This window comes from Sapajus apella, unplaced genomic scaffold, assembly GCF_009761245.1.
Source record: "Sapajus apella isolate SASKATOON/1434 unplaced genomic scaffold, GSC_monkey_1.0 scaffold24, whole genome shotgun sequence".
Taxonomy (NCBI): Eukaryota; Metazoa; Chordata; class Mammalia; order Primates; family Cebidae; genus Sapajus; species Sapajus apella.
The window spans coordinates 6,434,877-6,506,965 of NW_022436964.1; the positions used below are offsets into that span (position 1 = coordinate 6,434,877).

General features: G+C 37.1%; 2 long non-coding RNA genes across 2 annotated transcripts; one reads left to right on the plus strand and one right to left on the minus strand.

The window, feature by feature from the left end:
- Positions 1 to 25,079: 25,079 nt before the first annotated feature.
- On the minus strand, positions 25,080 to 41,258 carry LOC116559777. The gene is made up of 3 exons (XR_004272616.1): positions 40,628 to 41,258; positions 38,272 to 38,277; positions 25,080 to 25,090 (listed from the first exon to the last, which is right to left on the minus strand). It is a non-coding gene; the product is annotated as an uncharacterized LOC116559777 (long non-coding RNA).
- On the plus strand, positions 28,230 to 46,337 carry LOC116559776. The gene is made up of 3 exons (XR_004272615.1): positions 28,230 to 28,240; positions 41,490 to 41,493; positions 46,260 to 46,337. It is a non-coding gene; the product is annotated as an uncharacterized LOC116559776 (long non-coding RNA).
- Positions 46,338 to 72,089: the final 25,752 nt, after the last annotated feature.

Consider the following 72,089-nt stretch of genomic DNA (forward strand, 5'->3'; position numbering starts at 1 on the left):
TGGGGTCAAGCATTTCTCCTGCCTCAGCCCTGCAATGTGCTGGGATTACAGGCATGAGCCACCATGCCCAGCTGGTTGTGATCCATAAGTGGCTTACTATGTATAAAGCAATTAGAAATGCCTCAAATATAGTGAGCATGTTACAAATACTTGCCATTATTATTTTTCCTACGTATCAGATGTCTCATTACGGCTTATGCTAGAGAAAGTTCACCAATCCTCTATGAGGACTGCATTCTATATGAGTAGCTGCTCTCTTTACCACAGAAGCAAAAGCAATTCACACTGTATTTTTCCTCAACTTTCAAACGTTTTTATAAGCAAGATAAAGTAAACATCAAGAGAAACCTTTTGAGACAAAAGGAAGGCACGGGTTATTGATTTCCATATAATATTAACTAATCTCCTTTTGGAATAGGGTTTACTTAAGTCATTCAGAGAAAATTTGATTTTCTCCTTCTCTGCCCTCTTGTCTCTTGGTTGTCAATTAGGATCCTTTGAATTATAAGCAACATAAAATCCAATCAACCTGTTTAGGCAATAAGGAAATGCAGTGGCTTAAGTTTGTATTAAGTCCAGAGAGTGTCTTCAAACGCAGTTTGCAAACAAGGAGTTCTCTTGACTTGGCACTCTTCTATGTGTTAGTTTCATACACAAGCTAGATTATCTGCTGGTGACAACATGGCTGCCAGCAACTGCTGAGGCTATATAAAGAAGGAGAAAGAGCATTTATTTCCATGACTATTTTTTTTTTCAAGTCATGAGCTTTGCTCTGACTGATACATATTCCATCATTTGCATTCTATAAGCTAATCACTGTAGACAAGTAAATGCCTTTTGCACCAATAGTTTTGACAAGGCACAAAATACTTAAAAGAACTAGGGATCTTGCCTACAAACAGTAACAGGTGGAATCAATACAACCCAAGCAACATGGCCACTACAGAATGGAAGCATGTGATGCACTCAGAATGATCGCCACCACTGTCTACACCTCAGGGCACCTGACACCTCCCGCATGGCTCTTCCTGTGTGATACTGTCAGAACCGCCCACCTATACAACATCCATATATAACTAGTACCTTATATTTGCTCAATAATTTATACTATATAGAGCATTTTACATATATCTGAAACTCCTTAACTATGAGGAAGGCAAAATAGCATTATTACTAGAGTCATTTTAGGTCATACCCAAACTCAGACCTTGTCCAAGTTGGAGACGATTTTGAATCAAGACAAACAATAAACTGTTTCTACTACTACAAGTAGGTCATACTAAAAAGTTTGAGAAAAGATTTTCAAGTGGGTCTTGTACATTGTTCTTCACCAAAGTAAAAGTTACCAAATAATATTTCTTTAGAGATACTTTATTCAGTAAGTTTATAAGCTGCATTGAGACTACATGGTTCATGTAGTTCAATGAGGTGGCAGACTAAGAAAATCTGCACACCTTCTATCATGAATGCTTACAAATTATTAATAAAATTTATTTTAAATGAAAGCTGAATTTAGAAAAAAAGGAAGGAAAGAAAAGAAGGAAGGAAATACTTATATTTTTCCGAAGGGAGGATAGCCATACTATTAACTTTATTCATGACAAAAAGATGACTTGAAGTAAAAATTGAAATTTAAAAATACCAAAGTAATATAAATGAAAACTACAACTTGGAAAACTAGAGAGAGAAAGTGAAAAATAAGTAATAGTTGATTAATCTGAAAGCAATGTCAAAAAGCATAAAATCTGATTTTGAAAAAAAAAAAAAAAGATAATGGAAATATATCCAAAGTATCAGTGATAACAATAAAGGTACATGGACTAAATTTACCACTTAAACTGCGAAGAATCTCAAATTTAATTGATTTTAAAAATTAGCTATGTGCTGTTTATATATATTGAGACCAGATTATGAGATTGGCTAATTTTTGTGTTTCAGGGAGATACAGGGTTTCACTGTGTTACTAAGGCTGATCTCAAACTCCTGGGCTCAAGCAATCCACTCACCTCAGCCTCCCAAAGTGCTGGGATTAAAGGCATGCACCACCATGACCAGACAAAACTAAGTACGTGCTGTTTAAAAAACATGCCTTAAGCAAAATGTTCCTAAAAATCCCATGGAAAATAATATATAACCAGCAAATACTAATCAAAATAAAGCTTATGAGATTGTATTAGTATCAGTCAAATTTGACTTTAAAGCACAAGCATTATTAGGAATAGTCATTACAGAATGATAAAAGAGACAATTTATCAGGATAATACAAATATTATTATGTTAATTGTTTTGAATGTGTATGCATCTAACATAATAGTATTAAAAAGATAGAAACAAAATTATCAGAATTACAAGCAGAAAGTCACATGAGATTTGTAACATTTCTATCTTAGCAAATAATGCTTCATCACGCAATGCAGTTAATAAGAATATCACAGACTTGAACAACATAATCAACTTTGTTTTACCAGATGTATGTAGAACACTGCCTTAAAAAGTCGCAGAAGGGCTGGGTGTGGTGGCTCATACCTGTAATCCCAGCACTTTGAGAGGCTGAGGTGGGCGCATCACAGGGTCAGGGAGTTTAAGACCAGCCTGGCCAACATGGTGAAACCCTATCTCTACTAAAACTATAAAAAAAAAATTAGCTTGGCATATTGGCACACAGTTGTAATCCCAGTTTCAAAGATTCTGTCAAACACATAAGAAAAGGCAAGGCCAAAGCCAAGGCTGACTGTTATGGTCAGTAAAGACACCTGGAGCCACTTTTCATTTCAGGGAATGTAGTTACAAAGACAATGAAAGGAAGAGTAGCCAAAGGTGCCAACTCTTTATGTTCCTTGTCCCATACACCAAAATTGACAGCACTGGAACAAAGCCAATCCAATGATTGCAACACAAGTTGTGGGATATCCACTGCAGCTAAGCTGTTTAATACTCTGCAATGCTTTTCTAAAGAAGACCAGACAGGAAACCCCATGCCTCAAAGAACCCAGGAAGACAGGAGAAACTGTCCCATTATAGCCTCAGTGGGGAGCTAGGAGGTCAGTAGGATCTGACACCTCCCAATCCTCCTATCCTCTAGCATTCTGGGGATCACAGGTATTCTTGGAAGACTGATAAGCTGTTTTCCAAACCTTTGCCCTTGTGATCTATGTGAACATGTTCAAGGTCACCAGCAGCCATGCGGGAGCTGTTCCCATACACACACATCATGGAAAAACCATTTTTATCTAGAAAAGCAAAAAACAAAATATCATTAGAAAAGTTTTCATATAATTATCTGCACTAACAGATTGTAGAAGAAAAACATCATATTAACATTTTCACTTCTGGAAAAAAAGAAAATATGTGATCAAATTCAATACCTGTTCTTAGATGGTGGTGGATACTCAGAGCATCAGGAATTGAAGGAAACATCTTTAATTTGATAAAAATATATTTCCCTGGCCACCACGGTGGCTGATACCTGTAATCCCAGCACTTTGGGAGGCCGCAGCAGGCAGATCACCTGAGGTCAGGAATTCTAGACCAGCCTGGCCAACATGGAGAAACCTCATCTCTAAAAATATGTATATATATTTGTGTGTGTGTGTGTGTGTGTGTGTATTTCCCTAAGCCTCACTGCAAATTTGATGGTAAATTATTTGAAGCATTTCCCTTAAAAGCAAAAATAAGACAACAATGCTGGCTGTCACCCCTCCTACTCAACATCATATGGAAGACACTAGCTGGCTTAGGCTTAATGAGATAACAGAAAGAAATAAAAGAATAACAGTTGAAACAAAGTTATCTTCATTCCTTGATAAAACTTGTTCATTATATTGTTCAGATCCCAAATATTCTTTCTAAAACAAGTACTAAAAATTGTCATCTGTTTAATCTCAATGATGATGACACAAGAGTTCATTATATCAGGAGTCCCCCACCTGGTATTGGTCCATGACCTGTTAGTAACTGGGCTGCACAGCAGGAGGTGAGCAGCAGGGAAGCTAGTGAAGCTTCACCTGTATTTGCAGCTGCTCCCCATCGCTGGCATTACCACCTGAGTTCTGCCTCCTGTCAGATCAGCAGCAACATTAGATTCTCATAGGAGGACAAACCCTATTATGAACTGTGCATATGAGGATCTAGACTGCACACTCCTTTTGAGAATCTAATGCCTGATGATCTGTCACTGTCTCCCATCACCTTCAGCTTGGACCATCTAGTTGCAGAAAAACAAGCACAGGGATCCCACTGATTCTGCATTATGGTGAGTTGTATAATTATTTTATTATATATTACAAAGTAATAACAATAGGAATGAAGTGTACAATAAATATAATGCACTTGAATCACCTTGAAACCACCTACCCCTGATCTATGGAAAAATTGTCTTCTACAAAACCAGTTCCTAGTGCCAAAAAGGTCAGAGACCACTACATTACATGACTGGTTTTTGTACTTTACGTTTATAATAATTTGCATTTAAAATTTATTTTTTTAACTTAGAGTTTTTAAAATTTTGCTTCTTGCTGAAGTAAAAATAATCTCCAGAATCATCTCTTTAATTGATATGGTTTGGCTGTGTCTCCACCCAAATCTTAACTTAAATCACAGTTCCCATAATCCCCACGTATCATGGGAAGGATCAGATGGAGGTAACTGAATCATGGGGGCAGTTTCCCCAATCCTGTTCTGCGATAGTGAGTGAGTTCTCATGAGATCTAATGATTATATAAGGGGCTTTTTCCCTTTTTGCTCTGCATTTCTCCTTGCTGCCGCTATGTGAAGAAGAATGTGTTACTTTGCCCTCCACTAGGATTGTAAGTTTCCTGAGGCCTCCCCAGCCATGATAAACTGTGAGCCAAGTAAACCTCTTTCCTTTATAAATCACCCAGTCTCAGGTATGTCTTCACTAGCAGTATGGAAATGGACTAATATATTAATACATTCACATGCAACTTAAAGAAATAATTTTAATCATTAACCCTTTAAATAACTATGAAATAACAGCAATAATGATCAATTAAAATAACATGTAATATAGATTAAAAGAACGCCTTAAAAAAACATCTCCAGCAAAAAGATTGATTTCCTATTTTGTAAATTTTCCTTTTGACTTATGGCTTAAGACATAAAAGTCTAGAACAGAGCTGTCCACCTGTGAAAGTGTGGGCTCAGCTGGCTTCAAGATAGGAAAAGTAAGATCTGGTAAGATCGAAAATAAATTGTCTTTTATTTATGGACAGTAAAAACTGCAAACAAGGCTAAGCCTCTTACAAAGCATTTGGGAAATCAGAATGAAGGCATGAAGAAAAGAATAGTTCATGACTTGGCTAATTGTTTTTTCCTTAGCAATCGTAAATTCATACATGTGCATAAGTAACATAGATAATCCTTCACTAATATAGAAAATGCTTTACAAATATTTCCCAATCTCACCATTCACTACAGTTGTGACTCTCAACCTGAAAGTGGCCCCTCCACCCCTCAGAGTGTGGGTCATACACCGGAGAGGAGGCTGGGAACTGCTCATCTCCCATAGCTAACCATAGCTCTACAGTCCCTGAGAGCATCACCTCAGTGAAGGAATCCTGAAGGAAGGGAAACATTAACCTTCGGTTTGAGGAAAGGCCAAACCTTCATGTTCGAAGCATTATCTAAGTTATCAAATTATTATTGGGAGAAATGTGGCCTTCTGCTGCTTTGAACTGGAGATGATTAGAACAGAGTAGAGATCCCAGTGAGTGATGCTAAAGCCACGTTTTACATGACTTGGTTTGCTGCCAGTGTTTGTAGTGGTCAGATATAATTTTAGTGACACTAGGAAATGTACTGTGCTGTGCATAAAATATTAATGTAGTGCATAATTGGGCAATCCAAAATAACCAAGTCTATGTACACTGATAAATACTGACTGGGTGAAATGTTCTATCATTTATAGACACCCTCCCTGCCCACCCAAAAAAAGTAAATTATAATATCCATTCTAATTCCAACTTGCACATACTTCCTCTGATGTTTTTCTCCTGGTGAGGCACATTAGAAGAACCCAACCAGTTTATAAGAACAAACCCGGTTCATCAGTGTAATAAGAGAATGACTCATATAATATTAGATTAAACAAATTAATACACTCCACCAGGAAACAGCAATAAAACTTTCCTGCAGTGTTTTCATCCAGGGCTTAGCTAAGGGAACTAGCCTCAGAATATACTATCATCACCTGGTCTGTGTGGATTTATCACCGACCTGTGAGTTTACACTGGACTGTTTCAAATTTGCTAATAAATATCTACTTTATGGAGCCAGAAGAAAGAGATTGACCATAAATAATACAGTGGTAGACAGAAACTTTCAAAGAGCAAGTAAATTTTTCAACCCACCTCTCTCTCTCTCTCTCTCTCGTCTGAGGAGTGTAGCTCACAAAAGAGTCATTTTCACAACCCTCAAATATGCTAAGACAGCAAGATATTGTGAGCTGCTCTTGACGATTTCTGAGATTTTCACTTGAGATGTTGCTCTTCTTGTAAGGATAAAATGTTCTCATGCATCCCTGCTTTGATTATTATTTATCTTTGTTTTATTTCTGCTATCCTCTTCACATAACACTTGGAACTCTGCCTTAGTAGGATGTTTGCTTGGGGTTGAGAAATTGCATCTTAAAATGTTTCCCCATCCAGTCTGCTGTCTTCACAGCACATGGGGACATATGGAAGTCTCTATGTACACAGTACCTTTTGGACAAGGCTCTGCTAGTGTTTCATACATGTTATGTAAAAAAAAAAAAAAAAAAAAAAACTAGAAAAAATGATCAAGTCCTCAAAAGTAGATACCACTGTCTGTGGTCTTTTGTAACTAGTGTAGTTCCATGAAAATCAGAAAATTGCATAAGTTCTTACTGGCAGTATGGTATAACGGACAAAACGGTGGTTCCAGACTTAGAGAGATTAATGCCAATACTAGCTTTGACTTGTCTAAGCTGAAGACCTGCCAAAAATATTTTATTTTCCTCTTGAGTTTTCCAAAAAGAGGTTTTCAACTCTCTTGATATCTTTCAAGCTTTCAAACAGTAGTAACCCCTCCTTTCTCAGCAAAGACTCTACCTCAAACTTCTCAGGAAAAATAAATCTCCCTCAGCTCCCTACTCCACTCCCCTCTAACTTACTAAACTAGGTACCCTTCTTACTTCCCTGTCCCAATAAAAAGATCTGTGACCTCTCTTCTGCCTATGTTTATGTGCTTAACCTTGTCTGTGGAACCTGTTTTTGACCACTTTTTCTGAGACCTTCCTCCATCAATAACTCTGCTTTTATACATCGTCAATATTTCCTCTTGACAAGTATGCTCCCATTAGAAATGTAAATATCTAGTCTCGTCCTTTTTATTAAAACACATCACACATACCACCATCTCTTTTCTCCACTTCACAATCCTAGTCCTCAAAAGAGATGTCGACACTCACCCTCTACCATACTCCTCTATTCAGTACAGATAAGATTTACTTAAACCCATAAATCCCTACAAATTAAAAAAAATCTAAAAAAAAACAACAACAACAATCAAAAGGAAAACAAAGGATTTACTCTCTATCCATGCTCTGATATTGTTCCATCCAAAGTCACTGACCAAAAATTCATGGACACAGTATTAAATACTGTTGATTTTGTCTTTCATTGGATCGATTCCTCTGTCTTCCATGGCATTACTTCTCTTGTTTCTGCATACCTCTTTGACTTCCTTCATGGAAATCACTTTCTTCACTTATACCTCAGGTATCAAGATTCCCTGAGGTTGATATCTGTGCCTCTGCTTTTCTTCTTACTCTCCTTGGAAAACTTATTTCATGCCCCTATTTATTATTATACTTCAAAAATGTTAATGATCACTAAATCCTGGTGGGTAGCCTGAATTACTCTCCTGAGTACCTAACCTGAGTATGTCCACCTGCCCACTGAACATCTACCTCCATCTGGATATTGACACATATTTCATCCTCGATGTATCTAAAATGGGATTTTTTCTTCCCCATCCCATCCCTACCAGCCTGCTCTTCCATTTCAGTCCTGTCTTCAGTTGAAGCACAGTCATCTACACCAATTCCATAGCAGTCAGCTCAGAGCCATTTCTACTGCTCCCCTTTCTTCTTCTACTACTCATGGATTAAATCAATTTCTAGATCCTGGTGATATCTAGGTCCTCTAGATATAAGAAAACAGTAAATACTATTTCCTTAATACCTCTTAAATCTGCCTAGTTTTTAACCTGAATTATCTCTGCGTTCTTGACTACCACCACTGCTTGATTGAGTTACTATAACAGCCTCTCCTGTCTCCTGAATGTCACTTCCTTCTAAACCAGGATTCAGCAAACTACAGTCCACTAACCACATCCAGCTTCTGTCCTGTTTTTACAAATAACGTTTTATTGGGATAAAACCATGTCAATTTTTTTACATATTATCTATGACAGCTTTTGTGCTAGAATAATAGCAGCAAGACAGAGTAGTTAAAATAGCAAGAATATGGCCCATAAAGCAGAAAATATTTACTATATACTCCATTAAAGAAAAACTTTGCCATACCCTCCTCTAAGATATTCTCTATACCTTCTAAAACAGAAATAAGATAATTCACTACTTTGCTCGAAATGGCTCCCAAATGCTTACGAAGCAAAATTCGAGCTTCCTAGCACATCAAATAAGGTGATTCAATATCTGACGTACACTTGCCTTTTCAGACTCATCTTTTGCTCCCCATCAAACCTTATTCTCTAACCTTATTGACTGTGTTACGCTAACTTAAGGCTCAGACTTGTACATGACATCTTTCTCCCTTGAAGTCTACCCTCGCCTTCCTCTCCCTTTACCTGGCCGCTTCTTACCTTCTCGTTAGGATTCAAATTAGAGGTCACTTTCTCATGGAAGCCCTTCTGAATTGCCACATTTTAATCAAGTGTGCCTCTTCCTGACTCCCAAAACTCCCTGTGCTTCCCTCTCAAATTCCACTCTGGAATAACTGCCTCTTTACTTCTTTGTCTTTCTCCCTTAACTATAATGTTCTGAAGACAGGAACTATAACTTGTTTACCGCCTATCACAGTGTCTTCCAGGTAAGCTATACTTAAGAAAATTTACTCACTAACTGAATACATGAATGAATGGTATTTATCATCTCTGAACTTTTCTTCAACTGTGAACTGGAAACAATAAAATCTAAACTATAAGATTATTTGACAATTAATTATATATATATATATACACACACACACACATACACACACACACATGCACACACACATATAGACACATACATACACATACATGCATGCCCTTGGAACACACCTACCACCTACACCTATATTGCTAAGCACTCAATAAATGTAAATCTGTGGTCCACACTTCCCACAAATGGACCAGAGTTCTATTTCACTCAGTTCAACAAATATCTACTGACCTAAAAAGAATAAAAATATGAGTGTACACAGCCTTTGTCTTCAAGAAATTTAAAAATTAATATAAATTTCTCATCAATGATAAGAAAACAAATCACCACAATTCAAAGTATAGATTTCCTGTGACACCCAAATATCAGATGGCATTGCAGGTGGATTATTTTACATAACAGATGATAACTAGTTCATCATTTTTTAAAATTATTGAAATGCTACCTTCTAGAGTTATAACAACAAAAATAACAAACAAGAATGGTGAATTTATGAATAGAAGTAGCAGCTTTTAAGGATAAATACAGGAACTATATAAAGAGCTTCTCACAAATATTTTATCTGAAATTATAGAAAACAAAAATTATATTGGGCTTAAAGTATGCCTTTCCAAAGGATAAGAGCAGCAAGTTTACCAATACATAAATACCAGTGACTCATTAGTAAAGAGAAATTTCAAACTTCTGAGTGGGGATTGTGGACTCAGACAGACTCAAAATGGAGTCTGTCTTATTAGCTAGGAAACCTCTGAGCCTTAGCTTCATCCTGTGTGTTAGATGGAATGCTTGCAGTTTCAAAAAACAGAAATGCCACCTCAAAAAATAGATTAAACAATAAGATACATTACATCACACTCAGCTATGTCTAAAAAAAGAGAAAGAAACAGCCTCCTCTTGGGATTCTTAAGATCGCCCAGCCAGTTTTCCTTTGTGTCTTGTTGTCTAGAACTTAGTAAACAATGCATGGCTGAACTAATCAAGAATGGAGTTACTCTTACATCTGTTGGGCCCATCGCTAAAGTTTGAGTTGGGGACAGCTCCCTTGAGACACAGGTTGCAAAGGAGAGAAGTGAATTCCAGAAAAAACTGCAGTTCTGTTAGGAAGTGGGAGAGAAAGATGGAGACCTTATAGATGACCAGCAGTAAGAATACTAACCTCACGGGCTTGATACAAACAATAAGTGAAAATGTACACCTGAAGGATGTTGCATAGGATTGGTATATGGATATGTTAAATCTTCAGTAAGTATTACTTATCTAAAGGACAAGGAGGTTGTGTGTAATCTATTTTTAAAATATTTCATTATTCAAAGACGGCTTCTGTATCTACCATGGATTAGATTTCCCAAATGCCTCCTTTATCTTAATTAACAAACAATACATGTAGCTATTTTTAATTATAACAATAGTAATAGCATATATTCGTAAAGTGTGAAAATATATACACCAAAATGTTAAAAAAGAGAGCCTTCAATAAGAAACTGGATCGTAGATGGTGTAAATATATGATTTCATTTTTGCCTATCTTCACTTTAAGCATCCTGTACTTAAAAGTATGTTATTCATGAATAACAAATGTTTTAAGATTTTCTCTTTTTCCCTCATAGGTTACAAAGTTGTCTATTACAAATGTGTCATTATAATTTACCAAGTTGTAAATTTATGTTTGTCTTCCCATGTTTTCCTTCCCTCTGTTTTCAGCAGGTAGCCAGGGGCTTAGTATTTTCTTGCTTCAGGGATACATATAGCTACAAGGCAGAAACTACTTCAAGACAAAAGTTCTTTTTTCTTTTCTAAAATATAAACTTTTTTTTCCAGAGATTATTTATCTTTTGGAGAAGACAGAGAGAAAGAGTGTCTTGGAGGAATACTGAAAAAGAGAAGAGAATTTTATTCTCTAAGATTGTTGAACAAGACAAGAAGTTCAGAGGTCCCAGACAGCAGAGACCCTGTACAGTAGTTTCTGGGAAAGTCACCAAGAACCAAATGCCTTCATGACTCACCAGACAAGAAGGGCTTTAGACACTGGCTCCAGCCTTAGTATGGGGACCTATACTTTAATCATGACACAGGAGCCCGGAGACACAGGGCATCATGCCATCAGGCCAGTGGGCACAGTGGAGTTTTCATGCTGACCAGTGTGGTCTTACGGCTGATAATTCAAGAGTTTCCTAATGTTCTGGCACTGAATAAGGCAGTCAAATATATTAATACATCTGTTTGGGGAATGTTAACACTAATGACCTCTCAGATTGAATGTCACCTTGGCGACATGAGAGCTCAGTCACATTTCGATTGATTTAAACAAAACAATAAACTTACTTCTTACATATCTGATTTTGAGAATTAAAAGGCATTCCTCTCCATGAAAAGAACTCTGGTAGTATATTTATTGTACTGCAGAGGTGGGATAAAATTGAGAGGTAATCTGTTCAACCCACCTGCTTTAAGGATAAGGACTCTGATTCAAGAGAAGGAAACGTGTTGCTCCTGATTATACTGCTTACTAGTGACATACAGATAGACCTAGAGCTCAGGCATCCTGATGCCCATTCCATAGTTCTTTGCATTACATTCATAACGCTTCATCTTTTACAAAGATCAGTTATGCGAGTAAATGCATATTTTTTGCAAAAGGATTACTCACTACTCAAATTAAATGCTCTGCATAGATCTATAGTTGTCTATCCTATGCTTCTGACGACTGTAGCAATTTCTGATTACATTACATAACTAATGTGAATTTGGAGACATCAGAAGATCTCATCACAAAGATGTCACAGAAGGGAAAGAGTATCATTAAAACCTTTTCATTCTGTCGCCAGTTCTTCTTCCCCTCCAAGCATCAAATGACCTCTTAGGAAATGTGGTATGGCTCGTGAGCTGAGACCACAGGAGTCAGACACCTCTGCCTTCTATTCTGGGATTTGACATACAGACTCCCTCAGTGGCCTTGGCCAGCCGCTTACCTTTCCTGCCTTGTTCATTCTGGACTCCCAGATGACATAATATTGCCTGCAGGAGGACGGCTGAGTAATGAGAGGCATCACCAGCACGCATAGAAGATTACAAACCATCTCCTTGTCCTTTAGATAACTACCTTTTTTTAGTGCCTAATTTGAAGTAACAGGTTTTTTCCCCAGCTTCTGCTTTATGGGTATTCAATCTGCATATATGACAGGAGTCAAACAAATACTCGGTATAGAAATGTTGGATTGAAAGGAACTTTCTCAAATAGGGAAGGGTTTTTTTGTCACTAGAGTTTCCAGCATGATTGTGTGATCAAGTGACAGGAAGTTTCTGGGGAATTCTTCACTGGATGGGAAAATAACTAGGAGACTGTAAGATTCCTTTCAATCCCCAAGATTCAATGAATCTCTTCCACTGTAAATCAGTAACATTATTTAGTACCTTGTGACTCTACTGGTAGACACAAAGAACAGTATCTTTTGAGACTGCCATTAGACACGAATGTCACAAATTGTACCAGAAAGGCCCCTCCGATCTCTTACTTCATCTGGGTTATAACCCTGAAAGGAAGGTATTACAATCAATCCCACTTTACAGATGAAAACAAACTGAGTGTTAAAGAGCTTAAATAAATTGCCCAGAAACACGTAGCTAAGTAAATGGCATAGCAGGGACTGGAAGCAAGGCCCACGTATCTCTTACTATGTAGTACCACTTTCCTAAATCCTGTCAGTCTCAAAGGCAACCACGGGAGATATAATTGGACATGGAGTATTGACAACTCAAAGGTATGAGACAAAGTTGTTGATATTAACTTCTGTAGTCATTAGCAGTCATATAGAAATAATGCACAATTTCTCTGGGCTCATAGGATCAGTTACCTTTTACTTCCATCTCTGGACATAAGCAAAGAGCAAAGAGTTATTTATTCTTGATTCATGGCCTTTTTACTTGCTGCTGCCTTTTTCTGAAAAATTTTTTTACAGGGTTGGCTCTTGCTCATCCATTGAGTCTCAACTTTCATGAGGTGGCTTCAAGTCCACCTTTTCTACTCACTTGTTGTGCTTCTCCTTCTAAGCACACAGTAGCATTGCTTTTCCTGGGTCCCTTGGGATCAGATGCAGCCATGGAACTAGGATTTTCCAGTTGGTTGTGAACAGAAGTGATGTGTATCACCTCCTCACTGGAACATCAAGTTACAAGACTCCCTTCTTGTTCTCATAACAACCACGGATGTTTTCAAAGACGGCAGCTACTGCAGCCTGAGCCACTAAAAGACTAGGAAGAGAAGAGGCCCCTGCTGGTGGATGATGAGCATGCAACATGACACTGTTTTTAGCTCTGTTTTCAGGTCATTGCGTAACCTGGGCCAGTGCATCAAAAATTTTAGGTACACAGGAATCACCTAGAGATCACTTTTCCCAAAGAGATTGATTCAGTAGGTCTTGCTTCTTTATATCAAATTTCTTGTAGATCTTTGGAAATCTGGATTTCTGAAAAGCTTATAGATGATGCTGATGCTCTCAGACCGCATTTTGAGTAGCGCGGACCCTGTCAGTCCTGTCTGACACATTCTCTCATCTAAAGTAGCTACTTCTCTATTCCTAGTCAGGCTCTATCTCATCACAGTTTTCACTTGTTCTGTATTGCTTACACAACTACTAATATTTGTTTACTTATTTATTGTCTATCTCCCTCATTATGACATAAACTCCATGAAGACTGTGACTTTGTTGTTTTGTTCACTATCATAGCCCCCAAATGCCGAAGAGCATCTGGAACAGGTTGGTGCAAAAATAACTGCGGTTTTTGTCAATTCTTTTTTTTTTTTTTTTTTATGAAGAGTCTTGCTCTGTTGCCCACGCTGGAGTGTAGTGGCATCACCTTGGCTCACTGAAACCTCTGCCTCCCAGGTTTAAGTGATTCTCCAGTCTCAGCCGCCCGAGTAGCTGGGATTATAGGCACCCACCACCATGCCCGGCTAATTTTTTTGTACTTTTAGCAGAGACGGGGTTTCACCATGTTGGCCAGGCTGGTCTCAAACTCTGGACCTCTGGTGATCTGCCAGCCTCAGCATCCCAAAGTGTTGGGGTTACAGGTGTGGTCCACCATGCCCAGCTAGTTTTTGTCGTTACTTTTAATTTCAAAACTGCAACTACTTTTGCACAAACCTAATATAAACTGAATAAAGGAATGAATGAGTCATCAAAAGGTATGTTTTAAATATCAACTATCCATTCTAATGTCTGTTCAGGCCTTAATCTCTCAAGTACCTTCTTTTGATGATGAGACACTAAAACAAAGAAACACATGAGCAGATCTATCTAAATGAAGCCTCAACTCCATCCATCAACCCTCTTTATGGGTTCAGAGTCATTTGAAGGGGTCATCACTTGAGGTTGCTGAGATCGTACATGTAAAGTACCTCTCTTCTCTGCCCTGACTCCAATCATGAGGACAAGTGAAGCTACAGAAGCCAGAACTGCAGAACAGAGTTGGATTTTTCTTTGCATGTGTGTCTTCCTCAGATCTCCATGGAGGGGTCAAGCCTTTGAGGACACAATGCCTAGACTCAGCATGAGAGTCTTTGTCAGTAAACCATGACCACTGGTAGCCCAATCTGTATTTAAATTGCACACAGTTTATGAGCTTTGTAGAAGCCACTATAATCACATAGTCCCTTGTCTTTTATAGAGATCCCTATTGGGTGCTGGAAAAGACAGTAGAGGGAAGGCCAGCAGTAAGAAGCACAGCCGGCACATGGTCAAGCCATGATTCATGATCATTGCTGGGTCTACCTATTTCACAAACAGGATTTCTGCTGACATCTGAAAAATGCAAAACATGCTCACGGCTTCCTGTGGTCTCTCAATCATTTCTCAGAATTAACGGGAAAAAAACATTTTGAATGTTTGTTATATGTAGGAACTATGTGGAAAAATTGGGATTAATCTAGAGATATTTAAGAGGAGATTCAGATTTATATACAATGATATGTTTAAAGTTTGCTTTGAAATACTATCTCTTCCTTTGCCCTTTTTCCCCACCAGAACCTGGGGTGTAACAAAAGTGGAATAAATAGGATTGGCCATGATGTCATAATCACCCTACAAGTTCTTCCTGCCCACTGAACAGACAAAATTCATCAAGACTGTGGCACTGCAGTAGAAAAAGACTTTAATTGATGCCAGTTTGGCCCATGGGAGAGAACTGGAGTTATCACTAAAATCAGTCTCTGTAACGGCTCATGCTTAGGGTATTTATGGACAATTTGGTGAGCAGGGGGCTAAACAATGGATGCTGCTGATTAGTTGGTGATAAAATCATAGTGGTATGAAAAATGGTTCTCATGTACTGAGTTCACCTCTGGGTGGGGCCTCAGGACCAGCTGAGTCATGAGTCACTGGTCCTGGAAGGATCCTTCTGGAAAAAAACTCACAAAAACAATCTACAATAGTGATGCTGTGTATAGGAACAGCTAGGGAAGCCACCTCCTGTCACCTCTGGCCACATGACTCCTGAGCAGTAAGGGATTACAAAAACTATACCTCCTCTTCTTATCAGAGTTCATGCCCTCCCTATAATCCTATTCTTGCAGCCTTTCATTAATTTAACAAACATGGTTTTTGGTCCCTGAGCAAGAAGGGAAGATTTAGGGGGGATTATTATCATCCTTGCTTTCAAGTTAAACTATAAACTACATTTCTCCTAAAGTTAGCTTGTTCTCTGCCCAGGAATGGCCAAGGACACAGCTTGGAGGTCAGAAGAAAGATGGAGTCGATTACATTCAGACATCTCTTACATGTCATAATTTTGCAAAGGATGTATCAATCAGTCAGCAAGTGTTGAAGCAAAACAAAAAACTGGGGTTTAAGTAAGAGATTCTCTCTATATTTTTGTATGTTTGAACATTTTTGTAATAAAAAGCTTTTAAACATTTTCAGGCAGTGTATCAAAAGGAAAAAAATCCCATTGCAATTTACTAGATAGGAAAACAAACAGATTCCACAATATCAAAGGTAGCCTCTATGAACCTGACATGTTTTCAGAAAAATAAAAATTTAAATTTAAAATTTTTTTAAAAAGGCAGCCTCATGTGGTTGCTGGAATGGAAGTGCATGGGTATATTTTGACATCATTTACATTCTCTATGTTAGTATAGTATGATAGGGCAAAATATGTTCTCAACAATTGTCAGTGTGGGAAGAAATACATGTATAAAAATTTTTGTCTTTAATGCTTGATATTTTAGAGTTATTCTGAGACAAAAATAAAAGGTGTTTTCTGTGTTGAAGTAATTTTATATGTTCCTGGTATTAAGCAATATTTTATGTCTTCTGCAATAGTTTCGGTGGGGAAAGTTTATACTTGAACTTTAAAAAAGTGCATGGAAAGTATACTGCCCCAAATTCCCACGTTAAATAACTAATCATGCAAATGTTATCACAAAAATGTAATGTCAGCTGCAACTTTTACTGGAACTAATTCTAATTTATACCTAGATCGTGACTTTATATTTTTAATTAAAAGAATGTTTATACTAAAAAAATCTCAGGAAAATAAAGAGATGCTGCAAACTAATTTCATGATTCTAAATGCTTGTTCACCCTACTCCCCCAGATTCTTCAGCCCTTGCCCATGGTAGGAGAGAGTTGCCATAATTTGTAGGCTGCCCTTCATAACTCCTTTGCATCCAGGGAGAAGAGCCAGTATGGGAAAGAAAGAGGCTACTTTTGAGAGTCAGTCTCAGGTTGGAATTCTAGCTCCATCTCTTGCTAGTTGTGTGACCTTGAATGGCTTATTTTACTTTCCTAAATCTCATCTGTAAAACAGGGAACAATATTACCTCTTCACATCATTGAATCACAGTAGAGTATTGATTAGAGGAGAATCTATGGTTTGGAAGTAGAGGAGATTATTTTGGAGAAACTTTGCAGGGCAGCCTGTCCTTGGGGTGGGGATAGGTGGGAGGAAGACAAAACGAGAGAAAACAAGAAAGCACTGGGATTGTTTGCATTGTGTTGCCTCCAGGAAGAAGGTAGTCAAAAGCAAAGAAAGACTGAGAAGTCAAGTCCAAGTTCTTGGTTTAGTCTGTACTGAGCATATTCCATTACCCAGATGTCCTGGCACGATGCCTCTGATTTATGGTAATTGCATGATAATGAGACACCACATGAAAATAAAATAAGCCATAATTAGTGGTGACACTAGAGTCTACTTAAGCTCTATCTGGGAACGAATCAGGGAAGGTGATTGTAGATGTCATAAAGGGGAAGAAAATGAGTTACCTACTAAAGGGTCAACTTCAGCTATGCACCTAGAAGACAGATTTCTATGCCACCTGTAACTACTTCTACTTTATTTAGTCAACGTTGGGTAATAAACTTATGTTCTAGTATCAAGTTTGTGCCACTGTCATTGCTTTGAAGGAAATGCCAAAAATAAGCAAGCAAGGGCTTGGGAAAGAGGATGCTAACTCTCTGTGTGCCTGTCAGGGGTTCAGAACAATCCAGAGAGTGAAGTATAAACAGAGACAGAGCAGGGAGTCAACAGTCCCACTTCCACAGAGCTGCAAAACTTAAATAAGTTAATGTATATGGGCTACTTGGAGCATAGTAGGTTTTCAACAAATGCCAGCCCATATAACTATCGTTATTGTTACTACTATAACTGCCATTCTTTCAATCCAGATATAAACTTCTTCCTGCTTATAGACTCTGCTTTTGCCTCCAACGTTAATGCCAACCTCAATACCTACTTACAGACTGCAAAAGTAACTCACATGCACCAAAACCACTCAAAAACAATGGAGGAGTACCAAAGATCTGGCAAAGGAAAGACTTCACTTCAATTACCAATCACAAACACTGGAAAATTCCATCCAAACACATCAGCTGTCTCCAGTCTGGTTTCTTCTCCTCTGCTTTTCCCTGATTCCTACCGAGTGTCATTGATTGTCTCCTTCCAAGCTTCCTCTGTTTTCCTCCATTGCTTCCTCCCCTTCATCATTCAGATCAAGTCTTCATCTGTCCAAGCTTCTGGCTCAAATTTACATATCCCATCCAGCAGGAGAAAAGGTCTTCAGCCACAAGAAACTCTATTCACATGAAGTAATTTAAAATAGCATGTTTAGTTACATCATTGTCATCAATCATTACATTTAATTCAAATCTCACTTTGCTAATCATTCAGCCTCACAGTGATTCATTCTGTCTGTCCTTTCCTCAGAATTACTTATTAGCAAAACTTTGCTCTCTAAATTTTATTCTAGGCACTATTCAATTCCGGCCTGTTCAGGCATTCCCATGGTCCCTGCTTTTCACCATTAATCCTGTATCTGAACTTCCTGTAGCTCCAGGATGACAATTAGTTAAATATGGAAATTCAATCTGTGTTTAGTTGCTGTGAAAAGAGGAAAGACAAGGCAAGAAAATTCGGTGAAGGAATTAAAGTTTCTTCCAAACTTGAAACCAAACAGAAAGTAAATTCTTATTTCTCAGCTTTGAATCACCTGGTGGTCTGGAATTTGATTTGCATATTCCAGTGTTCACGTCCACCAGTGTACACACGCATTCAACTGCACAAAACAGGAAAAGCAATCTTGAGGAGCAAAATTATCCCTGATACAAAAGAGCTGGCTCATCTGAATAAATAATTACTACTCTATAACTTACTACTCTCAAAACTATGCCAACTCAGCATTTATTAATTGAGATACATCAATTCACAGTATTCTTTCTTGTGGAGTTTCTTCATTTTCTTCCTCGTTACACTAAAGAAGATTTAATTCTAAACACAAGAGGAAGAAAAGGAAAAATGAGAGCAGACCTAACCCAGTCAAAAAACTTGGATTTATGGAGTTCAAACTCGAAAATATTTTTTTAAAACATCAAGCATGAGAATTAAAGCTCCCACCAGGCAGCTATAATTTATACAGCAAGCACTTTGCAGGTAATCCGAGCACACTGTGATAACAGTAGCAAGAAGAGCATCTTCACAGAACATCAGACCCTCTGTGTGACTGGCCAGAGGGTGAGAAACACACATGCTAACTTTGCAGCTAGAATAGGGTAATTCCTATTTAATGGACATTGGTAATGAAAAAATTGTTCAGAAAATACTTGTTCTTGCAGAAGAAAACAAGGTGGCTCCCACCCAGAGTGTAAATGAGATAGTAAGATGGGAGGGGGGTTCCTGGAAACCTCCAACTGGCCTGCACACTGGGGTAGAGCCAGGGAAGTTCCTGTCATTGCAATCGGAAGGGGTCTGGCCCCTCCTCTTCCTGTGTGGAACCTGGGATTCAAGCTGAGGACTGGAAGTGCTCTAGCAGGAGACTGTGGCCTCACAGAGGGGGTCTGTTTCCCCCTTTTCTTCCCTTTCACCCCATAAAACCCTGTCTTCCTCACCCAAACTAAATTTTTATGGTCCTGGTGAGCCTAAATTTTTGCAGCCCTGGAACAAAGACCCCATCTTTAGCTGAACTAAGGAAAAGTTCTGTAACATAAACATGACCCCATGAAAAGCAAAAGGCAATGAGACAAAGGAAGTTGGCCCCAAACAGTGACCTAATCATAGCCACAAAATGTCAGGCAAACCAAGGAAAAGAGAATGAAAACGCAATGCAGTGAAACGCTTTTGACATTTTTCAAATTAATTATTTCATTTGTTCAGATATGTTTTCAAATAATCCATTTTATTTTTAGGGATATAAGAAATAATAGCTTCAAAATAATATTTTTAATTTCTTATTCGATTGCAAGCAATAAGTGTACTTCTGCTCTGCAGGCTTATGTATTTCACAGCTAGTCAGATTCAAACCACACTGTTCTAAAAACATAAGCAAAAATAAATAAATAATTCTTTGCACCTGAACTTTGGAAAAAAGATGCAAAGTTTGCCTGCAACATTTATTTATAATAGAGCATTTATTTATAATAGAGCACAGATCACAGGTCTCTGCCACTCTACTCCCTACTCCCTGAAGACAGACACCACATAGGAATGGTGGTGAATCCCTGAAATTAAGAGTGGTGGTACACCCAAAGGGCACCAGTGGATTTCATGTGAGCATTCACAATTACAAGTATTCCTTAGCCTAGAGAGCCCTATTTTCTCCTTTTATGATTAACTAGCTTGATAATGAATTCTTCCTTGAGCGGCATTTACCCAGTTTGTAAGCATGGTGTCCAGTACAATGGTTACTCTCTCTTGTTCTGTCCTAACCAGTTGTTCTCTCACTGATGAGCTCTTTGTAGTCTAAGTTAAATAACTCCTATCTTTAGGTTTGGGGTTCTCTATTTCCTCTGCTTGATGCTTTTCTCAGACAAAGGGGAAGCTCAAAGTTCTGAAGAAGAAAGGCAAGTGGAAACATGACAACGAAGAAAAATACTAAAGTAGGAGCCAGAAACCCTGGATTCTTTCTGGGCTCTGCTTTGACATTGACTCAGTTACATTATATCCAGGATGCATTTACATCACTGAAGGGGAAACGGCGCTATGCTTTTAAAAACAACCACAAAACCGTAAAGTTATTATCACAAAAATCAGACTTACAAACCGGCCACCCTTGCACCCTACCTGCCCTGTTGCATTTGGCCAATAAATATACTAATTTTTTAATCACCAGATTTCAAGTAAAAATGTAGATTTACAGAGCCCTTTGAAAATTCGTCAAATCTTCTGAAATAAGCCTATGTTTGTGCTTGTCAAGAATTGCTGGTTGTCCACAGAGCTTGGGCTCTCCAATTCCCTGTATCTGCGCCATTCACAATGATTCATAGACACTTAACTCACTTGCTGCCTTTAGGTTCCCTACCTAGAAGGTGAATTAAAGCATTTCAGTTTACTACCCCTTATCTAGAAGAGGCAAAGGCAGGTTAACAAGTGATTCCGAGGTAACAAAGAGCACAGAGATGCCATAAACACACGTCAGATGTCAAAGGCTTAAACCTGTAGGCACATTTACAAACAGATCACAGCTTCCCATTAGTTAAGCAGGCTCCCCCTTAACTGCTGGCTATGGGATAGATAAATAAATGGCAAGAATACTTGTGATATGTAGATTGCACATTAGGCTTTAAAATCTGTGCCTAACTGAATGCGTTAGCCCATGTTTTCTGTTTATGTCTCCTCAATGCCATGGAAACACAGGGTGACATCCTAATGCACCTCTCCTGGCAATAAATAAAGTCTTTGTCTATTCATGTTTCAATTTCTTTTGTTAATGTAATTTACAATTCAAAAAAGAAAACAGATCGGTGGTGTTTTGCTGCTTTTCTTCTCCTTGCTGCTTCCAGTTTCCTGTCTTACAATGTACATCTGCAAGAAATGCAAAACGCACCTTCTAGTGGTTATGGAAATCCTAACCAGCATTGTCAGCACTCAGAGAGCAGGATTCTCCCAACTGCACTCATCTTTCTCGTTTATAAAATGCCATGATAATTAAACTCTATAACGAGGTTCTCTAAGCATTTCAGTCTAACCCAAAGAGCACTTAATATAGTTGTTTAAGGTTGAAAGCTGATATAAAACAGACATTAAAATCTGGTGGGTTTCAATCCTCTCCTCTGTCTAAAAGGCAATATCCAGTCCATTTCTGTAGAGATAGCAACTGTATAGTCCTTAAATGGCTCCACGATGGCAGTGACATGTTCTCGCCTCCCTGTCTCCACAGCGTTTGAGGCAGACAAGTCACTTGCCGGCACCGCCATCACCCTAAAGTGCAGGGGCAAGGTGAAACCCGAAGCTCAAAGTGCTGGGAGCACAGTGTCGCCCACAGCCACTCCCTGCTGTCTGGCACCTGCTGTTCCCTGCCAGGCGGTAACCCAAGAATTCGAAAGGCAGATTAGTATCTGCATGAAGAAGTAGGAAGATTTGATTAAGTGGCTCAAATCTGTAGAGTCCCCTGAACCCAAGTGCAGGGATCCACCCGAGTCGCAGGAGGAAGGAGAAGTGGGCAGGCCAGGTGCTGCTTCTCTGGCAATCATCAGGGTGAGCTCCTGTAGGGACCTTTGCTGCTGACTGGGGAGCCTTGCATCACAAAGCCTGGCAATACCAACAGCAGGATTCACTGCCTTGGGTCTCACAGGGGGCATCCCAACCACAGACGGCCTGCGGTAAACCTCGAGGCCAGGGGCAATGTCTGTTTTCATGAGTCATGAAAAGCAGTCGGTGGACCAGATTTCAAAACACCCACAAAATAGATCTGTCATAGCATCTGCCCAAGGAGAGGCATTTTTTATCTAGAGCTTTCAAGTGCTGGAGCTTTACTTAGAAACTAAGTGTCCAGAGAAATGCCTTCCTAGATAATAATCAAATGTTATGGCCTTTGATTTCCTAAAGTGGGATATAATAACCTGTCCATCTGAATTATGTTTTCACATCTTTGGCAAAATAATAACAACAGTATTACCATATAACATTATTAGGTACTTATCTTGTGCTTCTGAGATAGTTATCATTACTCCCTTGTCACAGATGAAGCAAAGTTTAAAGAGGTAAATAACATGTCCAAGGTCACAACACTAATAAATAGCTGAGCTGGGCTGAAAACCAGGTCATCTGACTGCGAAGCCTGTATTTCTTCCTCCCACATTTTCTGGGTACCTACTATGACCTCTGCACAGTGCTGGGATGTTTATTCCATATAGTATCACCTTTTTATTTATTTATTTTTTTAGAGACAAGATCTGGCTCTGTTGTCCATGCTGGAGTACCGTGGTGCAACCATAGCTCACAGCAACCTCGAACTCCTGGGTTGAAGCAATCCTCCCGCCTCAGCCTCCCCAGCAGCTGGGATTAGAGGTGCTTGCCACCCCACCCAGCTAATTTACTTTTCTTACTTTTTGTAGAGTACTTTTGCAAACAGGGTTCTCACTTTGGGTATCAACTTTAATTTCTGCAATTCACTTCACCCCAAATTGAAACTCCAGTAAAATTGTTTTCTTCTATCTTAGGTGCCGGGTGGAAGAACCAAACAGTGACCAGTTTTATTCTTATTAGTACTTCTTCCATTTGAGGACAGGTATTTGTTGTCATTTTGTACTTTTTGTTCATAATGTCTCCATCCTCTTTTTTCCTCGGATATTCTCTCTTATGTCCTGTGATTTTGCTTTGCATCATGTTTATCTTAAAAGCTATTCGAAATTTTTTATAAATAGTCAAAGTATAAATACAGAGATTCCTGCTTTATTGCCATAAATGGGTTCTGGAAAAATCTCACATTCAACATGATTACGCCCTAAAAATAATGGAATGTATGGGGGAAATAAAGCAGGGCAGATGAACTCAAAACCTACAGAGCACTGTAACAAGTACACATCCCAAACAACAGCAACATTTAAATTATAGCCAGTTAACCCTCCACAGACATGTGAACTTAGAATATCATTCATTCTTTGCATACTTCTATTCTGGGCTCTGTTTTCTCATGATGGCCCTTAATATCACTCTCCTGTAATAGAGACCGATTTCATAAAAATCCAAAATATGATCCAGGGCAATTATCTTCATCAATCATTTTTATTACAGGGTGAGGGTTGGTGACATGGGTGGCATTGCTTTCTCAGCTTTTTCATCTGTACCCAGAGAGCAAAGTGCAGTGGTTCTGAATGACATCAAACCAGGAAGGGTGTCTATATTTGGAGTTTCTCACCTTTTTACATGTTCCTAAGCTTTCCTTTTTATTGTGGAAAAAAAAAAAAAAAAAAAAAACAACTTGCTCCTAACTTTAAAATATTAACATTCTAACAAACATCCTATATGAACTTCCTAGAATTTCAAGGTATTCTGATATCAGGGACAGATGCAGGTTTCATGGGACTTGAGAGTTCTACCACCTTCGAAATCCTTCTTTAAGAACATAAAATTACAAAGATCAAATTTAGTTTAACAGTGACTATTCATTTAGAATTTAGAATAGTGGGGAAATTACAAACATTCACAACTTTTAAAATGCTGATAATTGTAAAAAACCTCACAAGATCCAGAAAAAACAAAAATACATGATTTTTTCCCCCTATTAATAGTTTTCCCCTATTAATAAATAGAAAAATTTCTTTCAACTGCATCATTTGTTATTGTAATATCATGTGCATGTTTAGAATTATTGGGGAAAATATTTATCAAGTTTTTCTCATATGCAAACTGTAAGATTGAAAGATGGTTGGGCCCATCAAGTTTCCCTGTGCAGTGACTGGTCTTAAATGTACTTGGGATTTTCAACACTCATTAACAAGTTAATAGACGTCGTCGCTTTAGTGGCCCATTATGAGTGTGTACATATGGTTCTCTGTTTTCATTAAGTGAATTGTCAAACAATCCAAGAGTCAACTCATTAATTGTATCAAAAATGTATCTCTTGCTCTCAGTGATTCCCTGCTGTTGGTATGTTCTGAATGTGATTTACCAGCTCCCAGTCCTTGCTGGTTGCTCATTACAAAAGGACCAACTCCCAAGTTTTAGTTATTGCATACTTTGCAGAGAAGTTTGACAGGGTGGACCAGGAATGGGGTGTTTAATCCATGGAAGTGAATGTACCCAATTTTAGTAAATTTTACAAAAACACATCATCATGTGAATATGTTTTATTAGCTTTAGGGTAAATCTGCCTCTGCTGACACCATTTCTCTATTTCATTCTCATTAGAACTAACTTGCATTAAAGAAACCCAAGGTGTGAAAGAACAGACCACATGAAATAAATGAATTAACAAAAATAATTAATAAAAGGCATTTTGCTACAGTTGTGCCCTAATACTGAAATTATAGATTCAAAAATAAATATTGTCAACACCAATTGCTATATTAACTCATTAACAAGAATAAAAATATATTAATAATTTTGATTAAGCAAGCTGATACTAGTTTGACAATGTTTTTAAAAAATTGCATTAGCACTTTCACTAAATCACCAAAACTTAAACTTATGTTGTTTAAGACTACCTGTTGGTAACACAGTCAGATGCATTTTGGGAAAACTCTCTTGATCTTGCCTTGCCTGACTTTGCTGCTTTATTCATATTTTGGAATTAATAACCTATGGAAACTTGTTAAAATGTTGAAACAATTTAAGGAAGAGGCTAAAAAACAATTTATGAAGAGGCTAAAAAGTCAAGAAAGTTCTTGTATTTAAGCATTAGCTATTTTTACCAGAGGAGACTCACCAGTATAGTGCTCTAAGGAAAATAAACTTATAAACAGCAAGCTGTAAATGGGATGGTTGCCCAAAACATTGTGCAGAATGAGATTCCATTTTGAAAGGAAAGCTCTACTATGAGATTATGAGGTCCAGGATGGCCACACGAATTCAGGAGGACTTTGGGTATCTCTGGACAAGATGGAAATAGAATCTGCTTATTCAACATGTTAAGAGAATCACTAAACGTAAACAGCTGTTCTACTTCTGTTTTCTCAGCAATCTTTTATTATACCTTGTATGTTTCTGCCTATAATAAAATAAGCACAACAAAAGCAATGAAACCTGGCAATACAAGATTTTTATAGTTTAAATTTGCTTCTTAAAGCATGCTCCTAAACCAGCAAAATAGGCAACACCTGGGAGCGTGAGAAATGCAAAGTTTCAGGCCCCACCTCAAACCTGCCAGATCATATGCAAAGGTACACAGGTGATTAAGATACTCATTACAGCTGGGAAGGCACTGGGCTTTCATTTTCAATATTAATGAACAATATAACTTCCAAGTCAACTAAATGATCATTTCAATTTTTTTTTTTTTTTCAGACAGAGTCTCGCTCTGCCATCCAGACTGGAGTACAATGGCATGATCTTGGCTCACTGCAGCCTTCTCCTCCCAGGTTCAAGTGATTCTCCTATCTCAGCCTCCCAAGTAGCTATTAGAGGCATACAACACCACATCCTACTAATTTTTGTATTTTTAGTAGAGATGGGGTTTCGCTATGTTAGCCAGGCTGGTGTCAAACTCTTGACCTCAGGTGATCTGCCTGCCTAGCCCTCCCAAAATGCTGGGATTGCAGGCATGAGGCACCATGCCCGGCCTTTTTTTCCATTTTTAATAGACTTTATTTATGTGCTTTTATAACATAATGAAAAAAAAAATGTGCTCATTGTAAAAACAACAATACTGCGAAATGTTTCTAAATAACAAAGTAAAAATCTAGAAAATCATCATTAGAAATAAATGCAGTTAGAAACTTGATACAGATCCCTCCAGCCCCTTTTCTATATGTATTACATATTTAAAATAAAGCAGTTATATACGTCTGTTTATAACCTGCTTTTTATACTTAGCAATAATATAAGAACATTCTTCTATGTTAACAAATGTTTCTGATTCATTATTTTAATTTTCTCAGAATATAAAAATTCTGTGTGCTCTATTGTATGGTGAAATGCAACTCATTTAAGTAGTCTCCTCTTCTCGGACAAAGAATATGTATTTTGTTTTTTAAAACTAAATTCCTAAAAATAGAGTTTCAGGGTCAAAGTGTAGAGACATTTAAATTTATATATACTTTGCAAGATGGCCTTGGAGAAAGTGTAAGTGGTATCAATCTCCTAAATCCTTGCTAATCAGGTAAGTGGACAATTGGACCTTATTAATGTCAAATGCCTTTAAATAATATCCTAAATTTAAGTGTTTGTTAAGGTGTATATTTTTGATGTCACCAATATTAATAAAAAATATAACAACATTTTCTATTTTCAAGCTAAATAATCCACTCTATTCAGAAAACCAATAACCTGAAAGAAAAAACTACGAGATGTGAATCAGTCTAGATTCTCTGAAATGGAAACCTTTAAAATTAAGGCTATGCTATCACTCTCACTTGGGTCTCTTTCTCTCTCTCTTTCTGTACAATTCTCTTTAGTTTTCTTGGTGAATTTCCATGCCAGCTTTTTACATGTGATTCTATCCCTGAGGATACATATTTAGCTTTTATATTTTTCCCTCTGTACTTCACCTACTCCTGGGTCATCAAACCACCCACCTCTCTGTCTAACCTAGATCTTGGCAGGTCCTCCTTCCCTGTGCATGGCTATTTCCCTTAGCTTACAAGAATCTTTATCCAAAGATACTACCTCCTCTGTGAAGCCTCACCTGACTTTGCAGCATTGCTGAAGCTCTCTCCTCAGGCCTCACCCTGCATGGCCGAGTCTTCGCACCTGCTCCATCGCAGTGGATGAATATATGTGAGTGTCTATGAGTGTGCAATTGGTTAGCCCTGTACCTTCTTCTTATGAGCAAAGCTCATTCTCCCATATCTGTTTTCTTGAGTAACAGCACCAAATCTGGCATAAAGTAAGTGATCAGTACTGGTTTTTATAAAGTAAGTGATCAGTACTGGTTTTTTAAAAGAATTCATAAATGAAACTACAAACTATTTACTATCCCCTATTCCCCAAATTAGGAAAAACTAAAATCAAACAAATTAAAAACAAAGGAGAGAAAAGCTTTCTGGGTGAAAATACTTTAAAGGACTGTATTGTTTACTAACTTAATACATTTCCTTAATTAAAGTGCCTAATTTCCAGTAAAGAACATAAATGAAGAACATATTTTCAGAGAGAAGAGGAAAAACAAAATGTTCTGATCATAGTATTCCATGGCTAATGCCAAGGGGAAAAAAGCATTTTTCTTTCTTTGTTTCCCCCTCATGTCTTGAAAACATCACTCAAAGAAATAGTTGTTCATTCTGAGTCATGCGTTTGCTTATCTGTCCAGCAGGGCCAGGATAATAAATCACTCCACCCTTAGGGAACAAAAAAATGTTTAATGGATTTGAGCAGTTACCAAGGAAAAAAATATAAAAAGTTTCAGGATTCAATTCATTTTCAAATACTGCACAGTACTTAAGAAAAGGCAGAATGAAGACTGTATAGGTGATCCAGAAGAAAGGGAAGAAAATCAGAGAAATGACATTTCCATTGGAGAAAAAAAAAACTCTCCATTTTTCAAACACCCTGTGAAAAGAACATTTCTATCCCCATTCCTGTAAATAAGTCTTAAATATTCCCTCAGCCCATATGCCATGCCATTCCCAGCATCCTCTGGCTACATCTTTTCCACTACGGGTGGTGAAGGCTGTGTTGCTTCTGCAGTCCACAGCTACCTGGGCTATCACTTCCCAGGCCTTCTTTGGTGTAGAAGCAGTGGACAGCAGGGCCAAACATCCACTGCTCTGCTCTCGGGCACAGGGTGGAAGGACAGTGATGAACTTGAGAATGCAGCACACTAGGGGAATTTGGGACAAGGACACACAAACACACTTCTGACAAGATTTTAAGTCTACATCTCACAATTCTAAACTCACAATGCCCAGGGAATGCACTAGATGTTGCTTCGAAGGCTGCGTCTGAATGCACGGAGTGTTTCTTTTACATGCTGCATTATAAAATAAAGCCCAAAGGAAAATAATTAAGATGAAGCTGTTGAATAATTACAGTTTCTTACCTGGAAGAACTATTTTACTGAATATTCATCAGACAGTACTCACATTGTAATATTTCTTAGGTGTCAGAAAGTAAGTTGTCTGTGGAACTTACAAAACCAGCCCATAGAAGCTTTCATCCCAAATGAGTGTAAAATATTTTTCCTTTCCCTACTCCGCATTTGCTCTGTAGTCTTTAGAAAAATATGTAACATTTCTGCCTCCCAGGTAGTTTGTCAGGGTATCCTTGCTTTTGTATCTGCTTCATCCTAAGAAATGGGGAGAATACTGGATCCCAAAATAATCTAATTTGTAAAAGAGGTTATAAGCAAGATACAAGTTTTATATAGTATAGCTAGGAAACATATGTGAAGCTCCTAGAATTGTGTCTGGCACATATTAGTTATTTAACAAGTGTTATTTACAGCCCCCTTCTCCACCAGAGAACATTAATTATACATTTTTTGGTGTGTGTTCATTGAACCCAAAATAAGAATAAAATTGATTTTTTCTATAATCATAGTATCATTCTTCCCTTCATTTTTGCCTTTTTGTAATGTATTTTCTGTGCACATAGTCCTATAAAGCACTCAACATTATAGAAATAAGGTATTGATACTTGTTCATGAATCTGGAGATTAGCAACCTGATACAGACCAGCAGATTTTGAAATGATGTTAGAAATTCTGTCACCTCTGAGCAAGAACTTCCGACGGAAGTCTCAGAATGACCATACTTGGTAGGGCTTGGGTGTAGCCGTGCTGCAGTTGTGCCTCAGCTGGTCTGAAATCCAAGCATATAACAACATTTCTGCTTCTTTTACAAGATTTCCTGGAGTTTGCACTCCCTTCATGATCTTGGCAGAGATTTTGCCGCTAAAATAACATAACCAAAACGGTGTGCTGCTGAAATGCCAGAAAACTGCTAGTGTGGGCAAAACCTGCGAGTGACAGTCCCCACCTCCTACCCGGCCAGCCTCTTCTCCTCACAGGTCCTTAAAGTTTTCTTGGAAAGAGTGTTATTCTTTTCCCTCTAAAATAAAAATAGAATTTCCAGTTCTAGAATTCGCTGATTCTTTCTCACTTTCCATCTCTTAGTAGGCTCTATAAATGACCTGGTTCAAAAATGAACTAAAAATCCTTACTGAATGTCTCACACAAATTAAAAACCCTGAAGCAACCTTCATGTCGTCAATGAAAAAATAAAGTGTCCCCATTTCTCATGTTAACCAAGTGCTGGTATTCTTTAAAACCCACAACCAAAAGATTATCCTGCCTATTTCACAAACATCAACTTAAGAATAGGAAATTGGTTTTTATTTACTTTTACTATAATCAGTCAGCATTTAAATACCTAACTCACACTTAGCAAATTCAAGATTTAGCAGGAATATATTCTTTCCAAAGACATTTAATTCATTCTTTCACCAATAGATATGTATTAAGTGCCTTCCATATGCCAGGCGCTGTTCTTATGCTAGAGATAAGGCCATGGAAATGACAATCCTTGCTTCAGAAAGTGTCCATCCTAGTGAGACCAGTCAGTAAATGCATGTGTATGTAACATGCTAGATGGTGCATGATAAGATCAAGAATAAAGTGGAGGAGGAGGTGCACAGAAAGTGGTGGAGTAATAGTTACTATTCCATATGGTGTCAGGGAAGCCTCCATACTAAGACTGATACATGAGCAGCAGATATCTGGGAAGAGGGCATCCCAAGGCAGGATCTTGCAGCAGAAACTTCATGTACTCATGGAAAGCCAGGAGGGGCCAGGTTGCTCACAGAAAGCAGGTAGTTATGTCTAAATGTACAGAACCTGTTAGGTCATGATGGCAACTTTGAATGAATTTCTGAGTGAGCTGCAAAGCCATTAGAGAGCTTGAAGAAGAGTGAAATGTTGTGGCTTATATTTTAAAAAATCATCCTGATTGTTGTGCAGTGAATAGGTCCTAGAGAAATAAGGGAAGAATAAAAAAGAAGCACTAAGAGGAGCTTCTTAGGGAAGTGTTAATAGCAATGGAGCGGATGAGAAGTGGTCAGATTCAGAATGTGTTTCAGTTTATTTCCCATCCCACCAGATGTGAAACGTGAAAAAAAAGCAAGAAACCAAGCATGATTCCAAGGATCCTGGTCTAAGCAAGTGACAGAAGAGAGTTGCCATTTACCAAGCAGTGAAGTAGTTTAGGGTTGGGAGGAGGAGAATCAAGAGTGCAGGTTTGAATGTATTTCATTTGAATTTCCTATTGGAGATCAATGTTGGCATGTCAAATAGGCAGTTGAATACATGAGAATGACACTTAGGTGTCCAGGCTGGAATAGCAAATCAAATACCATCCGTAACTATAGCATGTATTATAACCCAACTGTGCTGGTCACCTACTGCTGCAATAGTAAATCAAACACCATCTGTAACTATAGCATGTATTATAATTCAACTGTGCTGGTCACCTACTGCTGCAATAATGCTGCATAACAAACCACCCCAAAACTAGGTGGCCTATAACAACAGGCAGTTCTTTTTCCGGCTTATCGGTCTCTGGATTGGCTTTGATGACTACTTCACGCTGCAGTGTGGTGGACTTGACTCTAAGTCTTGGGCCAGGTCTAGTTCTTCTCCATGTGTCACGTTCTGGGATGTACCCTCAAGGGGCAGACAGCTGAAGCACGCCCTTCTACAGTGATCACACAAACTGCAGACAGACACAAGAAATACACAATGCCTCTGAGGCTTTGTCGCAAAGCCTGGAACACTGGCAAATCTGTCCATAATCTACTGGCCAGTGTAAGTCATTTGGTGAAGCCCAACATCAATGAGGTAGGGTAACACTTGACATTTAGTGGTAGCAAGTACAAACTCACATGGCAAAGGACATGGGTCCATCCTTTGAATACAGGGAGGGCCTGAAGAATTGGAATAGTACGATCTACCTTTCCATACACATTGTAGTCTTAGTTACAGCTACAGTTCATAATAAAAGATTTTTATTCAGATTCTCTAAACTTTGACCCAATGAGTTCCTTCAAATGTCTATTTTTGAAAGCCATTTTACAAATGTATGTGAGGTAATTATGCTTGGATGTATTTCATGAGCAGGAAAAAATAGCTTGATATTTTCTAACATCATGATACACATCATACTTTAAATGCCATTTAAAAAAAAACTGTCTCTATCAGTGCTTATCAGACTATCTTTGGAGAAGCACTATTTTTTTATTTCAATAAGACACAGACCTAGAATTTTGTAAAGTACAATAACATTAACTGCCAAGACTGAAAATTTGTAAATATATATATGTATACAAAATTAAAGCCCAGGTTTTCAGGAAAGTACTTGGTCACATTGCTATCAATATTTCTAAACACTTACTCTTGATTTGTTCTGTATCTGTCTGGCCAATGATAGTTTATGAAATGGCACTGGTCCCTGGACACTTGGAGAAGCACTGTCCTAGGTGTTTCCAGCATAACCACACCCTTTACCCCAACCCTTAGTATCACTGAATAATAATCTGAACACAAAACTAACTTGCTAAGGATTTCAAACTGAGTTTGACTTATAGCCAAGTTTACTCAACTATTCAATTTGCCAGGCTTTTTTTAGTCCCCAGTATATCATGGCTCCATTATTATACAAAATGAAAGAAAAGTCTGTGTTAAATAGCCATATCCTGCTTATGATTTTTACTGTTTTTCTTGATTCTTACGGCAATGCCTTTTAAAATTTTCGTCCATGCTCTACACACACAAATTAATACAATCTCCCGGCCACATCCTGAGGCTACCTTAATTGACTGTTGTCAAGCTGTGCTTTTTAAATGTTCCAGCATTTGATCTTTTTAAAATGCTCTGAGACTTAACTGATGTCAAACTGGCTGGTCTAATTTCCTGCTATGTCTTTAGATCCTTCTTTAAAGATAATTGGGTATTGAATTAAGACTTTTTTTCCCCTTTCTTTCTCAAGGGATTAGTACTAAATTTAGGTAAGTTCTGACCAAAAAAAAAAAAAAATCTTGTCCTATTAAGGTCCTATACTTGGACTTGCTGTCTCTTATGTCACCAGCTACACTGGAGTCCAGAATGAATTAAGCCATGTTTACTCAGCCCCAGTGGACGGACACTTTTTAGGCCTAGATGTATTCGGATGACCCAGATACTGAATTTGTGAATGGGATGTGAAAAACATTGTCTGGATAGAAAAGCAGCAACCAGAAGTCCTTTAGGTGGTAAAAGAGGAAGATCAGACCCCAGTGTGTAGTGCTCCCCTCCCTGTGTCCATGTGTTCTCATTGTTCAACACCCGCCTATGAGTGAGAACATGCAGTGTTTGATTTTCTGCTCTTGGGTCAGTTTGCTGAGAATGATGTTTTCCAGGTTCATCCATGTCCCTACAAAGGACACGAACTCATCATTTTTGATAGCTGCATAATATTCCATGGTGTATATGTACCACATTTTCCCTGTCCAGTCTATCATCGATGGGCATTTGGGTCTGTTGGTGGGAAATGGGGGAGGGATGGAGGGGTTGGGGAGGTCGGGAGAGATAGCATGGGGAGAAATGTCAAATATAGGTGAAGGGGAAGAAGGCAGCAAATCACACTGCCATGTGCGTACCTATGCAACAATCTTGCATGTTCTTCACATGTACCCCAAAACCTAAAATGCAATTAAAAAAAATAAATAAATTTAAAAAAAAAAAGAGGAAGATCAAACAGTGGTGAAATTAGTACTGATGCTAAAACAATGGCGTCTGCAGAAACATTTTCAGGAAAACATGCACCAGGCCTGACCAAGGCTCACAACCAGGAACCAAACCTTCTCAACCCTCTGTAGTTCAGAGACGGCCCTTAGAAGTATTCAAGACTTACAGCAAATCTCCCAATTGCTCCTAAGCTTTTTTTTTTTTCCTTTTTTTCACTATGATAGTTGCCGATTTGAAGCACATAAAATTTATAAATATTGGATCATTTTTATTCTCTCTTGAAAATTCTTCCTAAAAGGTAATGAACAGCTTATGATCGACTTCTTCAGAGCAAGAAATGTTTATTTTTGGCTATATCTATATAATGCCAACAAATCAATTGATTGAGTCAAAGCTACTGAGGAAAAAATAAAATCAGTCTGAGGTTGAGCTGAAATGTCTGGCCAATTCAGACAAAAGAGCTGATCCTGTAGACAATGGAGACACAATTTTCGTGACATGGTGTTCTCATTTATTATATAGCATTCTTGCAGAAATATCTATTCATGTCCTTTGTCCACTTTTTAATGTGATTATTTGCTTTTATTGTTAGTTTGTTATATATTCGGGACAACGGTCCTTTGTTAAATGAATAGTTTGCAAATATTGTCTGCCATTTATCAGGCTGTGTCTTCACCCTATTTACTTGTGGTACAGAAGCTCTTCATTTTAATAGTTATATTTGTCCAATTTTGTTTTTGTGGCCTGTGCTTTTGAGGTCTTAGCCATAAAATCTTTGCCTAGACAAAGGTACTGATGCATTTCCTCTATGTTTTCTTCTAATAGTTTTATATGTTCAAATTTTACATTTAGTCCTTAATCCATCTTGAATTGATTTTTGTATATGATGAGAGAAAGGGGTCCGGTTCATTCTTCTGCATATAATGGATATCTGCTTTTTTCAGCACCATTAATTGAAGATAGTTCCCCAGTGTATGTTCTTGATGCCTTTGCTGAAAATCAATGGCTGTAAATAAGTGAATTTATTTCAGAGTTCTCTATTCTGTTTCATTGGTGTATGGGTCTGTTTTATACCAATACTATGTTTCTTTGGCTACTATAGTCTTATAGTTTGAAGTCAGGTAGTGTGAGGCCTCCAGCTTCGGTCTCTGCTCAGTATTGCTTTGGCTCTTTGGGTTCTTTTCTAGTTCCATAGAAATTTTAAGATTTTTTTTCTAGTTCCGTGAATAAAAGTGAACAAATTTTAGGCAAATATTATAAATGCTAACATTTAAGTCATAGGTATGTTATTTTTGTTTTGTAGTTTTTAAATTAAATTTTAAGTAAACTAAATACCATACATATAGATAAATAAGCAAACATGGATAATTTTAAGAATAATCATGATAAAAAACCTTAATGGTTTGTCAGCATTTCATTTTTAAAATATAAACTAAGATTTGTAAAATACTACTCAACAAGTCATAAAGACTTGTAGTTAAAAGGCATTGCACTGATTAAGTGACCTGTTTTCTAGCTCTTATTCTGCAATTAATGTGTAACTGTAGTCATTTAGCCCTTTTTCACTGAAGAAAACAGAAAAAAATTCAACCTTAAGATAAAAAGAATCCACCACAAAGTTACAAGGGAATCATCGAAACCCACAGGGAGGAATACAGCTGAACAAAGTGGGAAAAAGACCTTAAAACACTTTGAGTGAGCCCATGTATTCTCCTCTGCCACTCCTCTTGTGCATTTATGCCTGCCTGCCTGCCTTCTTTCCTTTTTTTCTTTTCTTTTCTTTTGATGGAGTTTTGCTCTTGTTGCCAGGCTGCAGTGCAATGGTGTGATCTAGGCTCACTGCAACCTCCACCTCCCAGGTTCAAGTGATTCTCCTGCCTCAGCCTCCCAAGTAGCTAGGATTACAGGTGCCCACCACCATGCCCAGCTAATTTTTGTATTTTTAATAGAGAAGGGGTTTCCCATGTTGGTCAGGTTGCTTTTGAACTCCTAACTTGAGGTGATCCACCCGCCTCGGTCTCCCAAAGTTCTGGGATTACAGAAGTGAGCCACTGCACCTGGCCCTTTTTGTCTTTCAGCCTCCAGATAGGCTTTCTTTGCTTCTTTGGTCCACATAGACTAAAAACACATTACTTACACCTTATATATTATATGTCTAGCTTTACAGTGATAAAGTAAGCAAGAGAAAGATGGAGAGACTGAATTTCCTTATCTCAATGTGATACTTCCAAGGAAAGAAATTCAATTAGATCAGTCTAGATCAGGTGCTTATGGATGGTCTAATATACTGCAGCAAGAAGTTTGGAATTTAACTGTCCTGATGGCTGTGCTACACCTATAATGGTGCAAAATGAGAGGGAGGTTAGGGAGGAGCAATTCCCAAAGGAAACATGATAAACACAAACAATCCACATCAATCTGTTAAAATTTATTTTATATTTTCGAGTCTCAGTTTTCTGAACTGAAAAAAAGCAGTGTCAAGAAGTCAGTGTTTAACAATTTTTGAAAACGTGGATCACACTCTGTCTCTAATAATCTCATTAAAATAATTTCAAGATGTAAATGCTACTCCTTATTCATTCTTGGTGGGTCGTGGGGCTTTATAAAGGCTCTCACGAGAACCACAAAAAAAGAAACAGTGGTTTTATTTAAATGGAATGTCCCAAACTTATGACCATGGAATAATTTTTGGAGGAATGCCTATTTCCTGGAGACGCTTTAAGAATCACTTCACTTTACTATTTCTTTTAAGCCCTATATTTCAGATCATAAGCTTTTGTAGGAAATACAATTTTAGGAAAACAATAACTGTACCATAAATCATTTATGTTAATAATTGTTCTCTGCCATAGGCTTGAGGCCTCTGAAAAACAAAATTGCTCAAATAATTGCCCTTCTGAATCTGTGGAACTTGGGGTAAAGTTTTATTGGTATGAGAGCTCCCCATATCTTCCTATCTTTTTCTAATAGAATTGGTCTCTCATTGTTGGCAAAATTACAAAGAACCCAGAGAGAGATTTCTATTCACAATACCAAGAAATATGTTTCAGAAAGGAGCTGAATACAGGAACTAAAGTCAGGCAGCAGTTTCTCAGTGGGGTTAATGCAAAATGTAAACTTCAGAGCACTTATTGATGTTAACTGCAGATTCCATGGTTAAATGGCAATGTCCTTTTAGTTCTTTCATTTGCAGTCAGGTTTATTTTTAAAACTTATACAGAGAATCCACTTCTCCTGCGTGATGAATCAACGTAGACTTTAGCTGTGTCTTGCACGAGTGGCCAACCAATACATTTAGCTCTTTATTCCTGGAGGGGATCTACCGTTGCTAACTTTATTACAACACTTTATTGAAAATGTGTAATTTCAGTTCCCAGTTTCAAATTGTATTTTATTAGTAAGAGTTATTTGCTGTTCGCTAGAAAGTGATTTGAAGCCTGAGATAATTATAGAATTGTAGAACTATAAAGCACATGCAGAGGTCACTGAGCTCACATCCTACTCTGAAAGCAGACCTACGCCTTGGCTAAGCAAGTTATATTTCTAGCCATTTTGCCTCAGAGGAAATAATTACATATGTTTCGAATGCAGTTTAAACTCATGTTTAAAACTTTTGACCAGTTAGTATGTCTCATCTTCACATTGGGAAGAATAAATAGAAATCCTGCAATCTAATAGGAGGCTCCTTGCCATCCCCTCCTCTGTTCTTTCTACCAGTCTTTCTAAGGGCTTGAGACTTGATACTACTGATTTAGTTCTTAGAGTGTTCTGACTTTTCTTGAGTAAAATGCTTTCATCTGAAATTTAATTTATTTCATGTATCTATCAGTTGAACTATCTTTCTTTTCTTATCGCTATCTCCAGTTAATAAATAAGGTCATAATTTTTCTGGTCACCCAAACTTTAAATTTATATTGGAATCCTTCTTTTTCCTCCATCCATACTCAAATCAGTAATTGTCTTATGTATGCCCCAATGTATCCCCTGTTTACTATTCTTTCCATTTCTATTGATGCTGCTCCTACCACAGTCCAGCTTCGTATTGCTTCTCATTTGCTTCTCACCCTTGCTAAACTTCCTAGTTGGTGCTAATTTGTGAGCTACAGATTGAATTCAGCTCCATATAACACAAAAGGTTCACCATATTTACAACAACTTGAAAAGCAAATAGAGTTATTTTTCTGTGACATCACAATAGGGACGGCAGTAGGCTGTGTGGGATAATGTAGCAATTCCACAGTATAAGGAATTCAAGATACTGTTGCCTTCCCATGCTTATATCCTTAAGGTTTTAAGCAGTTTTATCACCTAATGCTACTTTCACTTTTGAAGAGCATTTTTGGAAGACCCAACCTAAGACTTCAGCTTATATGATATTGGCCAAAACTAGATATTGCCATTCTTTTCTTCAAAGGAGAAATGCAAATGTGATCACTTTTTAAAAATTGTTTTCCGATTTCTTTTTACTTTGTTGCATCACCATCCCCAACAAAACCAGTGTCCTGTAAAGAAGAAGAGGGGATCTGCTGGACAGGAGAACAGCAGAATCTGCCACAGTATCTTTGAGTTCAGATTTCACAGAGCAATATAAATCTTATTGCCAGATTGATCTCAAAGTACAACTCTAACCATCATCAAAGCTTGTCAAAACCATTCAATTCTTCAAATAGCACTGTGATTAAAGTCCAAGTTTCTTGGACTAAACAATTTAAAGGAAGAATAATCAGCCCCAAAACTATTTTTTCACTACTCTTGGGCACTTTATTAAAATTAAGCTGAACCAGTTATTATCATGGCTGTTTTCTAAACACGGCATGTACCATATCAGTGCCATCCTTTCAACATACAAGGAGCACTCCCTCTGCTGCCATCTTCATTTGTTGAAATCTTCTCGGTTCTTCAAGGCTCAACTCAAATCTCATCTATTCTGGGTTCCTGATCACTTCACTTCTGCTTGCCTTTAATGAACCTCTAATGACAGTAACACAAAGAGCTGAGTTAAATTTCATTCATTTCTGTGTTAAACTCTATGTACACTACCTCATTTAATACTAACAGTATTTCCTGGAAGGTAAGTTTTATTATCCCCATTTCATGGACAAGACATTTGAGACTCAATACAAGAAAACTGCTTTCAAGTTCGCACTGCTAGAAAATAATAGTCAACAGTCAAATTCAGTGCCATGTAATAATGGCAAAACTTGGGGTCTTCCCAATGCATAAAGACAATTTCCTCTACTAAAGGACCAAGCTCATGGTCTGAAAGTTTCTACAGTTTTTTTCTTCCAAGGAGCATGTGGTATTGATCTTTCTAGTCTCCATACCTATAAAACAGCATTAGCAAATAGGTTCATAAATTGAATGTCCCCTTTATAGGAAAAGGTAAATATCTCTAAATAGCAATGTGTCTGAGGGTTCTGTTTTGAAGATATTTTTCATCCTGTTAACTTTTATTTAGTCTACTTCTTTGGATCTTCATTTTATACATTATGAATCTCTCATTTCAGAAAATAGTTTAAATATCACTATTTTTAAGAGGAGTAATACCATGAAAACTTCTTTCTTCTACTTTCTATTGAGAATATTTTCAAACTTACAGAAAAGTAGAGCATAGTATAATGAATCCTGTATGCTCAATGCCCACATTTAACCATTTTTCCAAAAATTTTGCAGTATTTGCTCCATGTATTGTTTTGCTGAAGTTGTATAAAGTAAATAACGGACATGATGACATTTCTTCCCTATGTACTTCAGTGTGCAATTCTAAAACAAAACTGAGTAAACATATTCTGTTCTTTAATCCACAATACCATTATCACATCTACCAAAAATGCACAAGAATTTCTTAATAACAACTAATAGCCAGTCTGTACTGAATTTTAACTTCTCAAAAATGCTGATTTGAGTAAATCAGGGTTCAAACAGGTACCACATTTCCATTTCAATTGGTCATTATGTCTTAAGTCCCTTGTAAACTAGAAAATTCTCCTTTCCATCCCCCCCCCATTTGCTTTTCAAGTTGTTGCAAATATGGCTAATGTTCTGCGTTATATGGAGCTGAATTCAGTCTGTAGCTCACAAATTAGCAGCAACTAGGAAGTTTCGTAAGGGTGAGAAGCAAATGAGATGCAATACGAAGCTGGACTGTGGTAGGGGCAGCCTCAATAGAAATGGAAAGAATAGTAAACAGGAGATACACTGGGGGATAGAAAACAAGACAATTACCAATTCTTCTCAAACTCTTCAAATAATTAAAGAATAGGGAAGACTTCCAAACTCCCTTTATAAGGCCAGTGCTACCCTGATACCAAAACTAGACAAAAACATTACAAGAAAATTAGTTTATAGGGCCAATATCTCTATTACACATAAATGTAAACATCTTCAACAAAATACTAGCAAACCAGATTCCAAAGTACATTAAGAGGATTACTCATCACGATCAACTGGGATTTAACCCTATGATGCAAGAATGATTCAATAAATGCAAATCAATACATACGATACAAAATCTAACAAAATAAAAAACAAATAACACATAATCATTTCAATCAATGCAGAAAGAGCATTTGACAAACTTCACCACTATTTCATGATTAAAAAAAAACCTCTCAACAAATGAAGTATACGTAGAAGGAATGTACCTCAACACAAAGAAAACCACATACAATAAGCCCACACCTTACATTACACTCAATTGAGAAAAATTAAAAGCTTTACATCTAGATCAGGACCAAGACAAGAATGCCCACGCTCACCAATTCTATTCATCATAGTACAGGAAATCCTTGTCAGAGAAATTAGACAAGAGAAAAAAATAAAAGACATCCAAAATAGGAAAGGAAAAGGTTAAATTATCTTTTTTTTTTCTTTGCTGACAACATGATCTAATATATAGAAAACTCTAAAGACTACACCAAAAACCTATTAGAACTAATAAATACAGTAAAGTTGCAGGACAAAAAATCAACATGCAGAAATCAATAGCATTGCTATACACAAAAATGAACTATGCATTAAAAAAATTTTTAAATCCCATTTATAATAGTTACCAATAAAACTCTAAAATGCTTAGGAATAAATTTAGCCAAGGTGGTGAAAGATCTGCACACTGAAAACTATAAAACATTGATGAAGAAAATTAAAAATACAAATGAATGGAAAGATATTCCCTGTTCATGGATTGAAAAAAATACATTTTAAATGTTTATACTACTCAAAGCAATCTACAGGTTCAGTGCAATCCCTATAAAAATTTCCATGTCATTTTTCACAGAAATAGAAAAACCAACCCTAAAATTTATGTGGAACCACAAACACACACACACACAAATATCCAAGACAATCTTAAGCAAAAAGAACAAAGCTGGAAACATCATACTACCTGATTTCATACTATATTACCAAGCTATAGCAATTAGAACAGCATGGTACTAGCATAAAATAGACACATCAATGAATAGACGAGAACAGAGAACCCAAATATTACCCCATGCTTTTATGTCTATTAATTTACAGCAAAGATGCCAAAAACATGCAATGGAAAAAAAGGCAGTCTCTTCAACAAAGTATATTGAAAAAACTGGATATTTACCTCCAGAAAAATAGATTTGGACCTTCATCTCATACCATATACAAAACTCAACTTGAAATCGATGAAAGACTTAAACATAAGAAATAGAACTGTAAAACTACTAGAAAAAAAAAATAGGGGGAAATTTACATTAGTCTGATCATTGACTACTTTTTGGATTTAACTGCAAAAGCTCAGACAACAAAAGAAAAAATAGGCAAATGAGATTACGTCAAGCTGAAAAGCTTCTGCACAGAAAAGGAAACCATTATTAGAGTGAATAGACAGCCTACCGATTGGAACAAAATATTTATAAGCTACACTTCTGATAAGGAGTTAATGCCCAAATATATAAAGCACTAAAGAGCAAGAAAACAAATAACCTGATTAAAAAATGAGCAAAAGACCTGATCAGATATTTCTCAGAAGAAGGCATACAAATGACCAACAGGTACATGTAAAAATGCTCAACATCACTAATCATTAAAAAATGAAAATTAAAACCACAATGATATTACAGATATAAGGGAAATAAAAGCTCAACATCCCTTGTTATTAATGGAATGCAAATTAAAGTCACAATGATAATCATCTTCCACCTGCCAGAATAGCTGTTACCAAAAAGATGAAAGACAAGTGTTGGCAAGCAAATGGAGAGAAATACACTGTTGGTGGGAATATAAATTAGTACAGCCATTTTGTAAACTGTATGGAGGTTCCTCAAAAAACTAAAAATAGAACTACTGCATCATCTAGCAATCCCACTTCGGACATGTATCCAAAAGAGTTGAAATCAGTATGTCGAAGCAATATCTGTACTCCCATGTTCATTGTAGCATTATTCACAATAGCCAAATTACAGAATCAGTGTTTAGTGTTCATCAGTGGATCAATGGAGAAAGAAAAAGTGGTATTTAGACACAATGACATACTATTCAGCCTTAAAGAAGGAACCATTTCATTTGCAATAACATGGATAAACCTAAAGGACACTGTGCTGAGTGAAACAACCTAGGCACAGAAGGACTAATGCCACATGATCACACTTATATATAAAATCTAAAACAAATTCAGAAGCAGAAAGTGGAATGGAGGTTATCAGAGGCTGGACGGTGGAAGAAATGGGAAGATGTTTGCCAAAGTGTACAAAGTTTTACTAAGAGGAATAATTGTTTTGAGATCTATTACATAGCCTAGTGACTAGTTAGTAACAATGTATTTTATATTTTAAGATTGCTAAGAGAGTAAATTTCAAATATTCTCATTAAATAATGGTATTTGAGATAATGAGTATGTTAATTACCGTGATTTAATCATTTACATTCTATAAATATATAATAACATCACTTTGTACCCCATAAATATACACAATTATATTTTGTCAATTTACAATTTTACAAAGGAATGCGTGAAGGCAGCTGTAAGGTGGCATATGGAAGAGAATTTTGATATATTACCTCTTGTTCAAGAACATATAGCCCTAACAGTAGGAAACAAGTGAGAATGACTGCAAATGCTTTAATTCAATTAGGGCATTGTCTCTATCTTTTTGCTGTGTGAATAGAATTTCTGAAACTGTATGAGTGTTTTCCAAGCTTTGCAGTATATCATAGATCTCTATCTTCTCTTCTCTCCAACAAATTGCCTCAAAGAAAAATAAAAGAACAAAATGAGAAAAAAAAAACAAAATTCCGATCAAGTATTATCTTCCCATGTGATCATTTATGACAGCTTGAGAACGAAATTGAGCCTAAAACACCAACAGCTATATTTTCATAAGTAAAGGCCCCACACTGATTGCCAGTGGTAAAACAGTACAATAAAAAAAGGAAAACAACGTGAACTGCTCACATAACACCAAGCATTTTTTCCAGTTCACTTTGTTTAGTCTATCTTTCACTGTTGTAAAAACACTTCAGTTCTGGTGAGAGGGTTCTTTTATTACAACACAATACAATTCTTTCATAGTGACTTGTATATAAATAGTAGGCCACAATCTTTTAAAAATATACTACCCACACTCCAGATGCAGCATTAATAATATCCAAGTAATAAACAACTGCATGGCTTATGACACATGAAATTCTGACTTGTGATAATAGGTTGGCTGATTCTAGTGGGGCGCGAGGGGTTTCAAGCACATAATGTCTTCTATTTCCTGATCACTGTGTATAAACAGTGTTGGTGTTCATATTGCAACCTAACATAGATTTCAAAACGTTTTGCTACAAGTAATTATTTGGGATATTAATACTACTAACCAATTATAATAGCAAATATCAATTTAGAGGTTATAACATGCTGGACTATATACTAAGTACTTTGCAAGCATTACCTCATACCTCATTTAATTCTCAAAACACTAAAATGCAAACTATGCTATAAATATTATCATTATGCTCTTTCTGCTGATAAATAAACTAGAACTTTGAGAGTTTTAATAAATAGTCAAGCTGTATGACTTCAAAGACTATGCTCATAAAGTGGTATCTTGGGAGAGAAAAGATATTATGACTGTTGCTTTGGGTCCAAGAAGGTGTCAGTTATGGATTCTCCTGAGACCATTCAGAAAATTAGCCATTCTAACTTCTTCCAGAATTTACTTATTTGGCCTTGTCATCACTAGGATTGAGCTGCATGGTTAGAGACTAAAGACAGTTTGTAAAGCGTGCACTATTCTGGTTATGTAACTAGGATATTTCCCATCAGTTTCCAAACTAGGGTATCCCAAAGTGAGCACATCCTCTTGACAGAATCACCACAGGTGCTTGCTCACCAGGAAAAGTTCATTCTCCCCTGTCCTCTCACACCATTCAAAGTTTAACACCTAAATTTCAGCACCAGAAAGGAGGAAGGGGAGGCTGGGGTATATGAACAGACATGTGGTAACAAACCAAAAAGGTAACTTGTGGTTCCAGTAATGGAATAATTGAAATAACCAAAAACTTCCAAGTTATTATATACCTGTAAAAAGTCATACAAAAATGTAACACGTATCTTCTTAAGCACATACCTAAGTTCACCGAAAAAGAAAAATCTCCAGAAGAAACACAGAGAAAGCACAGATCACCAGAATTGAAATCTATGGGTGTTTCAGGATGACAGATAAGATTACATACCAGATCATTTAGATTTTATAAAACACCTAAATCAGTTATAACCAGATCATTTAGATTTTAGAAAACACCTAAAAATAGTATATAAGGTCTTGGGTCACCAAAATTAGGTTGTTGCGCTTACAAATTTTACCCAAAGCCAGAAGCTCAGGATTCACAGGAAAGATCAGTCAACAAATCCAAAGAGATGACAATACAGTTTATCTATCTCAGACTAAACTCTAAGTGGAAAAGTTAGTTTTCCCTGAGAATTCATAATCACATATGTGAGTCTTAGGTGTGAATTTATACTCTTTGTGAATGCACTTCATGCATTATTGCTAGTTTCCATGAATAATATACAGTACTATTATTACTTATTCATACCCAGTACATTTATATATAACAATACAATACAAATCCAGTCTACATTCATATAAGCATGTATTAATAATTATTTAATCAACTATCACACATCTACTATTTTTGACTGTACAATCAAACTTAATCCACACAGATATTGACCCGTACTGTAAATCCTTGATATTACATAGTACATATAGTCATTCACTGGATATTTTAGTCAGGATGTCCCTCGTCAACATGAATATCCGCTACCAATTTTTGGCCTCTTAATCTACCAACGTCTGAGAAATCATCATCCCACTCAGTGATGCTACCCACCTCGCTCGGGGCCCATGACACTTGAGGGTGACTATACTGAAACTATACCTGGCACCTGGTTCTTACTTCAGGGCCATAACACTAAGATCGCCCATACGTTCCCTTAAATAAGACAACCTGATGAACTAGTGACTACTACCCTATTAAGCAGTCACAGAGCACTGTCATGCATTTGGTATTTTTAACTTTGGGGGATGCTATCACTCACCATCGTGGAAGGCCTGGTCCCTGCCGAGTCCGCTGTAGACGAACTTGGATTCGATTCCTGCCAAATCAATTGTAGAAGCTGAGTTCATATTGACTATTCCGGGCTGGCATAATAACCATAAGGTGTTAATTAATTCATGTTTTAAACACATAATTAATCAATAGACGCTCATTCATGTATGCACACTCACATACGCACACTCATGCACGTACATAGGCTGACATACAATTTCCAATTAAATCTGCAAACCCCCTTCCCCCAGTCTCTGACTTTACCATCAACCCAGGTAAATGTACACTTGTCAAACCTCAAAAACAAGAGACTAAAATGCAACTCAGTCAGAGCCCAGAAATCATATTTTAACCATGAACACCCCAACAGCTACCCCTCAATTGATGTAATTTTTCTGAAAAAGTCTTAAGACTCTCCTACCAAATTATTCCTCCATTTTGTGCAATAAATATACTAACTAAGTTTCCACCCTAATACTAATATAATGTCTTGGGCATATCCCTCTGAAAGTGCTGCCCCATTATATCATACCCTAAATCAACCATATTCTAACTATGAGTAGTCCTCTCAGCCAAAACTCTGCCAATTCAACTTTAAAGACCCAGGATTTCCAGAACTATAAACGATTATTTATACTTCTTTCTCATATTTCCCATATTTTAATTTTCCACTAAGTATTTATGTAGTTAATGTAGCTTAATTATTCAAAGCAAGACACTGAAAATGTCGAGATGGGTCCACACGAGCCCATACAGATAGGTTTGATCCTGGCCTTTCTTTTAACTCTTAAAAAGATTACGCATGTAAGCATCACGGCCCCAGTGAAAATGCCCTCTAGATCACCCGGATCAAAAGAAGCAGGTATCAAGCACACAAGAATGCAGCTCAAACACTTTGCTTAACCACACCCCACAGGAAACCAGCAGTGATAAATCTTTAGTAATAAATGAAAGTTTGACTAAGCTATATTAATATTTAGGGTTGGTTAATTTCATGTCAGCCACTGTGGCCATACGATTAACCTAAGCTAACAGAACTCAGCAAAAAGAGCATTTAAGGTCTACCCTCAATGAAGCTAAACTCCATCTAAGTTGTAAAAAAAACTCCAGTTGAAATAAAATATATTACAAAAGTGGCTTTAATATCCTGAAGGCACAATAGCTAAGACCCAAAATGGGATAAGATACCCCACTATGCTTAGCCCTAAACACTAATAGCTATATTAACAAAACCAATCGCCAAAGTACAACAAGCAACCCCTTAAAACTTAAAGGACTAGGCGCTGCTTTATATCCCTCTAAAGGAGCTTGTTCTGTAATTGATAAACCCGATAGGGACACCTTACCACCTCTTGTCCCCAGCCTATATCCCACCATGTTCAGCAAACCCTAAAAAGGTTATAGACTAAGCACATGTACACATACAAAACATTAGGTCAAGGCGTAGCCCATGAGGTGGCAAGAAATGGGCTACATTTTCTATGTCCAAAAAATCTCATGACAACATTTATGAAATCTAAGGGCTTAAGGAGGATTTAGTAGTAAACCAAGAGCAGAGTGCTTAGTTGAGTAAGGCCATGAAGAACACACACACCGCCCATTACCCTCCTCAAATACTACTCTAGAAATCACGATTACTAATAGTTTCCTACACATGTAGAGAGGAGATAAGTCATAAATGGTAAGTGTACTATAAAGTGATCTTGAACAAACTAAAAGAGCATCTGGATTAGCCCCGGAAGATTTCATCAAGACCTGATCACTTTGAGCCAACTCTAGCCCCAAACCTTGCTAAGAATACTATCAAACTGTCTTAGTCAAATCATTTACCTTAGACAAAAGTACAGGCGATGGAAATTTTACTCTGGTACAACAGACATAGTACTGTGAGGAAGAGATGAAAGAACTGTACCAAGGACTAAAAAGCAAAGACAAGCCCTTATACCTTCTGCATAATGTATTCACCAGAAATAACTTTACACAGAGAACTATAGCAAAGTCCCCCCAAGCCAGATGAGCTACCCAAGAACAGCTGAAAGAGCACACTCGCCTCTATGGCAAAATCGTGGGAAGATTCATGAGTAGTGGTGACAAGCCTACCGAGCCAGGTGATAGCTGGTTGTCCAAGGTAGACTTTTTAACTTTGGGGGATGAGTTCAACTTTAAATTTACCCACAGAATTATTTAATCACCCTGTAAGTTTAACTGTAGTCTAAAGAGGAACAACTCTTTAGACCCGAGGAAACAACCTTCCTACAGAGAGTAAAAAATATTACCACCATAGTTGGCCCCAAAGCAGCCACCAATTAAGAAAGTGTTTAAGCTCAACATCTAACTATCTTAAATTCTAATCACTCTGCTGAACTCCTAGCATCACATTGGATGCATCTATTACTAAATACTAGCAACAATGTTAGTATAAGCAACATGAAGACATTCTCCATTGTCTAAGCTTACACCAGACTGGACTAACCCCCTGACAGTTAACAGCCGCATACTAATAAATGATATAATAAGCATCCTATTATTTATACTGTTAACCCAACAAGGCATGCTCTAAGGAAAGATTACAAAAAGTAAAAGGAACTCGAAAAATCATACCCCACCTGTTTACCAAGAGCGTCACCTCTAGCATTACCAATATTAGAGGCACAGCCTGTCCAGTGACATGTTCAACGGCCACAGTATCCCGACCGTGCAAAGGTAGCATAATCACTTGTTCCCCAAATAGGGACTTGTATGAGCGGCCACACAAGGGTTCAGCTGTCTTTTACTTTTATCAGTGAAATTGACCCATCCGTGAGGAGGCAGATATAAACAAATAAGATGAGAAGACCCTATGGAGCTTTAATTCATTAATGCAAGTAAAAACTTAAACAAGCCTACAGGCCCTAGCCTATTATCCCTGCATTAAAAACTTTGGTTGGGGTGACCTCGGAGCATAATTCAACCTCTGAACAACCTAAACGAGGACTGTACTAGTCTAAGCACATTAATATACATTGATCAATAATTTGATCAACTGAATAAGTTATCCTAGGGATAACAGCTCAATCCTATTCCGGAGTTCATAGTGACAGTTGGGTTTATAACCTTGTTGTTGGATCAGAACATTCTAATGGTGTAGCAATTAAGGGTTCCTTTGTTCAAGGACTAAAGTTCTGCATGATCTGAGTTCAGATCGGAGTAATCCAGGTCGGTTTCTATCTATTTAACATTTCTCGTAGTACAAAAGGACGAGAGAAAAAGGGCCCACTTCATAAAGAGCGCTCGCTCCATAGATGATGCTATCTCATTCTAACTAATCATCACACACACTATCCAGGGACAGAGTTTGCTAGGATGGCAGAGCCTAGCAATTGCATAAATCTTAAAACTTTATAATCAGGTTCAACTCCTCTTCTTAACAACATGCCTATAATTAACCTTCTCCTACTCATTATCCCCACTCTTATCACTATAGCATTCCTCACATTCATCGAATGAGGAATCTTAGGCTATATACAACCATGCAAAGGATCCAACATTATAGGGTCCCCATGGGCTGCTTCACCCATTCGCTGATGCAATAAAACTTCTCACCAAAGAGCCCTTATGGCCCTCAACATCTGCTATTACCCTTTATATTATTACTCCAACCCTAGCCCTTTCTATCGCTCTCCTCTTATAAACTCCCTCCCTATACCAGATCCTCTAATTAATTTTAATATAGGCCTCCTAACATCAAGCCTAACTTTCTACTCTATCCTATGATCAGGGTGGGCATCTAATTCAAAATATGTGCTGATTAGCACATTATGAGCTACAGCCCAGAGAATTTCACATGACGTCACCCTAGCCATTATCCTGCTATGAGTCCTACTGAAAGCAGCTTATTCAACTTACATATACTCATCACAAAGCAAGAATTCCTATGACTGCTCCTACCATCATGGCCCCTAGCCATAATACAATTTATCTCGACACTAACTGAGCTCCTTTTGATCTAACAGAGGAAGAGTCAGTTAGTCTCAGGCTTCAACATTGAATATGCTGCAGGCTCCTTTGCCCTCTTCTTTACAGCAGAATATATAAATGTTATCATAATAAATGCATAACCACTACTACTACCACTACTACTATTTTCCTAGGAACACTACACACTATCTATTTGCCAGAACTCTATACCACACATTTCATTACCAAGACCCTTTTTAACCACCCTATTTTTATGAATTTGAATGGCATACCCTTCATTCCACTACAACCAACTCATACACCTTCTATGAAAAAACTTCCTACCACTTACGCTAGCATTCTGTATGTGATATATCTCAATGCCTATCCTAATTTCCAGCATCCCACCCCAAAGATAAGAAATATTTCTGACAAAAGAATTACGTTGATAGAGTAAATAATAGAGGTAAAAAATTCTTATTTCTAGAACCTGCAGGAATTAGACCTGCCCCTGAGAATCCAAAATTCTCCATGCTACCTATTATACCGCGTCCTTGAGTGAGGTCAGCTACATAAGCTATCAGGCCCATAGCTTGAAAATACTGATTACACTCTTCCCATACTAATTAACCCCTTAGCTCAACTTATTATTTCCCTTACTATTTTCACAGGAACTCTTATCACAATACGAGGCTCACACTGATTTCTCATCTGAATAGGCCTAGAAATAAACATACCAGCCTTATTCCTCTTAATTAAAAAAATAATATTTAATTATTATTAAATTATAGAAGAAGAAGCTATAGAAGAAGCTATATAGAAGAAGCCACCAAGTATTTCCTTACACAAGCGACTGCATATATAATTCTCATGATAGGTATCCTTTCCAATAACCTGTCCTCTGGACAATAATAAACACTTTTAATCAAATTTCATCCTTAATAATAGTATTATTATCTATATGTAATATATTAATATATACAATTATATATATATAATAATAGTAGCCCTAAATAATAAAACGAGGAATAGCGCCCTTTTACTTCTGAGTCCCAGAGATAACCAAAGGAATCTTTCTAATGCCTGGTATACTTCTCCTCACATGACAAAAACTATCCCATCTCGATTATGTTTCAAGTTTTCCCATTAACAAACATGAACATCCTCCTATTTATCACAATCCTATCCATTATAGTGGACAGTTGAGGAGGACTTAACCAAACTCAACTGTGTAGAATTGTAACCTACTCCTAAATCACTCACATAGGCTGAATAACAGCAGTGCTAATATATAACTCAAACATTACCATTCTAAACCTGATTATTTACCTCATCTTAATAAAAGCCACATTTCTAGCACTCAACCTGAGTATAAGCACCAGAAACCTGTCACTATCTCACACCTGAAACAAATTAATATGGTTGACACAATAATTCCACTAATTCTACCATCCCTAGGAGGTTTACCCATGATTAACAGGATTCCTGACTAAAGGAATCATCATCCAAGAATTTACAAAAAGCAATAGCCTTATTAGCCTAACCATCATAGCTACCATACCCATACTCAACTTGTACTTTACCATGCTGTTTTGGTTACTGTATCCCTGTGGTATAGTTTAAAGTCCCTTTGCATGATGCCTCCAGCTTTGTTCTTTTTGCTTAGGATTGCCTTGGCTATTCAGGCTCTTTTTTGGTTCCACGCTAATTTTAAAATATTTTTTTGTAGTTCTATCAAGAATGTCAATGGTAGCTTAATGGGACTAGCATTGAATCTACAAATTGCTTTGGGGAATATAAATTGCTTTGGATAGTAATCATACAAAAAAAAAAAGCTCAACATCACTGATTATTAGAGAAATGAAAATCAAAACCACAATGAAATGCCATCTCACACTGGTCAGAATGGCTATTATTAAAAATAACAGATGCTGGTGAGGTTGTGGGAAAAAGGAACACTTTTACACTGTTAATGGCAGTGAAAATCAGTTCAACCATTGTGGAAGACAGTGTGGTGATTCCTCAAAAACCTAAAGACAGAAATACCACTTGACCCAGCAATCCCATTACCAGGTATATACCTTAAGGATTATGAATCTATTATAAGACATATGTACATGTATGTTCACTGCAGCACTATTGACAATAGTACAGACATGAAATCAACTTAAGTGCCCATCAATGATAGACTGAATTTTAAAAATGTGGTACATATACACCATGGAATACTATATAGTTATAAAACAGAATGAGACTGTGTCCTTTGCAGGGACATGGATGGAGCTAGAGGCCATTATCCTTAGCACACTAACGCAGGAACAGAAAACCAAATACAGAATTTCTTACTTATAGGTGGGAGCTAAATGATGAGAACACATGGACATCTAGGGGGAAACAACACACACTGGAGCCTACGAGAGGGTGGAGGGTATGAGGAGGAAGAGGATCAGGAAAAATAACGAATGGGTAGTAGGCTTAATACTGGGTGACAAAATGAATCTGTACAACAAACTCCCCATGACACATGTTTGCCTGCGTAACAAAGCTGCACATGTTCTCCTGAACTTAAACTTTTAAAAAAATAAACAAATACGTAAAATAAAGTGAATATTATAGCTAAAAATTGATTCAAAAGCCACAGGTTGGAAAAGGGGGGAACATATACAGTATATACATGTATATATAGAGAGAGAGGGAAGGGAGAGCGAGAGAGAGAAAGAACATATATCTAGAATGTAAAATTAATTTCCAAAATTACAAATAAAGAGAAAACACAATCCAAAAAATTTTAATGGACAAACAACATGAATAATGCTCATTAGTAAACATACAAAAAGATCCTCAACATCGTTAGTCATTAAAAAAATAAAAATGTGAGACTTCAACAAATAACCATTAGGATGGCTAAAACTTAAAATCTCAAGTTTTAGTAAGGATACAGAATAACCAGAACCCTCATACTTTGGTGGTGAGAATTTAAAATGGTACGATCCTGTAGAAAACTGGTTTATTTTGAGGAGTTAAACACGCATTTAACATATGGCTCAATAATTCCACTTTTAGGTATTTTTCCAAAAATAAATACAACATATCCACCCAAAAATATGTATACCAATGTTCATATGCAGTTTAATCATAATAACCAAAAACTGATAACAATCCCAATGTCCACAAACAGGGGAAAGGACAAATTGTGGCATATCCGTACAGTGGACTCCTCAGCAATAAAAAACAAAACTTCTATTAACACGTCTACCAGCATAGGTACATCTGAAAAACATGCTGAGTGAAAGAAGCTAGACATATAGTACATAATGTATGATTCCACTTAGGAAATTCTAGAACAGGAAAAACTACCACATGTGATAGGATGCTGAACAGTGATGAGAGGACCTATTTCATAGGGGCATGAATAAACTTTCTGGGGTGATGGAGATATTTGTTTTGACTAGGGTATGAGTTTTATAAATGTATACATGTATCAAAACTTACTGAACTGCACAATAAAACCTATGCATTTCACTTCATTTCATAATACTGCAAATTTTAAAGGATATTGTGAGCCAGTTATATCCCTGGGATAGCTGGAAAAAAAAAAAAAACACGATAAAACGGCTCTAGAATGATATTTCATCAAGCCAGACCACACATGAGTCTTACAGATTAAGCACCACTTAATTAGAAGATAAAAATCCCAATTCAAATTGTTTTAAAAAGAGAAAACAATTATCTTTAGATAATAGACAGCAGGCAATTTAGATGGCAGAATTAAAGATTCATCATATTTTCTAACAGAATTTTCTGATAAACTTGATTAAATAAAAATTTTAAGTATCACTAAAGACATAGAATAAATTTAAAACTTCAAAAAAAAAATAAAGTACAGTGAATGAAGACAAAATGTACTTGAAAAAAGAACTGAATAAGTATTCTACATATAAAAAAATATTTTCCTGAAATTAAATCAATACACTGAACTGCAATTTAGATACACTGAATAGGAAATTGGTGATCTAGAGGAAACGCTGGAAGAAATTAATGATTCAATGTAGAGACATAAAAAGATTGAAAGAATGGTTAAGAGACAAAGAGAGTAGAATGAAAAGATTTAATAAACATCTAATAAAGATTTTAAACTGAAAAGGAGGAGGATTTTAACAGTTTTGCATACATTATGCCATTTAATTAATATAACACTGTGAAGGAGGTATTATTTTTCCAATTTATGTAAAAATACTGAGGCTCAGAAAAGTCGAATCAAATATCTAATTTACAGAGATGCTGGATGCCAGAGCCTAGGTTCAAATTAAGACCTGGACAACTTAAATTCTTTTTTTTTTTTTTCTAATAGAAAGCAATATTTTTTTCCCTACCCAAAACGCTCAATTTGCAGAACCCCAGACTGATTCACTCTATGTGACTGACTCACTCTGCAGAGACATTAGTAAATTATCCCCACAAGTGTCATCATTTAGAGTTATGTTAGCAAAATACAATTTCTATGAAACCAGTTCAGTCATGGCTAATCTCATAAATACTTATATACATTTATGAATAACAAAAGTACAATCCTGGTTTTTTACTGTATATCAGAGATTAAGGACAAAAGCCATTTAGCACTGCAGTGGCTAATTCTATGTGTCCATTTGACTAGGCCAGAGAGTGCCCAAACATTTGGACAAACATTAGCTGAGTGTGTCTATGAGGTCATTTCCAGATGAAATTAACATTTGGATTGATAGACTGAGTAAAGAAGATTACCTTCTGCAATGTGGGTGGACACCATCCAATCAGATGAAGGACTGAACAGAACAAAAATGTTGACCCCTCTACAGGCAGGGGAGAAATTTCCTCTAGCCTGACTATCTTGAGCTAGAACACCAAAGGAACTTCCTTCCTTCGGACTTGAACTGAAACATTAGCTCTTCCTGGGCATTCAGACCAGAATTATACCATCAGCTCTACTGGTTCTCAGGCCTTTGAATTCAGATTGGAATGACACCATGGATGCTCCTCAGTCCCCACTTGCCAACTGCAGATTTGGGACTTGTCAGCCTCTGCAACCGCTTGAGCCAATTTCTTATTTTAAAAAAATCTCTTTCTATATATATGTATACACATATACATCCAATGGGTTCTTTTTTTCTGTAAACCCCTAATTCAAGCCCCATTGCTTTTAAAGTGGGTAAGGGACACAGCTAGACAGCTGAAATCAATAAGGAGAAATTGAAGAGCAGATGTGATAATCTGATCTAATTTTACTTAAGAATAAAGCTAATGTTCAAAGAACAACTCTCCACAAAGTTGTAAAGCTACTTAATGTTACTACATTTATGGAAAATCTTGATTGAAAATAATACGATAGTGAACACGGAGGTGCATGTATGAGACCCAGTGGAACATTTCAGTTTTGTAGACGGCTATTAAATATTGTTCCACTCAAAACTCCATAAGAAACACTCGCATTTCGGAGCTGGATAAACTTAGTAGGTTAGATCAGGAAAGACACTCCCATCCATCTTTCACATAAAGTGATAAGAAGATAGGCTTTCCAAGGACATAGGGTTGGTAAACATCCAATTCACCAGCCTCTCAGTAGCACTGGCTCCTACCCAGTTCTAGATAGGAATTGTGCAAATAAGATTGGTCAGCAGGATTTACCCCTGCTCTTCACAAAGAGACAGCCAGGCTGACCATTACTAGAACAACCAAAGACAAACTAATAAACAATGTAAGTGTGAAAGATCGAATAGGAATTGCAATCTGGAGCATATCCTGTAGCATTTGGGATGCTTAGCAGAACAAATGGATGACATTTAATGTGTCTATATTAGAAAGTCTTAATTAAAAAAAAAAAATATATATATATATATATATATATATATATATTTAACTTTTAACTTAATGCTGCATTTAAGCAGTGTACACAAAAAAGGTTTGGGGATTTTGTTGCTGTTATTTTGTTTGGAACACTATTTTGTTTATGTTGTGATTTGGTGAAAACAAATGGCAGTCTGACAAGTAACACCTATCTATTTCTGAATAGAGCTTTAATGAAAGACAAATCTTGCCCAGACTTAAAATGATACATTTATAGCTTGGAGAACTACATAAAACAATGAGTTTGAAAGAACCTATTTCTGGTTTGTCACTATTTGTATCATCATAGCCAATAATACTAAAAGAAGGTATGTATCATTTATTGGTAGTTTACTATGGGCAGCAGTTGGCTCATATATTAGGAATATATATTATTGCTTTTAAATTTTATGACAATCCTGGGAGTTTGATATAATGATTTCCATTTTTTTAAATAAGGAAACTGAAGTTCAAACAGGTTAAGTGCATTTTCCAAGATTACTTAACCTTTTAAGACCTTAGATTCCTTAGTCATAAAGGTTAGGGATTGGACTCACAACCTCAAAAGTCCTTGCAGCCCTAAGGCATATGATTTTCTTTAAGAGGCTCTTAGAAAAGAGAGATTCTTTCACTGTCATTGCAGTGTGTAAACTGTGCTGTCTATCCCACATGGCGGTGTCAGCACAATTTACACACTGCAATGACCAGTAGATATTAGTTTAATTTTGCCTAGGTTCATATTTTTAAAAAGTAAACCCATAATTTTTACAGTATTTATCTTTTATTTTAATTTACATGTAATAATTATATATAGTTATGAAATATAGAGTGATATTTTCATACATGTATATAATGTGCAATAATCAAATCAGGGTAATTACCTTATCTATAACCTAAAACATTGATTTTTTTTGTATTAGGAACATTCAAACTCCTCTCTTCTATCTTTTTGAAAATATACAATAAATTTTTATTAACTGTATTCACCCTGCAATGCTACAAAACACTAGAACTTATTCCTCCCATATAGCTATAATTTTGTATCTGTTAACCAATCACTCCCTGTTTCCCCATTCCCCTACCCTTCTTGGCCTCATATAGCCATAATTATACTCTCTAGTTTTTTTAATTAATTTATAATTGACACATAAAAACTGTACACATTTATGAGGCACAGTGTGATGTTTCATTGCATGCATTATATAATGATCAAAATAATCACCACATTCATCACTTTAAACATTTATCATTTATTTGTAGTAATAACATTCAAAATCTTCTATTCTAGCTATTTTGAAATATACTACATTATTTATTATAGTCATCCTACTTGTGTAATAGAAAATCAAAACTTGTTCTTCCAGTCTAACTGTACCTTTTTTCCTGTTGACCAGCCTCTCCTGTTCCCCCGACTACTCCCTACCCTCCCAGCCTCTGGTAATCACTATCCTGCTCTACTCTCTGTTTCTATGAAATCATTTGTTGGGATTCCATGTATGAGGGAGATCATGCAGTATTTCTTTTCTGTACCTGGCTTATTTCACTTTAGATAGTATCCTCCAGGTTGATCCATGCTGCTGTAAATTACATCATTTTAGTTTTAGGCCAAATATTCATATATATATGTGTGTGTGTGTGTGTGTGTGTGTGTGTGTGTATAAACACACACACACACACACATACACACACACACACACACACATATATATATATATATTTGATTTTGTTTATCCATTCATGTGTAGATGGGCCTTTAGGTTAATGCCATATATCGACTATTGTGAATTGTGCTGCAATAAACATGGAACTGCAGGTAACTCTTTGAAATGCTGGCTTCATTTCCTTTAGATATATATCTAGAAATGGGGTTGCTGGATCATATAGTGATTCTATTTTTAATTTTTTGAGCAACATCTGTACTGTTTTCCTTAGTGGCTGTACCAATTTACATTCCCATCAACAGTGCATTACAGTTCCCATTTCTCCACATCTTTACCAGCATTTATTACCTTTTTGATATTAGCCATTCTAACTGGTTGAGATGATATCTCATTGTGGCATTTCCCTGATGATTAGTGATATTGAGCATTTTTTCATATATCTGCAGGTCATATGTCTGTCTTCTTTGGAGAAATGTCTATTCAGATATTTTGCCCATTTTTTATTATAGTTATTTGGCTTTTTTCTTTTGAGTTATTTGCATTTCTTATGTATTCTGGATATTAAGCCCTTGTTGGATAAATAGTTTGCAAATATTTTTCCCATTATACATATCTCTTCACTCTGTTTCCTTAGGTGTGAAGAAGTTTTTTAGCTGAACATAATCCCGTATGTTTATTTCAGTTTTTGTTGCCTGTCTTTGAAGTATTACACATAAAATCGGTGCCTAGACTGGCATCCTGAATCATTTCCCTATATTTTCTTCTAGTAGTTTTGGGTCCTATATTTAAGTACTGAATCCATTTTGAATTGATTTTTGTGTATGGTGAGAGACAGGGGCCTAGTTTCATTTTTCCTCATACAAATATCCAGTTTTCTTAGCACCAGCTATTGAAGAGGATGTCCTTTCTTCAATGTATGTTCTTTGCTGAAAATCAGTTGGCTAAAAATATGTGAATTCATTTCTGAGTTCTATAGTCTGTTCCATGGTTCTATGTATCTGTTTTTACACCAATACCATGCTGTTTTGGTTATATAGCTTTGTAATATATTTTGAAGTTTGGTAATATGATGCTTCCAGCTTTTTTGTTTACCTGTTTTGATTTTTCTCAGTAGTTCCCTGGCTATTCAGAGTCTTTTGTGGTTCCATACAAGTTTCAGGGTTTTTTTTTTTGTATTTCTGCGAAGAATGTCATTGGTATTTTGATAGACAGTGCAGTAAATCAATAGACTGTTTTAGGTTATAAGGTCATTTTAGCTATATTAATTCTTCCAGTCCTTGAACATGTCTATTTTTCTGTGTCCTCTTCTATTTCTTTCATCAGTGTTTGCTAGTTTTCATTGTGGTGATCTTTCATTTCCTAGGTTAAATTTATTCCTAGTTATTTTTTATAGCTAATACAAATGGGGTTGCTTTCCTGATTTCCTTTATGATTAGTGTCATTAGTGTATAGAAATGCTACTAATTTTTGTATTATTATTTTATATGCTGCAACTTTATCAAATTTATCAATTCTAAAAGATTTTTGATAAAATTTTTCTTTATAAAAGATCATGTCATCTGCAATCAGAGATAATTTCACATCCTCTTTTCCAATCTGAATGCCCTTTACCTCTTTCTCTTGCCTAATTGGTCTGGCCACAGCTTCCAACATTATGTTGAATAAACATGGTGAAAGCTGGCATCCTTGTTATAGATCTTAGAAGAAAGGCTTTCAATTTGTTCCCATTGTGTTGGCTGTGGGTTTGTCACATATGACCTTTATTAATTTGAGTCATGCTCCTTCTATACACAGTTTGTAAGGCTTTTTATTAAAAAGGGATATCAAATTTTATCAAATGCTTTTTCCATATTTTTTGAAATAATCATATAGTTTCTGCCATTATTTCTGTTGATGTGATGTATCACAGTTATTGATTTGCATATGTTGAATCATCCTTGCCTTCCTAGGATAAACCCCACTTGATCATGTTGTATTATCTTTTTGATGTATTGTTGAATTTGGTTTGCTAGTGTTTTGCTGAGGATATTTGCATCCATGTTCATCAAGGATACCAGCCTATAGTTTTCTTTTTTAGTGTCCTTGTCTGATTTCGGTTTTGGTATCAGAATGATGCTGTCATCATAGAAAAAGTTAGAAAGAATTCCTTAAGTATACTGTAATAGTCTGTGAATAACCGGTATTAGTTCTCCCTTTAAAAGTTTGGTAGAATTTAGCAATAAAGCTGTCAGGGCTTTTCTTTTCTGAGGAACATTTTATTACTGATTCAATTTTGTTACATATTATTGGTCTGTTAAAGTTTTCTATTTCTTCCTGGTTCAATCTCAGTATGTTATGTATGTCCAAAATTTTATTCATTCCTTCCAGGTTTTCCGTTTTTTTTTTTTGAAATTGCATAGTTGTTCACAATAGTCTCTAATGAACTTTTATATTTCTGTGGTATCTGTTGTAATGTCTTCTTCTGCATTCTGGTTTTAATTGGATATTCTTTTTCTTAGTCTAATAGTTTGTCAATTTTGTTTGCCTTTTCTTAAAAAACAGCTTTCATTTAATCTTTTGTAGTTTCTTGTCTCTATTTTGTTCAGTTCTGCTTTAATCTTTTTATTTCTTTCCATCTATTAACTTTGAGTTAGGTTTGCACTTGCTTTTCTACTTCCTTTTGGTGTTCAGTTAGGTTGTTCACTTAAAATCTGTCTGCTTTAATGCAGGCATCTATTGTTATAAACATCCCTCTTAATACTGTTTTGGCTAAATGCCATAGATTTTGGTATGCTGTGTATATATTTTCTTTGTTACAAGAAAGTTTTTATATTTCCTCCTTAATTTCTTTTTTGACCAAATGGTCATTCAGCAGCATGTTATTTAATTCCCATGTTGCCTGTGCCTTTGAAGCCTTATCTATAAAATATTTGCTTAGACAAAGATTTGTACAGTGTCCAAAGTTCCTCTTTTTATATCTAGTTTTATCCCATTGTGATCTAAGAAGATACTCAGTATTATTTTTATTTTTAAAAGTTGGTTGAGATTAGTTTTGTTGCCTAACATATGCTATACCTTAGAAAATGCTCCATTTGCTGATGAGAAGAATGTGTTTTCTACAGCCATTTGATAAAATGTTCTGTAAATGTCTGTTAGCTCCATTTGATCTATAACGTAGTTTATGTTCGGTTTTTTAGTCTTTTTGTGTACATATTCTAGCCGATGCTAAAAGTGGTGCATTGAAATCCTCAATTATTATGTTGGAGTCTACTTCTCTCTTTGGCTCTAATAATATTTGCTTTACATATCTGGGTGCTTCAGTTTTGGGTGCATCTATATTTACAATTATTACATTCTCTTGCTAAATTGATCCTTGATACAGTTTGTCTGTGTTCTCACAAAATATCATCTTGAATTGTAATCCACATTCCCCACAGGTCAAGGAAAAGACCAAGGATGGAGGTAATTGGATCATAGGGATGGTTTCCCCCATGCTGTTCTCATGACAATGAGTGAGTCTCATGAGATCTGATAGTTTTATAAGCATCTGGCATTTCCCCTGCTTGTACTCATTCCATTCTGCCACCCTATGAAGAAGGTGCCTGCTTCTCTTTTGCCTTCCACCATGATGGTAAGTTTCCTGCAGCCTCCACAGTAATGCAGAACTGTGAGTCAAACTTCTTCCCTTTATAAATTACCCAGTCTCAGGTATTTCTTCATAGCAGTGTGAGAACAGCCCAATACAATCCGTTTATCATTAAATAATGACCTTTCTTGTATCCTTTTATGTTTTTAGATTCAAAGTCTATGTTGTCTGATCTCAGCATAGCTACTCCTGAACACTTTTGGTTTCCATTTTTGTGGAATATCTTTTTCTTAATCCCTTCATTTCTAGTCTGTATGTGCTTTTCACAGGTGAAGTGAGCTTTTTGTAGGCAGCATATAGCTAGGCCTTTTTTGATCATCCATTCAATCCATCTATATCTTTAATTGGGAAATTTAAACCTTTTACATTCAAGGTTGTTATTGAATGGTGATCTTACTCCTGTCATTTTGTTAATTGTTCTCCAGTTATTTTGCATATTCTTTGTTTCTTTCTCATTTTTTTATTTTTGCAGTTTGGTGACTGTAATAATGCTTGATTTATTTCTCTTTCTTATTTACAAATCTGCTCTACCAGTGAGTTTACATATCATGTGTTTTCTCAATAGTAGATATCTTTTCACTTCCAGATTTAGGACTCAATTAAGTATTTCTAGCAATGACTTCCCTGGGTTTTTGCTTGTCTGGAAAATACTTTATCTGTTCTTCATTTATGATGTATAACTTTGCTGGATATAGTGTCCTTTGCTGACAGTATTTTTTCTTTCACTACTTTGAATATATCATTTCATTCTTTCCTGGCTTATAAGGTTTCTATGCCAAGAAATCTGCTGTGAGTCTAATTCAGACTTTCTTATATGTGACCTGATGCTTTTATTTTGATGTTTTTAGAATTCTGTTTTTGGCTTTGACTTTTGACAGTGTGACTATAATGTGCGTCAGAGAACCATGTTGGGTTAAATTTACTTGGGGATCTTTGAACTTCCTGTTTCTAGATGTCTATATCTCTCTCAAGACTTGGATACTTTTCAGTTATTATTTCATTAACTAGGTTTTCTATGTCATTTCTCATCTCTTCTCCATTTGAAACTTCCAAATTTTGAATATTTGTTTACTTAATGGTGTGATGTATGTCATATAGGCTTTCTTCATTTTTAAATTCTTTTGGAGGAAGTGGATAGAGGGAAATCTGATTTATTTCAAGAGACCTACCTTCAAGTTCAAAAATTATTTATTCTATTTGATCTAGTCTATTGTTGAAGCTCTTGATGGTTTTTAAATTTTATTTATTGAAGTCTTCAGTCCCATGATTTCTCTTTCCTTCTTTTCTATCTGTCTCTTTGTTAGATTTCTCATTTAGGTAATGAATTATTTTCTGGATTTTGTTGAATTGTCTGTGTTCTCCTGTAACTCACTAGTTTCCTTAGGATCATTGTTTTGAATTCCTTTTGGCATTTTATATAATTCTTTCCTTTTAGAACAATTACTGGATTATAATTGTGCTCCTTTGGAGATGTCATGTTTTCTTACTTATTCACATTTATGTCCCTATGTTGATATCTGCACATCTGGTGTAACACTCACTCTTTCCAATGTTATGAAGTAGATTTAGAGGGAAACAGTTTTCTTGTAGATGTACCTACAGTGCCAGTTGAGAGCGTGCTTTGACTTTGGTTCTTGATGGGTGTTGTCATGTAGTTTCCCTATGATTTTTTCAGCTGTAATAAACATCAGTGTTGTCTGCAAGTTCCACAGTGGCATAGACTACAGTTGTTTGTGGAGGCTGTGGTTTGTCTTTGTTGGGAACAGAGACACTGGGTAAGCCAGTCCTTGAGCACCTGGGAGATATACATGGGTGTGTGGTGGCCCTGCCACTGGAGGGGGTAGGTTTGTCAGCAGTAGGGATAGCAAACTCCATATGGGCCTTGGGCCCCTTGGCATCATTCCTAGGTGCCAGCAGTGGCAGTAGTGTATACTAGGTGGAACAGTTATTGAGCCCCTGTGGGGCACACGTGAGTACATGTCAGCTCCACTACTGAAGGGCCCAGGGTCACTGTTGGTGGTGGAAGACTTACGTGGACAACTCTTAGGCTTCAGTGAATGCATACTTCAGCTCCCAGTGTCCTGGGGGCAGCCTCCCTGATGTGCTGGAGTGTCTGTTTCCCAGCGTGCAGGGCACTGCATGGGTTCAAGTGCTGAGTCCAGCTGGACTCAAAATGCTGTGGCTGTTTGAATGGATGTGGGTGATCTTAGTGGGGCCCCACATGGAGATGTAGGGGCTAGTGGGCCCCGAGGCAGGATGCAGTCTGGTATCGTCTCTGTTCTCAATATGGTACCATGCTGCAACAGCCTGGATCCCAGTGGTGTGCGTGACCCAACATGAATTTCCTCTCTGGAACAATGCAGTCACACAGACTATAGGTGGCTTTCTATACCAGGCACAGGGCCTGTGAGGGCTGATGGGCTCTCCTGTAGCTAAGACTGCAGGTATCTGTGGTGAGAACGTAGACTGCAGGGGATCTTCCACCTACCTTTCCCCACATTTGGGAGTCCCTCTTGACTGAGCTAATTTTGTCCAGTTGCTTTGCTTCCTGCTCTGTGCAGTCATCTGAAGTTTCTGGGTCTCAAAGGATCTTTGTCACTTTCTTGTTGAATTCCAGTATTTTCCCTTGGACACTCTATTCCATGTAAGGTTATCTAATTGTTGTTTGGGTCCATTTTTGTGGAGGAAATGAATGCTGGGCACCTCTAGTTAACCATCTTCACATTTCAGTTTTTATTAAACCAAAAAAATAAAATTAGTAATCATAGTTATAGCCTTTAACATGCAACCACTTCACAGTAAATAAATCTTTGCCATAAGCCAAGTAAAGGTCCAGGATATAATAATGACTTCACAACATTTGTACTTATTCAGGGTTACAGTGGTGACTCCAGTGGGGGATTTACTGAGCAAAAACATAGTGGAGTATTAATGTCCATATCTAACATTTTAATGTTTTGATTTGTGTATTCCACAAACAGAATGAATGGCTTTGTAAATATTTTTTCTCAGTAGGTTTAGGGGCCTTCATTAGGAAGGCTTTGGCCATGATTCACTTGTTGTCATTGTCATTCTCTACTCTATTTAGGTCCACTAGGACCCAACTAACTCCAGAAACTGGATTTTATTTGGAAACAGGGGGCACTGAACAATGACCTAAATGTAAAATATAATCCTGGAGGAATGGAGGAGAAGCAGTCGAGAGCCACTGGAAACCAGAATCAATGTCAACATCCTGTAAAAGGAGTGATAAAAGTACAAATCTGGAGTTGTCTGAAAAACCAAAAGGTAGAGTTATAAAGCCAAGAGGGAAAAGAAAATGTTTCCAGGAACCCAATGTCCATATGATGGAGAGGTAAAAAGCTGACAGCTTCAGCAAGTGATGAGAAATGATAGATACATTAAAAAAAAAAAAACTAGAACAAAAATGTGAGTGAAGCTATAATTTCAGGTGTTGCTAAGTACAGTGGGACCACGACTTACTAGCTATCAATAAAAAGGAAATCTGCACTTGAAATCTGAATTAGATTTAGAACCTCCTAAAGGAGAAAAAATGAAAATGTTAATTACTACTCTTGAATATATTCTTTATGACACATATTTTCTTTTATCTGTTAAACATATCTTATAGAACTTGCATCTAACATTTTATTCACCCACACAACTTTAAAAATCATTCTGATCCACATCTGCCTTGCCTGAATAATTTTTAAAAACACATTAAGCCACTCATTTTACAAATATATTCAACACCTATGGTTAGTTACTACCTTGCTTAGCATTGGAGGGGAAAAGGGTGAAATTTTAAATTTTTGCTCTTGAGAAACTCATAGTCTAATGGGGTAGACATGCTTATACAGTCAATTTCAACACAATTTTTAAAGTGCCATGATAAATGTGACATGGTGCTACAACCAAGTTCTGTCCTAAGAGCGTAGAAACCTGAATTACTCAAGGTAGAGACAATCTGCTACTTTGAAGCTGCCAGCAATTTTCTTAATCATTTTTGGAGAAGGTAGGCTCCCCTTTCGGAGCCTGGGCATAATATGCCCCGGGTGGGTGCAGGGGGGATTAGGAGAAGGGATAAAATTTTGCAGGGGAAGGGAAGGTGGCTTATATTATGTTCCTGGGCCATTTTGTAAAGCAATGGACAGCTACCCACCTCTTCGCTGAGACAATGAGTAGTGAAACTCCTTTGTCTCTGTCTAACAACCGCCCACTTTCACAGTTCTCACATCATGTGCTGAGCACTGTCCTAAGTTCCTTACATGTATTACTTGCCATGACTCTATGGAGCAGGGACCCTCTATGCAGGTATGAGGCAGAGTATTAGTTCTGTTTTTTAAAATGAGAAAACTGAGGCACAGACAGTTGAATTTCCCCAGGGCATGTAGCAAGTAAACAGTGGAGTCAGGATACTAACTTGTAAAGTCGCCAGAGCCTAGATGCTTGACTGCTATTCCATATAGCCCCTGCCCCCGCCTTCATTGTCAGCAGACTGGCTTTTCTGCAGAAAGTTATTATTATGATCAATCAAAGATGTCCACTAACTATTCAACACTGCCCTCAGAAGAAGTGGAGGGTCTTTAAACCTTCCCTTTGGATTTGGGCAAGTCCTATGACCACTTTGAGCAACAAAGCATGTTTTCCAGGTCTTAAGAGATTGGCAATTTCCACTTCCTCTCTGCTGGAACACTATTTAGATGTTTAAAAGCTGAAAAAGCAAATATGCACTATAAAGAATGTATTTAAGAGTAGTGAGCCCTAAGATGATCACTAAGAAGTCTGACTACCATGTTTAAGAGACCACATAGAGATGCCTCAAGGTTTTTATCAGAGTACACGGAGGAAAAAGGGGACCACTCGAATCCAGCCTTCCAGCAATGCCCTCGCAGGCAGCGGGGATTCTTGGTCCCGCCAGACCAGCCCTGCCTCCAGCCAGATAAAACACCACATGATCCCAGTCAGTGCAATGTGGAGAAGCTTAGCATCTTGTGAAATTCTAGCCTTCAAAATCATGATGTGTTTAAAAGCATGGAAAAAGAAAAAATGTTATTTTAAACTACTGAAATTTGGGGTAGTTTGTTACTCAGTGATAGATAACCAGAACAAATACATTGATTTAGAACTGGGTATGAGATAGGGATACGAAGAATAAGGAACTCCAAAGAAAGGTAGCACACTGGGACCTGGGATGAGGCTGTTCTTACTGGCAGGAGGGGAGTCAGGTAGGGGTTCAAATGGGGGTGTAAGGATGTCACTAGAGAATGCACATCTTTTTATTCTTAATCTCAGCTTTGTTTTCTGCATTTGAGCTTTCCCATTACACTTAATTCTTCAGTAAGGTTTTATTAAACCTTACAGCCTGGATTAGAGAGAAGAAAAGGGCACAACAGGAGAGAGAGGGGATCAAATCATCACTCAGCACATTCTGTATTCCATAGAATAATGCCCTCATTCTTACGGTAGATGGCCTGGGTTCAAATCCCATCTCTACAAATTACCACCACCTCATGAGGTTACGAGAAGATAGCTCTCACCAGGCACCGTAACTGCCAACACCTTGCTCTTAGACTTCCCAGCCTCTAGAACTGTGAGAAATAAATGTCTGTTGTTTGTAAGCCACCCAGTTTATGCTATTTTGGTATAGCAGCAAAATAGACTAAAACACTGTTTACTGTATAGGAAAAGAAAAAAAAACCGTTCTGGGCAATCCAGCTCATATACCTAGATTTACCTTCCACACTATAATGTGAAACTAAACAGAAGCTAGCTGTCTATTATATATGCCAAACTTTCCAAATGATTCTTCTCAGCAAAGTATTTTTGCCTTATGCTATAAAGCAAGAAGAAACTTTTGTTCAACTTGACAATATTGTCTATATAAAAAACAGCAAATGATTTTGATGGCTGTACCACACGTTAGGGCTAAGCATGGAGAAATCAACATTACAGCATGATAATTAAGTATTTTTTATATATATATATATATATATCGAGAAAGAGTCTTGCTCTGTCACCAGATGCCAGGCTGGAGTGCAGTGGCGTGATCTCGGCTCACTGCAACTTCCGCCTCCCGAGTTCAAGCAATTATCCCGGCTCAGCCTCCCGAGTAGCTGGGACTACAGGCAAATGCCACCAGGCCAGCTAATTTTTATATTTTTAGTAGAGACGGGGTTTCACCATGTTGCCCAGGAAGGTCTCGATCTCTTGACCTTGTGATCCACCCGCCTCAGCCTCCCAAAGTGCTGGGATTACAGGCGTGAGTCACCGTGCCTGGCCAGTTAAAATATATTTTTTAATTAGCAGCTTATCTTGTCCTGTGTTAGCAATATGAATGAAATTTGCATTATTTTCCTGAGCAAAGAGACTTTTAAATCCAAGTCTGCCTCATATGGTCCATTTTTTTATGTTTCTATTTCATCTACCAAGCTTTATTCAAAACTATTAAGGAATGAAGAAATATAGTCAGTCTTTCTATAATCATTAACCTTTAAAGTTTCTAATCTAGCCAGAGTGCCTTCTTAAGACTCTGAATGATTTATTGGTTAGGAATATTGGCATTTTTCAGTAAAATGAGACTTGTGTTTTCAACAGTATCCCTGTTTTTCAAATATTAAACGCTACCAATAACTAGAACCACTAACCAGAAGCTTTGCTCACATGAACAATAGAATTAGTGAAAGCACTATTGAAAGGAAATGGTATTATTGAAAGTCTCCCTCATCTAAGGAAGAAAGAATTAACAAAAGACATCATTATTCTATTATTTGTTGGTAGCTGGGAATTCAGCAGATGAAAATAATGAAGTTTCAAACCATTCTCAACTCTATCTTTATGGCCTCTCGCTATGTGCTCTCGCTGTAACAAAACAAAAATTTAAAAAACAACCATTACTACTTTTCTAGTATTGAGTCAGGAAATGAGCATTTTATCATTGCTGCTCTCCTCTCAGAAGAGGGTTCCATTACCTCCACATTCCTTAGACTCCATTCTCTCTCACCAAACCCTCTCACCATTGCCACAATTCATTTATTAAATCTTTTGACAGTTCCTTAAATTTTCTTACATGAACCATTGCCATTAGAAATACCTTATTTCCTTCCAGTGGGGGGTGGAGAGTTGGGGAGGAATAACATGGGGAGAAATGCCAGGTAAAGGTAATGGGGAGGAAGGCAGCAAACCACATTGCCATGTATGTACCTATGCAACAATATTGCATGTTCTTCACATGTACCCCAAAACCTAAAATGCAATTTATATATATAAAAGAAATACCTTATTTCAGGCTCTTGCTATACACAGCTCAAACTACTCCCTGATTTCTTTTTGTTTAAGCTAGCAGAAGTCATCTAGAACCAAGTGCAAGCAATTGTTTGAGTCAAGTTTTTAGGTTCCAGAGCTTAAGAAGAAATCTAGGCTCCTCAACTGGCCTGAAGTCTTCAGCTGAGAATTTGGAGGCATCGTACAGGGTCACATGAAATACATGTTGTGGTTGCCTACCAAAGAGTATGTCTCCAGTTCTTCCATTTTTCCTTTCTTCCACTGGGAAACAACTGGGCAGCTGAAGCCAGATTCACTCTAAGATGCTCTGATTGATCTATCCAAGTGAGGTTATGGCATCTTTCTTGCCATGGTGAATGGTTCAGGAAAGGATATATAACCTATTTCTAATCCAAGCAGCTCATGGCTTTCCTCTGGCCCCAAGGATTGTTTCAGATGCAGGCACATCATCTAACATGTCCCAATCATAATAATAAAGCTCTAGACTTTAATAAATGCAGAAGACTTTCTGTGTGTTCCCTTGGCTGAGAAAATGGAGTCTGTAGACTGGAGCTGTTAGCAGATACTTTGCCACGGCTATAAAGTCAGACTAAGAATAGACTCAATACATGTGTGGGGAGAGGGTGAGGCAAAATACTCAAAGAGGCACAGAGGCACAGAAACATGGAGCTGCGTTCTTGAAGACCTTATGGACAAGTGGGTGGTTTATTACATGAGCGAATAAATTCCCTTTATTATTTAAGCACAGACCTACCACCTCAACCATCCTTATCCTACATCCTCTTTTTTTGCTCTCTGACAAAGCCCCTTAATCCTTGTAAATTTTTTTTTGTTCCACATTCACATTTCACCTATATTATCACTGAACCTCAGGAAAGGCTGTCAGCGTTTAATTTCTTCTTTAGAGCTAGCTGAGGGCTAAAATGGGTAGGTGCTTCCTAACCTATAGAAAAAGGAGGTGAGAATTAAGAATCGTCCACACAGACCCCTCTTTCTCCCTATCTTCAGCAGTTATTATGTTAAAAACGTTTAGTCTTTTGCTGACTTGAATTGTGTTTCCAAGAGCCCCCTCTGTCAATTTGACTTTAGCACACAGCAAGCCCTAGCAATCCAGGGAGATAGTGAGAGGTAGGGAAAGGAGAAAAACTCCTCACCAAATTGCTCACGGTACCCTGAAAAGAACTGAGTGTTAAACAGTTCTCTGCTTTTCCTCTGCCTACAATCTCTTTACCTGGCTCCATGTTCTTACAGATCCTGGCCCACCTTTTTTAAGACTTAGCTTAAGGATAAGGTTATGAAGCCACAAGTACAATTGGGCATTTTCTCCATCACGCCCCCATTATGGAATATAGACTTCTATCACAGTTCTTGATATTCTTTTTGTATACTTACTCGTGTTCAATTCTGACTCTCCAACAATTCCTAATTAGCCACTTAAAAATGAAGTCTCTGTCAAATAGTTAGGATTCAAACACTTTTTGTATGCCAAATCCCATCTATTATAAGCTAAAATATAAAAAGAATTGGTGCTAGTCCTACACAAGGAGAGTTTCCAGTGAATACCATACACCAAGGGAAAGGAGAAAGAAAGAGCATCTTTGAAAAAGGCAAGATATATAAACATTTTCAAGAGAAGGTACGGACAAACTTTCCATTCATGTGTGAAGTACATGACCCATGTGCTGAATCACCCAGCAGCAAACTACCCAGTAGGTCTACCCCAAGTCCATTTAATTAATTACCAGCCTAGATTTTTTTCTAGTCAATCTTAATGCTGCCTCATTTAAATTTAACCTAACAAATCCTATGCTTATCTCAATCTCTTCATAAACCCTGACTTTTGCTTTCAAAAGGCTGTACACCCAGGTGTAGCTCAGTCTTGGAACACAAGAAATAAATTCAATTTTGTCTTTCATATTTGAGTCCCACGGATTATGAACTGTGAATTCCTTTAACAAATTATAGTCTTACATGTTAGAGAGGCTTGAAAACATATCCAAGCTATAATGAATGTGGTATCTTTCAGGTAGGTGAAATAAAACATTTTCCACCTAATGTTACCAAGCCATTCCCATATGTTCCATCCTGCCCCTCCAAACTCCCTGCAAGTATTTTGTTTTCTGTTTTATCTTATCTGCTTCGTTCCTTTTCTAGTCAATAAAGCTCAAAGCTAATTGTTTAAAACTATAATAATTACGTGAAAAAAGCTCTAGAGGAAGAATATGTACCTGTCTTAGTATAGTCAATTTTGCTGCAACAAAACACCACATACCAAGTAATTTATAATGAACAGAAATGCATCGGCTCACAATTCTGGACGCTGGGAAGTTCAATATCAAGGTGCCAGCATCTGCTGTGGGCTTTCTTGGTGAAGGTATCACATGGTGGAAGGGCAACGCGGGGCTGGAGAGAGACCAAGAGCAGGAAAACCCACTCCCCTCAATAATGGCATTAAACCATCCATGAGGTCAGAGCCTTCCTAACTCAAACTCTTCTCAAAGGTTTTGCCTCTTAAACTGTTACATGGCAACTAAATTTCAAAATGAGTTTTGGAGAGGAGAAATATTCAAAGCACAGCAGAGTGTTAAATATGTTTAATCCCAAAATTAACCATTTATTTGCCCTGTTGCCCAACAGCAGTAGGGAGAGACATCCCCAAAGTGTCTGAGTCGCATGAGATTTAACATTCAATGCAGAACTTCACAAAGAACCTTAATATAGATTTCTAGCAGCAAATTAATATTTTCCTAAAGGAATTTTTTTAATGTCCATCTGTTATTTGATTCCTGAAGAGATTTTACCAATGGCATTTTTTAAAATATACTCCTCTTTGTAATTTCATTCAAGCTCTTTATCTAATGCAGTATCGTCTTTCAAATTCTTTCTAAAAATTCAATGCAGAGCTACAAACACTACAAAAAAGTAACGAGGAAATTCCCACTATGTGCTTTGGCTCTGATATTTCAGTTAGGGTGGGTTTGGCAGCTGGAAAATTGAGGCTGGAGTCTGATTTGACTAATCAATAGTAAAGTGGTTTGGGTCTAGGAATCTTCTTGTTCCTCCTCTTTGCTGGCAATCAAGATAGCCTAAAAAAGCACTAATGCAGCGTCCCACACACATGAGCCACTCAATAAACATTTTGCGGGAAAAAAAATACCCTAACATAAGAAAAATAAATATCATGTAGCTGTTTGCCAAAAATTTCTGATTGTCTCCCTTCCCAATATATAGTGGGCCTCTACTTGCTTCTTTATGGTCGGGTGGGGTAAAAAGAAGTAAGAGATGTCACTTCTAAAGCATTGAATTATCCCTGCAAGAGTCCCCAGAGCCTTCTTGTTCCTCTGAGTGATGAATGGCCATTTTATCAGACTGGATCTCTGAATGATTGTGATGACCAGAGCCTTCTAATCATCTGTGGGAACATGAAACGTGAGCAAAAAATAAACCTTTGTTGTTGTAAGCCATGGAATATACGGGGTTATTAGCTACCCTTGTAAGACATAGCCTATTTTGACTGATTCAAGTATAATACAACCCATTCAAGAACGTGAAGGTATTCAGGCACCAAAAATATATGCTGATAGAGGAATTTCCCTTAAAAGTAATATTTCTGGACACTGATCACTTTATATTAAGCATAGATTATATATCACTTAACATTCTTGGAATTAAGAAACTTCCAGTACAAATAGCATGAAAATGGCCTCTCATTTCACCTAATATTAGAACCTCAACTGATAAACTAAACTCTAACATTAGATGCCAAAGTTAAAATAGCTGCACCCCTCACCATACACTTCATGATCCAGCCCCAGTAATTGAGCTCTGTCTGCTGACTGCAGCTCCTCCAAATGCTGTTGCTAACAATTATAACCAGGTCTTTTTCCCCCTTTGCTCGTTTCCATCTTAGCATGAGTCAACAAACTTCGTTTTATGCTCTATGAGGGGCACTAGTCTTTCTTTTGTTCTTGGCAGAGGGAGGAATATTTTGAGAAAAGAACCTTACTATTTTCAGAGGGGGGTCATTATCTGCCACAAAATGAGAAGAGTGTGTGTCTGGGAGGGCTGAGATACCCAGTTAGCGAATTCAAGTTCTCTGACTCCAAACCACAGAAGCCTCACCATTCTGATTAGCTTTGGTTGCAGAAGCAATTCACAATGACACATCCCCTCTCTTACTACCTTGGTCTTTGTTCCTGGGGAACAAACACGGTTTGGAGTTTTAGAGTTAAAAATAAAATCACATTAACGTGGGGCATCATAAATCTGGACTTCAGCAAATGGGCACACCACCACAAATTTCCCGGAGATCAGCTAATCCTTGTGACAGAAATGCAGTGCAGTGTCTCTCTGCTGGGGACAGTGTGCACATTAAGTCTCGTCGGCTCCTTCGGCTCAGAAAACTCAGTCTGTGCAAATGACACCATGTGCCTGGACATCACCAGCATCCAGAAAAAAAGAATATATAAATATTCTGGACAGATTTGTAAATTAGACTCCTCAGATCCTTCCATCTTTTCCTTTCCCCTCTTGTAATGGACACACAGCACTCCAGAACCAAACTCTCCCTTTCCAGAGTTTGTTAACATTTTCTCAAAGAACAGTCCTACATAATTCCTAAATGGGGCTTGCCTTCTTTCACGTTGTGGCAAAGTGCAATTACAGTTTAAAGGGAATATTTATGTACATTAGTTAACGACATCATTGCAACTTACTGCTCACACATCAACACTTAATTAGTGTAAGCATAAGTGACATAATTGCTACAAGGCATGCATTTACTAGTAATGTGAGGTAATTTCATGCACTATGCACATTTTAAATATCTACTTTATTCTTTGTCAGACTGAATTTTTTTCATCAATGAGA